The sequence below is a fragment of the Gossypium arboreum genome, chromosome 4 (assembly GCF_025698485.1).
Source record: "Gossypium arboreum isolate Shixiya-1 chromosome 4, ASM2569848v2, whole genome shotgun sequence".
Classification (NCBI taxonomy): domain Eukaryota; kingdom Viridiplantae; phylum Streptophyta; class Magnoliopsida; order Malvales; family Malvaceae; genus Gossypium; species Gossypium arboreum.
This window is the reverse complement of record NC_069073.1, coordinates 119,890,169-119,962,257: the sequence shown is the minus strand read 5'-3', so window position 1 is coordinate 119,962,257 and position 72,089 is coordinate 119,890,169. Positions and strand designations below refer to the sequence as shown.

At 36.0% G+C, this 72,089-nt stretch overlaps 1 protein-coding gene, 1 long non-coding RNA gene and 1 pseudogene across 2 annotated transcripts; all 3 read right to left on the bottom strand.

The window, feature by feature from the left end:
• Nucleotides 1–26,509: 26,509 nt before the first annotated feature.
• LOC108458975 (squalene monooxygenase SE2-like) lies at nt 26,510–39,364 on the bottom strand. The gene is made up of 9 exons (XM_053026819.1): nt 39,284–39,364; nt 33,920–34,036; nt 33,465–33,576; nt 33,203–33,377; nt 28,138–28,306; nt 27,481–27,699; nt 27,120–27,398; nt 26,754–27,032; nt 26,510–26,629 (listed from the first exon to the last, which is right to left on the bottom strand). The coding sequence occupies exons 1-9, from the start codon at nt 39,362–39,364 to the stop codon at nt 26,510–26,512; spliced, it is 1,551 nt and encodes a 516-aa protein (XP_052882779.1).
• A 7,090-nt stretch (nt 39,365–46,454) lies between these two features.
• On the bottom strand, nt 46,455–50,096 carry LOC108459791 (receptor-like protein kinase 7; annotated as a pseudogene).
• An 805-nt stretch (nt 50,097–50,901) lies between these two features.
• On the bottom strand, nt 50,902–51,239 carry LOC128291514 (uncharacterized). The gene is made up of 2 exons (XR_008281338.1): nt 51,113–51,239; nt 50,902–51,042 (listed from the first exon to the last, which is right to left on the bottom strand). It is a non-coding gene; the product is annotated as an uncharacterized LOC128291514 (long non-coding RNA).
• Between the last annotated feature and the right edge of the window lie 20,850 nt (nt 51,240–72,089).

Below are 72,089 nucleotides of genomic sequence, written 5' to 3'. Positions count from 1 at the left end.
AAGATGCCCTTTTCGGGTTTTCATCTTGATTTTTTAGGCATAATATTTCTTCACAATGATCTCGAGTTCACTTGGATTCGGTAACTCTTTCCCATCCATTTCGGTGAGAATCAAAGCTCCACCCGAGAATACCTTCTTTACGACGTATGGTCCTTCCCAATTCGGTGTCCATTTCCTCGCGGTCTCTTTGTATTGGGAGAATATTTCTCAATCTGAGTTCTCCTTCGTGGAATTCTCTTGGCCGTACCTTCTTATCATGAGCCATGATCATTCTCTTCTCGTACATCGCCGTGACAAATTGCCCTTAAACGTTTTTCTTCGATGAGGTTCATTGATCGTATCGAGCTCGAACCCATTCTCGCTTCTTCTAACTTTGATTCCATTAAGACTCTCGGCGAGGATTTCAACCTCAATAGGTAGCACGACTTCCATTCCATAGACCGAGAGAAAGGAGTTGCTCCGTAGATGTTCGCACGGTATGCGATATGCATACAAAGCAAGCGGTAGCTTCTCGTGCCAATCTTTATATGTCTCGACCATTTTCCCAATGATCCTCTTGATATTTTTGTTGGTCGCTTCAATGACCCGTTCATCTTTAGGCGATAGGGCGAGGAGTTATGATGCTTTATTTGGGCGCCGCATACTTCTTTCATCATCTTATTGTTCAGATTCGTGGCGTTATCTGAAATGATTCTTTCAGCAAACCATATCGGCAAATGATTTCCTTTTCAAAAACTTGCAAACTGCAATCCTCGTCACATTGGCAAGCAAGCGGCTTCTATCCATTTTGTAAAGTAATCGATAACCACAAAAATGAATCGATGTCCATTTGATGCTTTTGGAGAAATTGGCCCTATAACATCCATGCCCCACATAGAAAAAGGCCACGGAGAAGTCATGACATGAAGGGGTAAAGGGGCTACATGAATTTTATCGCCGTAGATTTGACATTTGTGGCATTTTCTGGCAAAATTGATGCAGTCACTTTCCATTGTCAGCCAATAATAACCGAGTCTCATGATCTTTCTGGCCATATTGAAACTATTGGCATGCGTTCCGCAAATTCCCTCATGGACCTCTTCAAGTATTTTTCTGGCTTCAACATCATCCACACATCTCAAAAGCGTCTGATCCTTTCCTCTTTTATCTGATATCCCCATCAAGAACAAATCCACCGCCATTCTTCTAATTGTTCTTTTATCGTTCTCATTCGCTTGTTCGAGATACCTTTGATTCTTGATATATTCTAAGATATCATGGAACCAAGGCCGTCTGTCTACTTCTTTCTCAATGTTACAACAAATTAATGCGGGGACCTCGTATATGCTCATTTTGAGGGGCATTATTTACCTTCTACTTGCTTTGAACATTGAAGCCAAAGTGGCTGTGGCATCGGCCATTGGTTCTCTTCTCGTGGGAAGTAATGAAAATTTATTTCTTTGAATTCCTTGATCAATCCACCACTAAATTGCTGTACTTAATCAATTTTGAGTCCCTCACTTCCCACTCTCCACGGATTTGGTAAATCACTAGGGTTGAGTCCCCGTACACCTCCAAGATTTTGATGTTTCGTTTGATAGCTGCACGAAGCCCCATGATCTGAGCCTCATATTCTGCGATATTATTGGTGCGTAAGAAGTTCAGTCTTGCAGTGAACGGATAATGATTCCCGTCTGGTGATACCAGGATTGCGCCAATTCCATGCCCTAAAGCATTTGACGCACCATCAAAGCACATCTTCCATGACTTCTCTTTTGATGACTCGAATTCTATTTCTGTGATGCACATTAAGTCTTCGTCTGGGAAATCGAATCTTAAAGGCTCATATTCTTTTGTCGTTCGAGTTGCTAAGAAGTCAGCTATTACGCTCCCTTTTATCGACTTTTGACTTACATAGGCAATGTCATATTCCGAAAGGAGGATCTGCCATCGTGCCATTCTTCCCGATAGTGCCATGACTCCATCATGTATTTTATTGGGTCCACCTTTGAAATCAACCATGTCGTATGGTACAACATGTATTGTATGAGTCTCCGAGCTACCCAAACCAGAGCGCAACAAAATTTTTCAATGGACGAATACTTTACCTCATATTCAGTGAACTTTTTACTGAGGTAGTAGATCGCCTTTTCCTTCTTTCGACTCGTCGTGTTGCCTCGATCGCAACCCATTGAATTTTCGAACACAGTTAAATACAAAATCAGTGGTCTTCCAGGAGTTGGTGGTACTAGCACTGGAGGACTGGACAAATATCGTTTTATCTTATCAAAGGCCACCTGGCATTCCTCGTTCCATTCTCCCGGGTTATGTTTTCGAAGAAGCCGAAAGATTGGGTCACATTGGTTGGTAAGTTGAGCGATAAATCGGGCGATGTAGTTTAATCTCCCTAAAAATCCTCTAACTTCCTTTTGCGTGCGCGGAGGTGGTAACTCTTGGATGGCTTTTATTTTATCTGGATCAACTTCGATACCTCTTTCACTGACAATGAAGCCTAGCAACTTTCCCGAGGTAGCCCCAAATGTGCATTTGGCTGGATTAAGCTTTAGCTGAAACTTTCTCAGCCTTTCAAACAACTTCTTGAGGTGCACTACATGCTCTTCTTCCCCTGGATTTAGCAATCATGTCGCCGACGAGACCTCTATTTCTTTATGCATCATGTCATGGAATAACGTCACCATAGCCTACGATATGTTGCCCCAAAGATTCTTTAACCCGAATGGCATCACCTTGTAATGAGCGTTCCCACATTGTTATGAAGGTAGTTTTCTCCATATCCTCAAGGGCCATCTTGATCGATTATACCCCGAGAATCCATCCATAAAGAGAACAATGAATGTTTTGTTTGTGTTGTCCACCAACGTGTCAATATGTGGCAAGGAAAATTATCTTTTGGGCTTGCTCGATTGATTCCACGGTTATCCACGCACATTCGTACTTTGCCATCTTTCTTTGGTACCGGGACTATGTTAGCCACCCATTCTGGATATTTGGAGGCTTGTAGGAAGCCAGTATCAAATTGTTTCTTGACTTTCTCTTTTATTTTTAGCGATTTTGGTCTCATCCATCTTAATTTTTCTTGTATGGGCTTGCATTACGGCTTTAATGGGAGCTTATGGACCACTAAATCTTCATCTAGCCTGGCATGTCTGGTATGACCATGCGAAAACATCTTTGTATTCATGAGTAAAGTGATCAAACTATGCAGTACTCTCTGAAATAGAAGTCCCAATCTTCACTTCTTGTTTCCTTTCTTGGTTCAGATTTATTATTTCAGCGGATTCTTGATGAGGCAAAATCTGTTTATCCTCTTTTCTACCATTCTTAGCAAATCGGAGGCGAGATATAGTCTTCAACATTTTCTTGACTTCAATTCTCCTAAACAAACGACCTTCTCAAAATCGATTTCAGGACTTATAACGGGTTTGTTCATCTTGTTGACATCTCGAGCACCTGAAAGTTGAATGAAAAAAAAGAAACTATAGAAGGGCATTCAAGTATTGAAACCAACAAATGAAATGTTATGGCATGGGATGAGGCAAATGTAAAGATTGGCTATGAAATGAGAAAATGATTATGAAATTAGTGATAATGTGAAAGATTATGACGAAATGCATCTTCATTGATATTCATTTGAATGATAAAGAGCGAATCACGGTTTCTTACAAAGAATTCTATTATATCTAAAGACATAACGAGAATGTTAACGTTTGAGCATTACTCGGAAGACTTATAAACTACAAGAAGTTCCTCGGCGGTCAATTGTTCAACTTGAAACCCGGGGGACAAGGCGTATCCTCGAGACACCTTTACTTACACCACCTCTTTGTCAATGACGTTTATCTTGACATTCGAAAACCCCTTTCAATTAACCCCAAGATATGTTTCGTGGATCATCTTGTCCGGTGTACATCATTCCGCAGATGTAAATGTTTTTGACAAAAGAGAGTACTCTATTGGTTCCCCTTCTGGTTCTCGGCCCAAATTTCTTGCAATTCTTCTCTCTTGATCCTTCTTCCACTGTCTTCTTCTTTGACGCATGTCAGGCTGGAACCCCAAACTATATCGGGCCTTGTGGTGCACTGGCTTTAAAGCCCTAACTATTCCTTGCAGATGTCTCCCTAAACCTCTTCTCGCACGAGCTCTCCTTCCTATAGTCAACTTGACACCCATTCTGGTATTTCTCGGCAGTTTGGCATTGGAATTCTGTTTCCCTCGGCGACGAAAGTGGCATTGGCGAATTCAAGGGATCGAAAGGAACATTCCATCGCGTCCTTGCTTACTTCCGGTATGGCGCATCGGCAGAGATAGATGCGACAATATCTTCGCCTCGATTGTGACCAAACGACCATCCATGATAAATTTCACCTTTTGATGGAGGGATGATGGGGCCTGCTCAGCGAATGGATCCAAGGTCTTCCCGAAGGCAATTATAAGAAGGTGTAATGTCCATGACTTGGAACTCGACATCATAAATGTAAGGGCCCACTTCCAAAGGGATTTCGATCTTTCCCATGACTTGGCGCCTCGTCCGTCGAATGCCCTTACCGTGGAATGACGGGGCCTTAAGTAGGACAAATCCATCGGTATTCTAGAAAGCGTGGCCAATGGCATAACATTTAACGACCCATTATCGATGAGTACGTTTGGTATTATGTAGCCCTTGCAATGAGTCGTGATATGCGGTAGCTTTCACCGAGCCTCTACCATTTGGCGGTATCTCATCATCACTAAAAGAGATGAAATTGTTCGCATTCGATTGTTTACCCATCTATCAAGCTTTTCGACGGATATGTTGTTGGCCACATAAGCTTGATTTAACACCTTCAATAAAGCATTCGATGTGGTTACGAATTTAAAGATGAGATAGAACCGAGATTCGTGCTAGTTGCTTGCTCAATTGTTCCACCACACTATACTCATGTGCTTAATAAATTTCAAGAATTCTTGAGCTTCTTCCTCATTCACGTGCTTTTTAGTTTCTTGCGGGTGGAATTTCTTGCTCGACCTCTACTTCGTGCATCATTGCTTTCCCTTTTTGTTTTGAGTCGCTACTTTTCTTTCTGGCTCAACTTCTTTAGAATAGCATCGTCCACTTGAGTAAAATGACCTACCTCCCCAACATCTTGAGTTATGGCTTTGGATTTTTCAACTTAGGTGTAACGATATTAACATCATATCTCCATGGTGCTTGCTTTGTTGTCCTTATACGGGAAGGAGACGGTACTTCAATTACCATCTGTGGTTTCAACGGCTCTCTCATCGCGTCGTAATAAATTATCAGCGGTCGATCAGCACTATAAGGAGGCCTTGATGATTGGCTATCGAGACGATACTTCTCTTTCGTTGGCATCTTCCCTCTTATTAAGGACCTTGATCTCCTTATTATCCATCCGGTCTTGAAGTAACCTTTTAAAGTCCTCACATGACCGAATGTCATGTCCAACAATCCATGAAAATTAAAAACTTTGACCTTCTTCTCCAAAAATTCTATCAGAGGTGATCGAGCAATCCTTTCTTAACCAATACCTCCCAGTTTTACGTAGAGCGTCCTTATTTCAAACACATCTCCGTCCTTCCATTCATCCTCTTTCCCCACTTGTGTTCACATTCCCTTCGATATGGTTAGGGAACGGGTTCCCGTGGCGTTCTCGGCACTATCGAATCGTAGGATACCCGCGTCAATGAGTCCTTGAACTCTTCTTTTGAAAGCAAGGCAGTTCTCGATGAGAGTGCCCCTGGTTTCCTGCGTGATATGCACAACTAGCGTTTGGATCGTACCATTTTGGGTATGGAGGTTTAAGGGGTGCCATGTAATGGGGTGATATTAATTGCTTCTCCAAAAGTTTTGGGTACAATTCCCCATATGATCTGAGAATAGTGGTGAATTCTTTGTCTCTGGGATTGGGCCTTGTTGGTCTTGGTTCATTTCGGGTTGGCTTTGAGTGGGTAGAGTGTTTTGTGGGAATGTGGTGACGGTCTTTGGTTGTTGGTGGCGTATCTGAGGTAGGACGGATGTGGTGCTTGGTAGTAAGGGGTTTGAGGGGATAATAGAAATTTTGGGGTGGATAATTTGAGGTCGGGGTTGGTTAGGATACTGAATTGGGAATGTAACGACTCTCGGTTCCCACCATGTGGGCTTCGGTTCTTTCTTCCTTACGGTTCTTTGCTTTCTTTGAGCCTTGATCCTTCCATTCTACCACTTTTGACGGCATTCTCTATGAGTTCACCGGATATTACGATATCCAAAAATCCTTCATAGCACTTCCCACCACTTGTCATAGAATGGTGCTTTCGAGTATTGATGAAAAGGACCGTTATCTCGGTCTTAGTCGATGGAGGCTCCACTTGGGCGAGATATCTCTCCATCTTTGCGCGTCTTGTCTAAAGGATTCTCTGGTTTCTTCTCCATCATCTGCAAGGTCATACGATGCGGCACCATATCCGATACATGCTTGTCTTGCTCGCAAAATCTTGGCCAAGTCCTTCCAAGATCGAATCTTTTCTCTACTAAGTTGATTGTACCACAAGAGTTGACCTGTTAGACTATCTTGAAAGCAATGTATGAGTAGTTTATCCTCATTCACATAACCATCATTTTTGGAAAAACATGACCAGATCGCCTTTGGACATCTTGTCCCATCATACTTCTCAAAATCAGGCACTTTGAACTTCGGGGGCAAAATCAGATCAGGTACCAAACTGAGTTCTTTGGCACCTAGTGCGGAGAAGACTTCAGTGCCTTCTATCGCTTTGAGTCTTTCCTCTAGACCCCTATATTTTGCGTCATGATTATCCGATTTCAACTTGGCTACCTCTGCTGGGTCATCTAGATCTGGGACTAGTGGATTAGCAGGACTAGCCCTTGGGTTTGACGCGAATATTCCTTGCCCCAAATTAGTGGGTGGAGCAGGTGGCATAGGTCGATGTTCCAATCCAGTGGGTTCCCCTTGAGTATACCCTCTTTGTGTTGTATATGCAAGCGGTGGAGTGAATCCTGGGGGATAGAGTGGATCCTGATCGTGGTGAATTCTTGATCGAGACTCCTCGATATCAGGGCTCCGCATGGGTCCTTTTCCTTTAACTAGAGCTGACATCATCTCCATCATCTTGGCCATTTGATCTCTTTGTTCGAGTGATTCCTCTCGAGATCTCACCATTAGGTCTCTCGTCTCTTGTTGCGATTTGGCCAGTTGCTCTTGCAATTCTCTTTGAGCCTTTTCCATCCTTTCAATTCTCTCATTGAATTGACTTCCATCACTCTAGCTTGTCGGTGCGTTTTATCTTGATGACGTGGTTCCGATCTTGTGGTATTACAACTGCGAATTATATATTTTGTCTTCACGACCGAGTATGGGATATGCAATGTATGGATGAATGCATAAATGAATGCACGAATGTCAAAATGTTAATATGTTAATTATGCAAGGAATGCAAAAATTGGTGTTAATTTCAAGGTAGCCCCATATTTAGGCATTTCATTTATCAACATAGTCTATTACACAAAGTTTCCATTTTCCAACGGTTACACAAATTTCCTAGCCACATTGCCTTGTTTCTTCACTTGCTCTAAAACTCGATATGCTCGATCTTCTACTCGGAGGAATTGGCAACCGAGAGCTTGGCTTCATCGATAATTGAACAACTTGTATAGCCGCTTTGCAATTTCATTGATCAAGAAGTCGAGTTGCATTTCTTTTTCTTCGAGAGTTCCTTCATACCCGTGAATGTCCCTATCGTACTACTCACTCTTTTCTTCTAGAGTCTTCAGGAGGTTATCTAATTGTTGTTGACTAGATTGCAGTATATTTTCTAGATCTCGTGTTTTCCTTTTAATTCTTGATGTTGGATGACTATTCGCCAATTCTGCGATCACTATTTCATACTCGGCGTTTTCCTTCTTAACTCGATCGATCGCTTGCAGCATTTTTCTTCCTCTTTCTTTGCTTTTCCCTTCCAAAACTCCATTCCTTCTTTGATATTGCTAATTTCTTCCTTCCATTCTGCTGTCGACTTGCCCAACCCGCTATTCTTTATAGTGTTTCTTAATTTCTTGTTTTCCAAATGAAGGTCCCTTAAGTCGTTTCTCACAATCTCGGCTTCTCTTTGTACTTTTTCGTTCGGACCTTTCAACTTTGAACTTCAATCTTCGATTGATAGTTTTCTTCTTGAAGGGCACTAAGGTCCCGAGACATCTTGGCCTTTTCTCGTTCAATTCTTGTCTTGCCACTTCTAGCTCGACGACGTTTCCTTGAGAAAGGATTACGGATGGGGTGGTTTGTTGACGAGATTTGTCGACTATTTACCCGTTGCTTCCTCCATACGCGTAATCTTGGGTAAGGGTATCAAGATACAAAGCTAATTCCATGAAATGAATTTCCTTCCAAGACTTTGCAGTATCTCGGACTCTCTTCATATATCCTTCACCCGCGAAAGCGAACTCGAACTGTGCTAATCCTCCAGTTGCGGGGAGGAATTGTCGTGAAGAAAATTGCCTTTGGACCAATAGCGGAGCATATCCAACTCCTCCCCATAACCCAAGTAAAGGTACCCAATCTTGGCTTCCACATTTGTATAGCGAATCGAAGGGCGAATCCGGATGCTCTCCATGTTATATCCTCGGCGCGAAGATTCTGAAAGACTGATACCCAATGTTGCTCGGTGACTTCCTTCGGCCATTCTTTCTTGAGGAAAGCTTCTAGCGGGAAGAATGTTTTAGAAAACATATGGAATGGAGTGCGCTCTACCTTCCGAAGTGACTCAAAATCAAACATTGAGCAATCATGCAGCATCCGATAAATCGTCCTTCCCTTTTCTTCGACAACTACTCGGGGACACGAAGGTTTACGCTAGGATGGTTGGGACGAGGTTGACTCCTTGTTTTAACCTTTCAAGAAATCAACTCATGCCACTTGAGATGTCCGAGAACTTTTGGGAAAATAACCAAACCATAAATGGCCAAAGCGAATAGATTTACCCTTTTCAACATGTCAGGATGGTTCAGAGTCAAATCTCGTAGGGAAGACCATGGAATGCAAATGGTTTCGTTCTTCTTCTTTATCATCTTTCAGCCCATGCATCGGTCATGTCTGTCAGTCTCACTAATTTTTTCTTGAAGGTCATCGGCTTAGGCTCCTTCACATATATTTTGCCGAATTGTACATTGTCGATGCGGAGTAAAGCAGCATACTCTTCTATAGTTGGAGTCATGTCTTCTTGATTGAAGGTGAAACACTGATAAGCTGGGTCCCAGAACCGAACCATGGCTTGAATCAACTGTTCATCTACACGGATGGTGATCGGTGAGCTATATCTCCATACCTCTCGGTGAAAATGTCTCTAATGTACGAATCCCATCGATTCCAAATTTGAACCAAATCTTGAGGTTATTTTGGCGAACATTCACGATTATTTGTTACGGCAAATTGGTAGCACACCTTTCCACAAGACTATCCCCTTGTCCCTCTCGAGTTTTTAGAGACCGGTCCGAACCACGGCATTCTTCTCGATCATTTGTGTAATTGACTCCTCCATCGAAACCCGTTTTTTGGCAACCAACCTTTAATCAACACCTTCCTAATATGATGCCTACGATGCATGATGAAAATAAAAATAAAAACAAACAAACTCGGTTAGTAAACACAACAATTATAATTTGAAAAACAAATTAAACTACCCAATCAATTCTCTTGAAAGGTAAAAGGCATTTTCCCGTGTACTTATTTTGGTGACTATAAGCGAACAGAGGTTCGTCATGGCTCTAATTGGATAGCTCGTATGGTTCATTATATGCGTCTCGGTTCTAGACAATACTTTCGAATTGCTCGTACTATCATCTACTAAGATTAGCACGAAGCCTCGGTCATAACCCATCACAGCTCACGAGTTCAATTCGAGGATTACATTTACTTATGCTTATGCGGAGGGACAAGTTAACTCACGAAAGCATAAGTCATATGTAACCAAAGTATTCACTAGCTTTGTCTTGGAGGGACGAGTTAACTCACGAAGGCATAGCGTTTACTTTCACTTAAGCAGACAGAGCCGGGTAGAGAGCTTTATGTTATGCAAAATACAAGCGCCTGCGGTGTGTGGGAGAAAAACTCATAAACCTTTGTGTTTTACTTAAAGGAACTAAACCAAAACCATAAAAGTTGAAAACTGAAAAACAAACAAATAAGCAAGTTAGAAGAGATACAAATGCAGGGAATTTTGAAAGCGAGATTTTCGGATCACGACCAAATATTTACTTTGAACAAGGAAATTTGAAAATTTTAACAACACATGCTTAACTCGACTCGACTCTCAAAAGCGCGTCCCGATTGGAGTCGCCAATGATCTGACGAAAAAAAAATTTTACGCTTGGTCGCTAATTATGGTGATTTATTAAACATTTGAAAACCAACTTCCGATTTTATTAACAAAGGAGTCGCCATACGATCCTTTTATAGGTGTGATCGGACACCTAATAAAATTATTTTAAAACAAAAAAGAAGGCCAAATTTAGGTCTACGTGAAAGTTCGAGAGAAAAATTGGGGTTGGAGTCGATTCTGTGAGGAAGGTATTAGCACCCTCACGACGCCCAAAATTGGTATCTCATAAACATGTATTGACTTGATTTTCAAAATACGAGTTCAATATAATATTTAATCGTGATCCGATTGAAAAATAGGAATTTTAGTTTTCGATTTTTTTTAGAAAGGGTGTCCTGTTTCACAAGCCGGCAATTTCACCCAACATAGCGATGAAATCGATAGCTTAATATTAAATCGGTACATTGCCTTATTTTTGAAATTAATTAAAACATGAGAAAAATATTCCTAAAGTGAGAAATTAAAATAGATAAAGAACATAAAAAAAAAAATGATATCATTAATGAAAAATATTAACATGGAATACTAGAATATTAAAATAACAATAATAATGATATTTACAAAATAGAAACAAGTCATGTACTAATAATAAAATAGGAAAAATGATATACTTGGTAATAATAATATAAAATAATAATATGTACATAAAAATACATATATATGTATATATATATAATAAAAGTATGTAATAATAATAATATCTACAATAAAAGAAAATATTGGGAACCGTACATAAAAAATATATACATAAAAATTTACAACAATAATATAAAATAATGATATGTGCAAAAAAAATATATATATATATATATATATACATATGTATATAAAATATACACTAATATAATAATAGTTATAATAATACTAGCAATAGTAATAATTTGTAATAATAATATATACACAATATAAATTTAAAATATACATATATATATATATATGTATATAATAGTATTAAGAATATATACATAAGAAATATATAACTAATGGCATATATACATAATATATATATATAATACATATATATATATATATATATATATATATATATATATATTAGAAATGATAAAAATATTAACACACTACATAAGTGAATAAAATATAATAATAATACTAAAATAATTGATTTAAATAGTAAAATAACTAAAAGGATTAAGTTGAGCTAAAAACAAAATATTTGGGGCAAAATTGAAATAAAAATAAAAGGAAAGGACTATATTGAACACACGCTGAAACATCGGGGACCAAAACAGCAAATATTCCTTCCCATAAAATGCAGCACATCATTGTGGACTAAATTGAAAATCGCGACAAATTCGGGCCAAATTAAAAAACAAAAATGACTTAATTGTAAAGTAATAAAAAGCGGAAGGGCTAAAAGCGCAATTTGCCCTTCCTTTAAAAAACACGCGGATCCTAGGCGGGTCGGGTCGGTCGAATCGGTCCAAGTCAAAACGACGTCGTTTTGGGGTTAATGACAACCCCAAAACGACGTCGTTTTGAGGGCTATATAAGGCCAAAATAACCCAAAAAATCATTTGGAGGAGGGAAAGAAAAAAAAAAAAGAGAGAGGAAGAGAGAAGGAGAGAGAAGGAGGGAGGAAATCCGGTCAGGCGGCCGGTCACCGGAGGCTCATGTGCTGGGGCCGCCACTGCATTCTTAGGAAGGTAAAAAAAAATCTTTTTTTTTTTATTTTATTTTATTTATATTTTATGTTTTAATATATATAGGTTAAAAACTTAAAATTGGATTAAAATAAAATATAAAAAAATCACCTTAGATTTTTTGTTTCTTCAATCTCTAATTTGAATTTGTTTGGGTCGTTCTATAGTTTTTTTGGTTTTTTTTTTGCTGGAAATTTTTTTCTGGAAATTTTTTTTGCTGGAATTTTTTGCTGGATTTTTTTTTTGCTTGCCCTCTTTTATCTCTTCCTCCTTTCTTCAGTTAAGGTTTCAACACCCATCATCACCGGCGATTCACCGTGTTAGAACGGAAAGGGAGCTGCTACGGGTAGATCCGTAATACTCTTTTCTTCCTTGATTCTTTTTCGTTTTAAAGTAAGTTAAAGAAAAAAATAAAACAAAGCAAAGATAAATGCGAAAGATTGAGATAACAGAGAAAAATTGAAGTTCACCTTCCGAGCTTTCCTTTTTTTTGTGTTCTTGATACAAACTTTTTATCCCCCTCTTTTTTTTGTTGTTTGGGTGGCTTTATATAGCCTAATTTTTACATACTTTATTATTATTCTCTATTCTTGCTTCATTTTTGCTTGTTTTCGTGGCATGGGCATGGACAATGGGGTGTGTGATGGTCTTGGCGCAGACAAGATGGGAGAGTGGGAGTGGTGCTTGGTGGCGAGACAAAGATGGGAGAGTGGGAATGGTCTTTGTGGCAGAACAGCATGGGAGAGTGGGAAGAGGCAAGTGGGAGTCTAGGGTTTTGGAATTGGGCTTGGATGTTGGGCTAGGTTAATTTTAGGTTTTGGGTTTGAGGATGGGTTAAATGGTTTAATGGGCTGGGTATTTTGTAAGCGGGCCAAAATTGGCCTACAACAACGCCCTCTTTGCTTATTGTCGTGTAACGGAATAGAGCAAAGATACAAAGAAAGGCCAATTTTGCCCGTCTTGCAGAATCTTGACCTCCTCAAGACTCTTCTTGCTCGGGTAGTCTCCTTCTAGTCCATTGCATCCTGTAGCTTTGATTCAATCCACTCGCACCTTCGATATGTGCCTCGTAGCTTTAATCTATTTCAAAGTAACCGAGGATATGAAATTTGTGGCTTCGATCGCTTCACTGCCACTTCAGAAGATAAGATCTACAACTTCAATCTGCTCTTCTATTGCTTCAGTGAAATAAGGTTTGGGTCTTCTCTTGAGGGAGGCCAAATCTGGTGTCTTCCATCAGCTCTAATATTTATTCTTTATTCAGCATGTGATCTTGAGCTCAACTCATTTCTCGCAATAGGAATTGACTCTTTAAAAGCAAACATTAAAAACAGAAATTGAAAATAACTCAACGCACGTGAGCCAAAGCTCAACTCATCTCTCACAACATGAGCTAGTCTTTTGAAACTTAATTTGAAAAAGAGATTTTGAAAATACCTCGACATATGACCTAAGGCTCAACTCATTTCTCGCAATATGAGTTGATTTTTGAAAAACAAAAAGGTACAACTCACCTCTCGCAATATGAGTTGCTTTTGAAAGACAGAATTATCAGCTCAACTCACCTCTCGCAATGTGAGTTGATTTTTGAAAAACAGGAATTGGAAAGTAGAGACTGAAAATACCTCAGCGTGCCCCGAGGCTCAACTCACCTATGAGTTGATTTTTGAAACATAAATGGGCCTGGGTAGTTTGTAAACGGGCCAAAATTGGCCTACAACATTTATTAGTCAATAATAATATTCATTATATCGATTTATTAAGGAAAACCATTGAAGTTGTGATTCATGTTTTATTTATTAATTTTTACTTTCAGATTTGAGTTAAATTGTTAGCACTTTTAAAACTATTTTATTAAATTCAAATTTATTATAATGTCATTTTTTATTATACTAAGTAAGTCTTTTTATTTTAAATCTTAAAATATCACACAAACAAATTTAACAAAAAAGTAAAAAGGTTAACAATTAGACTTGAAATTTGAAAATTGAAAAAGTAAAGAGACTAATTCTTGGTAATAAAAATACAGAACCTAAATTTCAAAATTTTGAAGGGTACAAGGACCTATAGCATATTTTAACACTTTTGCAATGGTAAGGCATATTACATCCTTGAGGGGAAACACTTGTTTGAACTTTTGAGTCAACATTATTAAGAGCGGCAGTCGTGAACTCCAAACATAAATAGTAAAATAAACATGAAAAATACAAAAAAAATAACTTACTAGAAATCTATACATGTTTCAAATTAATTACAAATTTTTTAATTTTCAATTTGGTATAAAGATCACCAAAGTATACTTGCAATTAGGGCTGTAAATGAATCGAGTTTAATCGAACAAACCTCTATTCATGTTTGTTTGTTTATTTTTAAGCTTGTTGGTGTTCAGTTTGTGTTCATTAAGAATTTCAAATTTTTATTCATGTTTGTTTATTTAAAATTATGTGTGTTCATTTTCGTTTGTTTAATGTTCACGGACATGTTCATTTAAATTAATCGAACATGTTGACGAATATAAAATGAATATGTTCACGAACAATGTTAATAAATAATAAACAAACAAACCATAAACGAGTTTTAAGATAATTTTATTAATATACACTAATAGAATTTTTATAAGAAAATTGTGAAAAATAAAATAGAATAAAATAAATAAAAATAAAGAACACATAAATTTTACGTGGAAACCCTTTCGGGAAAAAAACCACGGGCAGAGGAGAAGAAAATTCACTATGTCGAAAAATTTTTTTACTCAAATACAAGAGGAATAGACTATGTCTATTTATAGGCTTGCAAAGCCATATTCTAGTAGGATTGAAACACCTTATCCTAATCAATATAAAATAGATGGAGTTTAATAAGGTTTAAAACCTTATTCTAAAATAAAATAAAAGAAGTCTAGTTCTATATGGATTTTACTTTTATTTTATTTTCCATCGTATTTTATTTAAATAAGAATTTGGGTCATAATTCTAACAATCTCCACCTTGACACAAATTCTCAATGAACAAGTTCTTCATCGCGAACTTTCAATAAACAAGTTCTTCACCTCTTCCAAAAACCCCTTAAGGGTTTAACTTCAACAATGAACACCAACCAAGTCTAAGCAATGTTCAAACTTGGTTATAGGAAGTGACTTAGTCATCATATCTGCAGGATTTTCATGAGTGCTAATTTTGCTCACAACAATATCACCACGAGCAATAATATCACGAACAAAATGATACCGAATATCAATGTGTTTTGTTCTCTCATGAAACATTTGATCTTTTGTAAGAAAGATGACACTCTGTTGTCACAAAATCTTGTCTGATTTGAAGGTCTTCATTGAGTTCACTAAATAGTCCCTTCAACCAAATAGCTTCTTTACAAGCCTCAATAATCGCCATGTACTCGACTTTCGATTGGTAGACAAAGCGATAGTTTGCAAAGTGGCTTTCCAACTAATTGCACAACCTCCGATTGTAAAGACGTAACTCATGAGAGATCTTCTTCTATCAAGGTCTCCAGCAAAATCAGCATCAACATACCCTATAACTCCATCTTTAGTTCTTCCAAACTGTAAGCAAACATTAGTAGTGCCTCGTAAGTATCTTAAAATCCATCGAATCGCTTTCCGGTGTTCTTTACCAGATTCGCCATGTATCGCTAACTGCACCGATCGCATATGATAAATCGGGCGTGAACAAACCATAGCATACATGAGAGATCCTCTCGCACTAGAGTATGGAACATGTGACATGTACTCAATCTCATTATCGATTGAGGAGATAAGGCCGATGAAAGTCTGAAATGGGCTGCTAAAGGAGTACTAACAGCTTAGCACTCTGCATATTGAACACAAAAGAACTTTCTCAATGTACCCCTTCCGACTTAGGTACAATTTACTTGCTTTTCTATCTCGAGAATCTCCATACCAAGTATCTTCTTTGCTGGTCCTAAATCTTTCATCTCAAATTCTTCACTTAGTTGGGCTTTAACCTTTCTTATCTCTCTTTATCTTTTGCTACTATCAACATGTCATCAACATAAAGAAGTAGATACACAAAAGAACCATCACTGCTTTTCTTAAAGTAGACACAACCTGTCAAAACTACTTCTTTTGAAATCATGAGAAGTCATAAAGGAATCAAACCTCTTGTACCACTGTCTTGGTATTGTTTCAAACCGTAAAGGGACTTTTTCAAGCAAACATAGTCCTCTTTTTGAGACTATAAAACCCTCTGGTTGTTGCATGTAAATATCTTCCTTAAGTTCTCCATGCAAAAATGCGGTTTTACATCTAACCGCTCAAGCTCCAAATCATGCATGGCCACAATACCAAGCAAAGCTCGAATCGAACTATGCTTAACAACTGGAGAGAACACATCTGTGAAGTCCACTCACGAATTTGATTGTAACCCTTTGCAACAAGCCTTGCTTTATATCCGGTTCTTCAACTCCTGAGTCCCTTCTTTCTTTTAAACACCCATTTACAACGAATGACTTTTTACCTTTAGGAAGTTTTACAAGATCCCATGTTACGCTTTTTGTGGAGTGATTCCATCTCCTCTTGCATAGCAAACATCCACTTTTACGAGTCTTCACGTTAATCGCCTCGAAATAATTAAATGGCTCTTGATTAGCATCTATATCTTCAGCCACATTTAAAGCATAAGCAACTAGATCAACCTCGGCATACTTCTTTGGAGGTTTAATTTCTCTTCTTGTCCTGCTTTTTGGCGATAGAGTATTGCGGTGAAGAAGCAACTCTATTCTCAATTTTTGTATCTTGGCTTGAGGAGTTGATTACGTATTAACTCGATGCTCCACCGCTTTTGGTTTTCTTTATTGGAAGAGTCTTTAAGAGATAAGTTAGGTAGCATAGCAGTTTCATCAAAAACAACATCTCTGCTAATCACAACTTTTCTATTTTCGGGACACCATAACTTATAGCCTTTTACACCAGACTTTATAACCAAGAAAACGCATTTAATGGATCTCGGTTCCAATTTTCCATTATCAACATGAGCATCGCAGGACACCCAAAAATCTTTAAATCGAAATAATTAGCAGGATTACGAGACCATACCTCTTGTGGAGTCTTTTTCTCAATGGCAACGGATGGAGATCGGTTGATCAAAAAACATGCAGTAGAGGCTGCTTCTGCCCAAAATGACTTCGGTAAGTTGGCATTTGACAACATACATCGAACCTTCTCCATGATCGTTCTGTTCATTCGCTCGCAACGCCGCTTTTCTGTGGAGTATGACGAACTGTCAAGTGTCTCATGATCCCTTCTGACTTGCACAATCTATTAAACTCATCAGAACAGAACTCTAAGCCATTGTCTGTACGGAGGTATTTTATCTGTTTTCCCGTCTGTTTTTCAATCATAATTTTCCAAGACTTAAATGTGGAAAACACATCACTTTTCTGCTTCAGGAAGAACGCCCAAACTTTTCTTGGAAAAATCATCAATAAAGGTTAGCATATAATTAGCTCCACCTTCAAAGGCACTCTGGGCGGCCCCCACAGATCAGAATGGATATACTCCAACGTTTCCTTCGTGTTATGGATTCCTCTAGTGAATCGAACTCTCTTTGCTTCCCAAAAACACAAGGTTCACAGAATTCAGGTTTGCAAATTCCTTGCCCATTAAGAAGTCCTCTTTGCTTAATTACGCCATGCCATTCTCACTCATATGCCCTAGGCGCATATGCCAAAGTTTAGTAATATCATCATCGACAAGGAAGAGGAAGCGGCAATTGCATCACCAAGATAAATAGAACCACAGAAAACATATAACTTGGCAATCTTTCTTTGCCCTTTCATCACAACAAGGGACCCTTTGGAAATCTTTAAAACCCCACTTTCACCGTGTATCATGCCCTTTTGAATCAAGAGTACTCAACGAAATTAAATTTCTTTTCAATTCGGAACATGCCGCACGTCACTAAGTGTTCGACAACTCCATCAAACATCTTAACTTTAATTGTTCCAACACCGCGATTTTACATGAAGCATTATTTCCCATCAAAACAATACCTTGACATCTTGTTTCATAAGTTGTAAACCAATCCCGATTGGGACTCATGTGGAAGGTGTAGCTTTGAATCAAGTATCCACTCGCTTACTTTAGAATCATTGATGAAGCAACTAGAAGTTCACCATCGGCTGTAGTCTTCTACAACATCGCCTTCAAGGAATTTTACGGTTGTTTTCCTTTTGATTCGCATGACCTCCCTTTTAATCTTATTTTGTAGCTTATAGCACTCAGATTTAATGTGCCCTTTCTTCTTGCGAAGTTGCAAGTTTTACCTCTGTTTGAAGATTTCGATCTACCCTTAGATTTACCACGAGGATTCCGTTCTGTGTTCTACCACGATCATCATCAACATTCCGGTCTTGTCTCCCACGAACAATGAGACCCTCTCCACGAGAGTTGGGTTTAACCACAAGATGCTTCATCTTATCATACGAGGTTAAAGAATCATAAACCTCATCAACTGTGAGAGACTCAGCGGCTATATAAAATCGTCTCTAAAGGTTGAATAAGACGGGCAACGAACAAAGTAGAATCAACCCTAGATCTTCCTTATCATCTTGAACCTCCATGGCCTCCAAGTTTGAGAGAATTTCTTTAAACAACATTAAGTGTTCGTGTCTGACGCACCTTCCTCCAAACGATGAGCATAAAGACGCCGCTTCATATGCAACTTGCTTGTTAGAGTTTTCGACATACATATTTGTTCTAGCCTCTTCCATAATGCGTGGCGCTTTTCTCTTTCATCACATCCTGCAAAATTTCGTTGGACAAATGCGGATGTAATTGTGTTAATGCCTTTCGATCCTTACGCTTCTTCTCTTCATCCATTAATGTCGAAGGCATCTTATCTATCCTAGCAGGGCATCCTCTAGATCCATCTGCAAGAAGCGCTTGCATCTTAATTTGCCACAACGCAAATGTGTTGCGATCCAACAAATAAATTTCATACTTCAAAGACGCCATTACCGTGATCGAGATGAATAACCGGAAGCTCGATACCAATTTGTGAAAAATAAAATAGAATAAAATAAATAAAAATAAAGAACACATAAATTTTACGTGAAACCCTTTCGAAAAAAACCACGAGCGGAGGAGAAGAAAATTCACTATGTCGAAAAATTTTTTACTCAAATACAAGAGGAATAGACTATGTCTATTTATAGGCTTGCAAAGCCATATTCTAGTAGGATTGAAACACCTTATCCTAATCAATATAAAATAGATGGAGTTTAATAAGGTTTAAAACCTTATTCTAAAATAAAATAAAAGAAGTCTAGTTCTATATGGATTTTACTTTTATTTTATTTTCCATCGTATTTTATTTAAATAAGAATTTGGGTCACTTAATTCTAACAAAATATCATTAATAATTAAACGAATCATAAATGAATCAATAAACGAGTTTGTTCATGAATATAAACGAACTAAATACATATCTATTTGTATTCGTTCGTTTATTAAACAAACGTAAAAATTTTATTCATACTCAATTATTTAACTTAATAAACCAACTGTTTACGATGTATTAATTTACGCCTACTTGCAATAGTAATAAATTATAACACCATCCACCACCTCACTCCTAATGTGTCATAAATATTTTCTTTATTTCTATAATTACTTTCAGCTATAAGCTCACCGACCAATTAATGAATGTCAGACCATTACAATTAGGTGCAATTAGGTTGCAAGCGTATGCCAGTGATGAGGTTTACGTGGTTAGAATATGCTCCATGTTTTTTTATAAGAAATTTAGTTTCCCCTGTATTTTAAATTTAAAATTTAAGTTTAATTAGAAATATTATTTTTTAAAATTTATTAATGTAACCTTTTGTAATAAAAAATATTTTTATTAATAGTCACGTGACATAAAAAAATTATCTATTTTAATTTAAATCTAAAACTCAATTTGATAAATTCAAATTAAATTCTAATCTAATTAAATTGATCATAAAAAAAATTCAAATAACCCAAAACAATTTAATCTAAACCAAATTTAACTCAGAACTGACAGAAACAATTAAACTTGAAACAACCAAACCCAAAATATAAAAATAAAATCCCAAAAAATTAGACCTGGATGTTAAACGACGCGAACCGGAATCACTTAAATTGAGATGATGAAGCTATGTAGGAAAAAGAAAAAAAAAAAAAACCTTTCCAAGAGAATAGCCAAGAGCAGCACCGGTAACACCAGCACCGACTATGATAATATCCGTAGTGCCAACATCCTCACTATTCCCATTTTTGTTTACACAGTTTCCCTTTGGAAACACCATTGAAGCTGCTCTTTCCATCTTGTTGAGTCCCCTAAATCTTACTACAGAAATGTAGTACAATAAAACAAGCCCCAAAATAAAGTTAGAACCCCTGCAACTCCAATATATACTGCTTAGCTATGAATGGAAGCTAAATGATTCTCCATTTATACAACTTAGTTCAATAGTGGTGTTTAATTGGAGTGCAAATAAGTTGATAAGACTATAGTCTCTTCAAGCAACTTTAACAGATATTGAAATGAGTATCACTATTAATTAGATCCCATCATCAATTTATAATAATCAATTTATGTATTAAATGCTACCTCTAATATGACGTTGTACATACTTGAAATACATTAATCAAAATTTTAGCATGTATGCATTTATTGGATGAATAGTCTAGATTTGATGTATTAAAAAAATATAATCATCCTAAATTTTGATGACACTGCTTAATTTTTTATCACAATAGTTATAAGATGCCTATGTAATAGGTACAAACATATGACCCATGCCAAATTCAGGTTATCCATTATGTAAATAGAACTTGATCGATATAATATTTATACGTTGTAGATTCAATTAGAACGTTTTGAAATTTAGGAACTAATTTATAATTTGAGTTATAATGTGAGAATTTTCTGGTGAAATTAACCCTATTAATTATTATTTTAAAACATAATTTATATTAAAATTTGGAATTTTTAAAACATGCATGGTTATTATTATTTTTAAAGAAAAATAGACGATGTTGTCTTATTAGAAACAATGTTATAATATTAAATAATTTATATTAAGCTTATTTATCACATATTCAAAATATTTAAAAATACATCGATTGAGTTTTAGCTCGATTAATATGGATATTGTTGTTAATGCTGGAGAAAGTGAGTTCGAGTGTGCTAAATCGTATTATCTTCCTATTTATGAGTTGGAGAGGGACTATGGATAGTTCTAGATTTTGTCAAAAAGAGCAGTTATAATCAGAACCTATAATGAGAATAATATTTTTAAACTTTTCCTAACAAAAAAAAGGGTGGTAATTGGATTATTTAGTGGTCTGGATCTAATAGTTTCTCTTTTTCTTTTTTCAATTCAAGAAAAAAGATAATTTCATTGTAAAGCCATATGCATTGCACAAAAAATGCCTATATGATTGTTTAATTCTATTTTTTTCTTATTATTCGTTAGCTATTTTTAGCTATTCTTCTTGCCTCATTATGTGAGTTAGAAGAACCTTTTATTATGTTATGTCATCATGGTAATAATTCACCAACCTGCTGGTTCTTTTTATAAGGCACAAACAGGAGAATTTATCCTGGAAGTGGAAGAACTATTGAAATTTCACGAAAATCTCACAAAGGTTTATGTACAAAGAACGGGCAAGCACCTATGGGTTCAAAAAATATACAATACAATTCACTTATTTAACATTTTAAACGTGATACAAAGATTACCAAATCAAGTTAAAAATACTAACTCGCTTATTTAACATTTTAAACACAATACATGAAAATAACACAGATTTGAACATTGATATAGAATTGTTCATGTGAAAAAATAAATAGAATAAAATAAATAAAAATAAAGAACACATAAATTTTACGTGGAAACCCTTTCGGGAAAAAAACCACGGGCAGAGGAGAAGAAAATTCACTATGTCGAAAAATTTTTACTCAAATACAAGAGGAATAGACTATGTCTATTTATAGGCTTGCAAAGCCATATTCTAGTAGGATTGAAACACCTTATCCTAATCAATATAAAATAGATGGAGTTTAATAAGGTTTAAAAACCTTATTCTAAAATAAAATAAAAGAAGTCTAGTTCTATATGGATTTTACTTTTATTTTATTTTCCATCGTATTTTATTTAAATAAAATTTGGGTCACTTAATTCTAACAATCTCCACCTTGACACAAATTCTCAATGAACAAGTTCTTCATCGCGAACTTTCAATAAACAAGTTCTTCACCTCTTCCAAAAAACCCCTTAAGGGTTTAACTTCAACAATGAACACCAACCAAGTCTAAGCAATGCTCAAACTTGGTTATAGGAAGTGACTTAGTCATCATATCTGCAGGATTTTCATGAGTGCTAATTTTGCTCACAACAATATCACCACGAGCAATAATATCACGAACAAAATGATACCGAATATCAATGTGTTTTGTTCTCTCATGAAACATTTGATCTTTTGTAAGAAAGATGGCACTGATCGTCACAAAATCTTGTCTGATTTGAAGGTCTTCATTGAGTTCACTAAATAGTCCCTTCAACCAAATAGCTTCTTTACAAGCCTCAAGAATCGCCATGTACTCGGCTTGAGTGGTAGACAAAGCGATCGTAGTTTGCAAAGTGGCTTTCCAACTAATTGCACAACCTCCGATTGTAAAGACGTAACTCGTGAGAGATCTTCTTCTATCAAGGTCTCCAGCAAAATCAGCATCAACATACCCTATAACTCCATCTTTAGTTCTTCCAAACGTAAGCAAACATTAGTAGTGCCTCGTAAGTATCTTAAAATCCATCGAAGCGCTTTCCGGTGTTCTTTACCAGATTCGCCATGTATCGCTAACTATGACCGACCGCATATGATAAATCGGGCGTGAACAAACCATAGCATACATGAGAGATCCTCTTGCACTAGAGTATGGAACATGTGACATGTACTCAATCTCATTATCGATTGAGGAGATAAGGCCGATGAAAGTCCGAAATGGTCGCTAAAGGAGTACTAACAGGCTTAGCACTCTGCATATTGAACACAAAGAACTTTCTCAATGTACCCCTTCCGACTTAGGTACAATTTACTTGCTTTTCTATCTCGAGAATCTCCATACCAAGTATCTTCTTTGCTGGTCCTAAATCTTTCATCTCAAATTCTTCACTTAGTTGGGCTTTAACCTTTCTTATCTCTCTTTTATCTTTTCTTTGCTATCAACATGTCATCAACATAAAGAAGTAGATACACAAAAGAACCATCAACTTTTTCTTAAAGTAGACACAATTGTCAAAACTACTTCTTTTGAAATCATGAGAAGTCATAAAGGAATCAAACCTCTTGTACCACTTTGTCTTGGTGATTGTTTCAAACCGTAAAGGGACTTTTTCAGCAAGCAAACATAGTCCTCTTTTATGAGACTATAAAACCCTCTGGTTGTTGCATGTAAATATCTTCCTCAAGTTCTCCATGCAAAATGCGCTTTTACATCTAACCGCTCAAGCTCCAAATCATGCATGGCAACAATACCAAGCAAAGCTCAATCGAACTATGCTTAACAACCGGAGAGAACACATCTGTGAAGTCCACTCGAATTTGATCAGTAACCCTTTGCAACAAGCCTTGCTTTATATCCGGGTTCTTCAACTCCAGAGTCCCTTCTTTCTTTTTAAACACCCATTTATAACGAATGACCTTTTTACCTTTAGGAAGTTTTACAAGATCCCATGTTCATTTTTTGTGGAGTGATTCCATCTCCTCTTGCATAGCAAACATCCACTTTTCTCGAGTCTTCACACTAATCGCCACGTAATAATTAAATGGCTCTTGATTCGCATCTATATCTTCACCACATTTAAAGCATAAGCAACTAGATCAACCTCGGCATACTTCTTTGGAGGTTTAATTTCTCTTCTTGTCCTGTTTTTGGCGATAGAGTATTGCGGTGAAGAAGCAACTCTATTCTCAATTTTGTACCGGCTTGAGGAGTTGATTCGTATTAACGATGCTCCACCGCTTTTGGTTTTCTTTATTGGAAGAGTCTTTAAGAGATAAGTTAGGTAGCATAGCAGTTTCATCAAAAACAACATCTCGCTAATCACAACTTTTCTATTTTCAGACACCATAACTTATAGCCTTTTACACCACTTTATAACCAAGAAAACGCATTTAATGGATCTCGGTTCCAATTTTCCATTATCAACATGAGCATACGCAGGACACCCAAAAATCTTTAAATCGTAATAATTAGCGGGATTACGGACCATACCTCTTGTGGAGTCTTTTTCTCAATGGCAACGGATGGAGATCGGTTGATCAAAAACATGCGAGAGAGGTCGCTCGCCCAAAATGACTTGATAAGTTGGCATTTGACAACATACATCGAACCTTCTCCATGATCGTTCATTCATTCGCTCGCAACGCCATTTTGTCATGGAGTATGACGAATCGTCAAGTGTCTCATGATCCCTTCGACTTGCACAATCTATTAAACTCATCGAATGTAACTCTAAGCCATTGTGCATGCGGAGGTATTTTATCTGCTTTTCCGTCTGCTTTTCAATCATAATTTTCAAGACTTAAATGTGGAAAACACATCGCTTTTACGCTTGGAAGAACGCCCAAACTTTTCGGAAAATCATCAATAAAGGTTAGCATATAATTAGCTCCACCTCTCGAAGGCACTCGGGCGGCCCCACGATCGTAATGGATATACTCCAACGTTTCCTTCGTGTTATGGATTCCTCTAGTGAATCGAACTCTCTTTGCTTCCCAAAACACAGGTTTCACAGAAATTCGGTTTGCAAATTCCTTGCCCATTAAGAAGTCCTCTTTGCTTAATTACGCCATGCCATTCTCACTCATATGCCCTAGGCGATATGCCAAAGTTTAGTAATATCATCATCGACAAGGAAGAGGAAGCGACAATTGCATCACCATTAACATGAGAACCTCATAAAACATATAACTTGGCAATCTTTCTTTGCCCTTTCATCACAACAAGGACCCTTTGAAATCTTTAAAACCCCACTTTCACCGTGTATCTGCATCTTTTGAATCAAGAGTACTCAACGAAATTAAATTTCTTTTCAATTACGGACCATGCCGCACGTCACTAAGTGTTCGACAACTCCATCAAACATCTTAACTTTAATTGTTCCAACACCGCGATTTTACATGAAGCATTATTTCCCATCAAAACAACACCTTCAGACATCTTGTTTCATAAGTTGTAAACCAATCCCGATTGGGACTCATGTGGAAGGTGCGACTGAATCAAGTATCCACTCTCGCCACTTTAGAATCATTGATGAAGCAACTAGAAGTTCACCATCGCCGTAGTCTTCTACAACATCGCCTTCACCGAATTTTCCGGTCATTTTCCCTTTGATTCGCAGCCTCCCTTTTAATCTTATTTTGTAGCTTATAGCACTCAGATTAATGTGCCCTTTCTTCTTGCGAAGTTGCAAGTTTTACCTCTGCTTGAAGATTTCGATCTACCCTTAGATTTACCACGAGGATTCCGCTCTGTGTTCTACCACGATCATCATCAACATTCCTGGTCTTGTCTCCCACGAACAATGAGACCCTCTCCCGAGAGTTGGGTTTAACCACAAGATGCTTCATCTTATCATACGAGGTTAAAGAATCATAAACCTCATCAACTGTGAGAGACTCGCGGCTATATAAAATCGTGTCTCTAAAGGTTGAATAAGACGGGCAACGAACAAAGTAGAATCAACCCTAGGTCTTCCTTATCATCTTGAACCTCCATGGCCTCCAAGTTTGAGAGAATTTCTTTAAACACCGTAAGTGTTCGTGTCTGACGCACCTTCCTCCAAACGATGAGCATAAAGACGCCGCTTCATATGCAACTTGCTTGTTAGAGTTTTCGACATACATATTTGTTCTAGCCTCTTCCATAATGCAATGGCGGTTTTCTCTTTCATCACATCCTGCAAAATTTCGTTGGACAAATGCGATGTAATTGTGTTAATGCCTTTCGATCCTTACGCTTCTTCTCTTCATCTGTTAATGTCGAAGGCATCTTATCTATCCCTAGCGGGCATCCTCTAGATCCATCTCGCAAGAACTGCTTGCATCTTAATTTGCCACAACGCAAATCTGGTGTTGCGATCCAACAATAAATTTCATACTTCAAAGACGCCATTACCGTGATCGAGATGAATAACCCTAAGCTCGATACCAATTTGTGAAAAATAAATAGAATAAAATAAATAAAAATAAAGAACACATAAATTTTACGTGAAACCCTTTCGGAAAAAACCACTGGCAGAGGAGAAGAAAATAAAACCTTATTCTAAAATAAAATAAAAGAAGTCTAGTTCTATATGGATTTTACTTTTATTTTATTTTCCATCGTATTTTATTTAAATAAGAATTTGGGTCACTTAATTCTAACAGTTCACAAATTTTTTTTGCTAATAATCCATAAGCTTTCTTTTTAGACTCTTAAGTCCTTATTTCTAGGGAGAGTTCTATAATATGCTGGTACAGTTAGAGGGAAAAACATTTGTCTAACTCCTTCAAAGTGTATAATGGGGAAAATAATATTTGATGAAACCTGAAAAACAATAAAGAAAAAGAAAATACGTCATAATTATTCATATATCAAATATATTATTATTATATATTTATACTGAACCTGTATTCGTGTTATATAAGAAATGTTTAGTAGAGATACTGACCCAAAAGAGTTTAGCCCCATTCCATAAGCGTGTGGGAGAAGGAAACGGAAGTAACAATCGTCCAACACCATATATTGCCAAGGCAAATAAATGAAATGCTAAGCTTAATGGACGAGGGCATAAACCAGAGATCATAGCTGATAGTCCACTTGAAAATACACCTCCAAGTCTCAAATATCCAATGCATGCATGTTGTATATCTTCAATTGTAGGATCAGAAGAGGAACTGAAAACCTTATGTAGGACACTGGCTAGTATATTTATTGTAGATGACATTGGCTGCATGTAATTAAAGTGTAAAATAATATCATTTTCTTCATTGTCATTCACTTTTCAAAATGTATATAAAACATGAAATTGTAATACCTTCCTAAGAGTATAAAAAGATTGGAGATATTTGCAAACAACGGATGCATCGGATAGATCATGCAGAGGTCTTAGAAGATCCCTTAGTAAAACAACATCAGATAGTGCAACAGTCATTTCCCCACCGGTTATGGCGTGTCGCATATTTAATGAATCTCCGATGAGAAGGGCACCGGGAGTCCGGTGTGGAGCATCAGCCATGATTCTGTTCGGCATTATTTTTATGTTATCTTTTTTCTCTATTGCAGATATAAAGGAGTCGTATGTTTCAGGAAATACCTAAAATGTATGAATCATATTGTTAGTATGCAAAATCAATCAAATTACACTAATGAATAGAATAAAAGAAAAATCCAAGTACATTGAGAGCAACCAAAGTTTTCAAGTAATGGGACATTTCACCGTTGGAAAGAGAGGGTAGATTTTGACTAGGAACATCCACCATGCAACGAATTTCAGTGCTACTAATGGGATAAAATACGATAGGTGAAGGATCTGCTAATATGATTGCTCCATAATTTTGATCCGAAAGTTTACAGTTCGTCAAGATAAAACCAACAAAATAAGAGGGGACATCAACCTACAGAAATAATCAAGACCTTTATGTATATTTTCTCAAAAAAATTTAATAGGTCTAATTATTGGCTTTAATCAATCTTCTATGCGATCTTTAACTTAACATAATTTCATCTCTTTATAATATTATTAGTAGGTTCAAATTAATAATATTACTAATATTATTGATGTGACTACGTGAAAATTCTTTCAAAATCAGCTTTGAGGATTTGGTTGACATATAAATTTATTATTAGCTTGACATGGTTGATTGTCTGATCGAAAAATAATAAAAATAAATTTTAAGTCATCACTTTAATGTTGCCAATTTGGACCTAAAAATAAAATTATAAAATAGAAAAATCAAATTATAGGAAAATAACTAAATATATTACATCTGAAATTTCAGTGACTAAAACCAAAATTAACCCAATTTAACAAGATTTCTTAAGCATTTTTTCACCTTTGGATTGCAAAGAGAGCGTCTCAAATTTGAAAAACAGCCATCGCAAACAACGGTGAGAGAAGCGTAAGCTGTCAGTATTTGACCACTCTTATCTTTGTAGTGAACTCCTTTGATAGTCCCATTTTCTTCAAGCAAAGATGTTACTGTCCCTTGTTCTAAACTTACACTACATTATCATATATCACCATAACATGAATGTTAGAATTAAGTGACCCAAATTCTTATTTAAATAAAATACGATGGAAAATAAAATAAAAGTAAAATCCATATAGAACTAGACTTCTTTTATTTTATTTTAGAATAAGGTTTTAAACCTTATTAAACTCCATCTATTTTATATTGATTAGGATAAGGTGTTTCAATCCTACTAGAATATGGCTTTGCAAGCCTATAAATAGACATAGTCTATTCCTCTTGTATTTGAGTAAAAATTTTTCGACATAGTGAATTTTCTTCTCCTCTCTCGTGGTTTTTTTCCAAAGGGTTTCACGTAAAATTTATGTGTTCTTTATTTTTATTTATTTTATTTTATTTTATTTTTCACAAATTGGTATCGAGCTTCCGGTTATTCATCTCGATCACGGTAATGGCGTCTTTGAAGTATGAAATTCATTGTTGGATCGCAACACCGATTTGCGTTGTGGCAAATTAAGATGCAAGCGCTTCTTGCACAAATGGATCTAGAGGATGCCCTGCTAGGATAGATAAGATGCCTTCGACATTAATGATGAAGAGAAGAAGCGTAAGGATCGAAAGGCATTAACACAATTACATCTACATTTGTCCAACGAAATTTTGCAGGATGTGATGAAAGAGAAAACCGCCACGCATTATGGAAGAGGCTAGAACAAATATGTATGTCGAAAACTCTAACAAGCAAGTTGCATATGAAGCGGCGTCTTTATGCTCATCGCTTGGAGGAAGGTGCGTCAGTACACCTAACACTTAATGTTGTTTAAAGAAATTCTCTCAAACTTGGAGGCCATGGAGGTTCAAGATGATAAGGAAGATCTAGGGTTGATTCTACTTTGTTCGTTGCCCGTCCTTATTCAACCTTTAGAGACACGATTTTATATAGCCATGAGTCTCTCACAGTTGATGAGGTTTATGATTCTTTAACCTCGTATGATAAGATGAAGCATCTTGTGGTTAAACCCAACTCTCGGGAGAGGGTCTCATTGTTCGTGGGAGACAAGACCGGAATGTTGATGATAATCGTGGTAGAACACAGAACGGAATCCTCGTGGTAAATCTAAGGGTAGATCGAAATCTTCAAACAGAGGTAAAACTTGCAACTTCGCAAGAAGAAAGGGCATATTAAACTGAAAAGCTATAAGCTACAAAATAAGATTAAAAGGAGGTCATGAATCAAAAGGAAAACAACCGAAAATTCCGGTGAAGTCGATGTTGTAGAAGACTACAGCGATGGTGAACTTCTAGTTGCTTCATCAATGATTCTAAAGTAAGCGAGGAGTGGATACTTGATTCAGTTGCACCTTCCACATGAGTCCCAATCGGGATTGGTTTACAACTTATGAAACAATGATTCAAGGTGTTGTTTTGATGGGAAATAATGCTTCATGTAAAATCGCAGTGTTGGAACAATTAAAGTTAAGATGTTTGATGGAGTTGTCGAACACTTAGTGACGTGCGGCATGTTCCGAATTGAAAAGAAATTTAATTTCGTTGAGTACTCTTGATTCAAAAGGGCAGATACACACAAATGAAAGTGGGGTTTTAAAGATTTCAAAGGGTCCTTGTTGTGATGAAAGGGCAAAGAAAGATTGCCAAGTTATATGTTTTATGTGGTTCTATCATTCTCGGTGATGCAATTGCCGCTTCCTCTTCCTTGTCGATGATGATATTACTAAACTTTGGCATATCGCCTAGGGCATATGAGTGAGAATGGCATGGCGTAATTAAGCAAAAGAGGACTTCTTAATGGGCAAGGAATTTGCAAACCGAATTTCGTGAGCACCGTGTTTTGGGAAGCAAAGAGAGTTCGATTCACTAGAGGAATCCATAACATGAAGGAAACGTTGAGTATATCCATTCGATCCGTGGGGGCCGTCCAGAGTGCCTTCGAGAGGTGGAGCTAATTATATGCTAACCTTTATTGATGATTTTTCCGAAAAGTTTGGGCGTTCTTCCGAAGCGTAAAAGCGATGTGTTTTCCACATTTAAGTCTTGGAAAATTATGATTGAAAAATGACGGAAAATGATAAAATACCTCCGCATGCACAATGGCTTAGAGTTCTGCTCGATGAGTTTAATAGATTGTGCAAGTCGGGGATCATGAGACACTTGACGATTCGTCATACTCCACAAAAAAACGGCGTTGCGAACGAATGAACGAACGATCATAGAGAAGGTTCGATGTATGTTGTCAAATGCCAACTTACGAAGTCATTTTGGGCGTAAGACCTTTCATCGCATGTTTTTGATCAACCGATCTCCATCCGTTGCCATTGAGAAAAAGACTCCACAAGAGGTATGGTCCGTAATCCCGCTAATTATTCGATTTAAAGATTTTTGGGTGTCTGCGTATGCTCATGTTGATAATGGAAAATTGGAACCGAGATCCATTAAATGCGTTTTCTTGGTTATAAAGTCGGTGTAAAAGGCTATAAGTTATGGTGTCCTGAAAATAGAAAAGTTATGATTAGCGAGATGTTGTTTTTGATGAAACCGCTATGCTACCTAACTTATCTCTTAAAGACTCTTCCAATAAAGAAAACCAAAAGCGTGGAGCATCGATTAATACGTAATCAACTCCTCAAGCCAATACAAAATTGAGAATAGAGTTGCTTCTTCACCGCAATACTCTATCGCCAAAAACAGACAAGAAGAGAAATTAAACCTCCAAAGAAGTATGCCGAGGTTGATCTAGTTGCTTATGCTTTAAATGTGGTGAAGATATAGATGCTAATCAAGAGCCATTTAATTATTCGAGGCGATTAGTGTGAAGACTCGTAAAAGTGGATGTTTGCTATGCAAGAGGAGATGGAATCACTCCACAAAAACAGAACATGGGATCTTGTAAAACTTCCTAAAGGTAAAAAGGTCATTCGTTGTAAATGGGTGTTTAAAAATAAAGAAGGGACTCCGGGAGTTGAAGAACCCAGATATAAAGCAAGGCTTGTTGCAAAGGGTTACATCAAATTCGAGAGTGGACTTCACGATGTGTTCTCTCCAGTTGTTAAGCATAGTTCAATTCGAGCTTTGCTTGGTATTGTTGCCATGCATGATTTGGAGCTTGAGCGAGTTAGATGTAAAACCGCATTTTGCATGGAGAACTTGAGGAAGATATTTACATGCAACAACCGGAGGGTTTTATAGTCTCGTAAAAAGAGGACTATGTTTGCTTGTTTGAAAAAGTCCCTTTACGGTTTGAAACAGTCACCAAGACAAGAGTACAAGAGGTTTGATTCCTTTATGACTTCTCATGATTTCAAAAGAAGTAGTTTTGACAGTTGTGTCTACTTTAAGAAAAATAGTGATGGTTCTTTTGTGTATCTACTTCTTTATGTTGATGACATGTTGATAGCGACAAAAGATAAAAGAGAGATAAGAAAGGTTAAAGCCCAACTAAGTGAAGAATTTGAGATGAAAGATTTAGGACCAAAGAAAGAAGATACTTGGTATGGAGATTCTCGAGAGATAGAAAAGCAAGTAAATTGTACCTAAGTCGGAAGGGTACATTGAGAAAGTTCTTTGCGTGTTCAATATGCAGAGTGCTAAGCTCATTAGTACTCCTTTACCAAATTTCATTTCGGACTTTCATCGGCCTTATCTCCTCAATCGATAATGAGATTGAGTACATGTCACATGTTCCATACTCTAGTGCAAGAGGATCTCTCATGTATGCTATGGTTTGTTCACGCCCGATTTATCATATGCGGTCGGTCAGCTTAGCGATACATGGCGAATCCTCGTAAAGAACACCGAAAGCGCTTCAAAGGATTTTAAGATACTTACGAGGCACTACTAATGTTTGCTTACGCTTGGAAGAACTAAAGATGGAGTTATAGGGTATGTTGATGCTGATTTTGCTGGAGACCTTGATAGAAGAAGATCTCTCACGAGTTACGCCTTTACAATCGGAGGTTGTGCAATTAGTTGGAAAGCCACTTTGCAAACTACGATCGCTTTGTCTACCAATCAAGTCGAGTACATGGCGATTATGAGGCTTGTAAAGAAGCTATTTGGTTGAAGGGACTATTTAGTGAACTCAATGAAGACCTTCAAATCAGACAAGATTTTGTGACAATCAGTGCCATCTTTCTTACAAAAGATCAAATGTTTCATGAGAGAACAAAACACATTGATATTCGGTATCATTTTGTTCGTGATATTATTGCTCGTGGTGATATTGTTGTGAGCAAAATTAGCACTCATGAAAATCCTGCAGATATGATGACTAAGTCACTTCCTATAACCAAGTTTGAGCATTGCTTAGACTTGGTTGGTGTTCATTGTTGAAGTTAAACCCTTAAGGGGTTTTTGGAAGAGGTGAAGAACTTGTTTATTGAAAGTTCGCGATGAAGAACTTGTTCATTGAGAATTTGTGTCAAGGTGGAGATTGTTAGAATTAAGTGACCCAAATTCTTATTTAAATAAAATACGATGGAAAATAAAATAAAAGTAAAATCCATATAGAACTAGACTTCTTTTATTTTATTTTAGAATAAGGTTTTAAACCTATTAAACTCCATCTATTTTATATTGATTAGGATAAGGTGTTTCAATCCTACTAGAATATGGCTTTGCAAGCCTATAAATAGACATAGTCTATTCCTCTTGTATTTGAGTAAAAATTTTTCGACATAGTGAATTTTCTTCTCCTCTGCCCGTGGTTTTTTTCCCGAAAGGGTTTCCACGTAAAATTTATGTGTTCTTTATTTTTATTTATTTTATTCTATTTTATTTTTCACAATGAATTTGGGGCTTGTTAAGAAGAAATGGATCGAAAGAATTACCTAGTCATTTAATCTATTAAAATTAATGTTTCGATATTATATATTGAAATTGAAGAAAAATTGAGATGAAAGAGATAAAGTACTTGTGAAGAGATTCAGCTTTCTTCCGCAACCTTCGAACGAATCGATCATTATGAAAGTTTTTTCCTACAACATGGGATTGAAATTTTTCCAGAGGATAAGATATGGGGGCATTCTTTCCATCTTTGTATAGAATATAACCTTGATTTCGTTGAGCATCAATCTCATCTACACAATCTACAATGGTAATATCCAATTTAGAAAATAACTATATAAATAGCATCATAACATCATATCGCATTTGTTGTTTAAGTTGTTTGTTACCCTCAAGCCCTAGCTCAATTAACTTGAGGTAGCCCCCTGGCATTAGACTTTCACCAGCGATTCTATCAAGTGGATTTAAGTCCCTCTCAATTACACGCACCTGACGTCCATCCTATAACATGCAAACAGAGAAGAATGGTCAAGAGTGGATTTATTAATTCTGACCTGAATTTGAGATCATTGATCTTAATCCAAAACTGACACGAAACCCAAAACCAATCGTGAAACTAGATTGCCCCCAAAAAGTTGGTGTTGCAATGATAAATTTTCATTTTGGCTCAAACATTTTTAATGTACTTTATTTGATTAAAATGACTTGGATCGGATCTTTATTTGATTAAAATTTAAAATGACTTAAAAATTTTAAAACCCGAGTTAATATGAACTGATGCAATTTAAAATCAAAGTATATATATATATATATATATATATATATATATATATATATATAGGACCTTTCCAAGAGAATAGGCAAGAGCAGCACCGGCCACACCAGCGCCGACTATGATAATATCCGTAGTCCTAACATCCTCACCGCTTCCATTCTTGTTTATACGGTTTTCCTTGGGAAACTATTGGAACCCACCATTGTTTGAAAAGTCAAATGGGGTGGGCACCGAAAGTAGAAAGTAATATTGGTTGGCAAGTTGGGTTAAAAGTTGGCATGGGATAATTGCAATTTTGGTCCCTAATTGTATAGGGACATTGCAAGTTGATCCTTGAACCTCAACTATAAATAGGCCTAACCATTTCTTACTTTCTTCATCCCATAATTGCCATTCTCTACTTAAGGCATTATTCTCTCTTTCTATTTGTAAATTTCACTTGTAATTTTTGGAGTGAAATATATTTGGTAGTGCCCGAGGACGTAGGCAAAATTTGCTGAACCTCGTTAAAATTCTGGTGTTCTTTATTATTTGTTTTGCATATTTTGTGAATGTGATTGTAGTGATTTATTGTACTATTAAATTACGATAGAGGGATATTCTGGCTAGGAAAGACTTGGTATTTAAGTGATCTTCGTGATCTACCTCTCTTTCCGGAATTGAACTTGGTGTGATTTTTCAGTACAATAATTTTACTCTTTCACACGCTTCCGCGCAACAATTGGTACCAGAGCTAGATTCGTACTTGGGGAATACGACCGTTTATAGTACTATTTACGTATATAGCACTATTCACGTATACAGTACTATTTACGTATACGACACTATTTACTGAATCTGATCTTGCTCACGTGTACATGAGTTGAGATTGAGGAGAAAAATGGCGGCAAGATCGCCATCGACAAGGACTCACTCGTGACAAATGCAAAATTTGAAGTAAAGAAATTTGACGGTACCAATAATTTTGGTATGTGGCAATGTGAGATCCTAGATGTCTTATGTCGCAAGAGCTAGATATAGCCCTTGAAGAAAAACCCGACAAGATGGATGACAAGGAGGGCCAAGATTAATAGACAGTGTGTGGTACAATCCGCCTATGTTTGGCCAAAGAGCGTAAGTACTCTGTCATGAGGGAGACATCGTGAAGAAGTTATGGGATACACTTGGAAGAAAAGTTTCTAACGAAAAGTCTTGAAAATAGGCTTTATATGAAAAAAAACTTTATCGATTCACGATGCACCGGTATGTCGATGAATGACCATGTGAACTCATTCAATAAAATTTTAGCAGACTTGCTAAATTTGGATGAGAAATTTGAAGATGAAGACAAGGCATTATTGTTGTTGAATTCCTTCCGATGAATATGATCATCTTACCACCACATTGCTTCATGGGAAGGACACGATCACATTTGATGCGATCAGAGTCGTTGTATAGATCTGAGACTCGAAAGAAAGATAAAAGAGATCACAGAGATACAACCGCGAAGTCTTAACAATGAGAGGTCGCTCACACAAAGACAAATCTGGTAGAAGGAAAGTCCAAAGGAGACCCGCCAAAGATGAATGTGCCTTTTGCCGTGAAAAAGGGCATTGAAAAAAGAATTGTCCTAAGCTACAAAAGGGCAAGGCTATTTCTAATGCATGTGTAGCGGAGCATGATGAGGAGTCGACTTTAGCTTGGTTGGCATGGCAATGGCATGTCAAGCGGATGAGTGGATTTTGGATTCAGGGATGTACTTACCATATGTGTCCTAATAAGGACTGGTTTTCTAGTCTTAAAGAGCTAGAAGGTGGAATTGTTCTTATGGGCAATGATAGTGCTTGTAAGAAAATGGGAGTGGTAGTCCAATTGAAGAATCACGACGGCTCAATCCAAGTCTTGACAGATGTTCGCTGCACCTAGCCCTGAAGAAAAATCTCATCTCATTAGGGGCCCTAGAATCTAAAGGGCTCACAATCACTTTGAGAAATGGATTACTAAAAGTAGTAGTGGGCAATTGACGGTGATGAAAGGTACAAGAAGAAATAACTTGTACTTTTAAATGGAAGTACGATTATTGGATCAACATCAACAATTTCTACAAAAGATGTAGATTCAGAGGCTACCGATTATGGCATATGCGATTGGGACATCTTTGGTGAAAAAGCTTTGCGACATTGGCGAAGCAAGGCTTGTTGAAAGGTGCAAATTCTTGCAAAATGGAATTACGTGAACATTGTGTTCGGGCAAGCGTAAGAGGGTAAAATTTGGTCCAACAATTCACAATACGAAAGGAATTCGGACTACGTTCACGGTGATGTGTGGGGACCTACCAAAGTAGCTTCTTTGGGAGGTATGCACTATTTTGTTACTTTTGTTGATGATTATTCAAGAAAAGTATGGGTGTATCTAATGAAAAGAAAAGTGAAGTTTTGGATGCATTTCGAAATGGAAGAAGATGGTGGAGACTCGGGTGGTCGAAAGGTCAAACGACTTCGATCGGATAATGGTACCGAGTACAAAACGATCCATTTCTACAAGTATGCCAAGATGAGGGCATTGTGTGACACTTCACTGTTCGGGATACACCACGCCAGAATGGGGTGGCAGAACGCATGAATCGAACTATACCGGAGAAAGTTCGATGTATGTTGTCCAATCTTTGGATTGGACAAAGAATTTTAATTGAGGCGATTACATATGCGTGCCATCTAATTAACCGCTTGCCATCAATTTGCAATAAATGGAAAAACTCCTATGGAGATGTGGATAGTAAATCACTCTCGATTATGATTCTTTACATGTATTTAGTTCCACCGCATATTATCATGTAAAGAATCTAAGTTAGACCCAAGAGCAAAGAAAGCATTATTCTTGGGTATAACTGATGGAGTAAAAGGATACCGTCTCTGGTGTCCTAATACAAGGAAAATTGTTTTCAGTAGAGATGTGACTTTTGATGAATCAACCATGTTGAAGTACAAGGATTCACAAAAGGATGACAAAACTAGTAGTACTTTGCAGCAGGTGGAGCTTGAAAAGGTTAACGATGATCCAGCTAATATTGGAGGGACAAATGATGAAGAGGTTCCTACCCAAGAACCTCTACAGCAACAAGATTCAATTGCATATAGAAGGCCAAGAAGAGAGATTCGTAAGCCTGCTCGCTTTGATGATATAGTGGCCTATGCACTTCCAATTGCAGATGATGATGTTCCTTCTACTTACACAGAAGTAGTAAGTAACCCTGATGGTGTAAAGTGGAAGCAAGCAATGAATGAAGAAATGCAGTCTCTTCATAAAAATAAGACCTGAGAGTTGGTGACACTACCCAAGGGAAAGAAGGCAATTGGATGCAAATGGGTATATGCAAAGAAGGAAGAATTTCCTGATAAAAATGAAATTCGATACAAGGCTAGATTGGTAGCAAAGGGTTACGCTCAGAAAGAAGGAATAGATTACAATGAAGTGTTTTCTCCAGTTGTGAAGCATTCGTCTATTCAGATTTTGCTAGCCTTGGTTGCGCAATATGATCTTGAACTAGTACAGCTTGATGTGAAGACCGCGTTTTTACACGGTGATTTGGAAGAGGAAATTTATATGACTCAGCCAGATGGATTCAAGGTTGCTGGAAAAGAAAATTGGGTTTGCAACCGACAAAGTCGCTTTATGGATTGAAGCAATCTCCGAGGCAATGGTACAAGCGATTTGATCGAGTTCATGAAAGGGCAAAGGTACACAAGAAGTAAATTTGATCATTGCGTGTATTTTCGAAGCTACAAGAAGAAACTTTCATATACTTGCTCTTATATGTTGATGATATGCTAATAGCATCTAAGAGCAAAGTTGAGATTGAAAGATTGAAGACTCAACTCAATCTCGAGTTTGAGATGAAAGATCTAGGAGAAGCTAAAAGATTCTCGGCATGGAAATATGGAGAGATAGAGCTCATAATAGAGTTAGCTTGTCTCGAAGCGATTTGAAAAAGGTACTACAGTTTTTGGCATGAACGAAGCGGACAAAACCTGTAAGTACCCGTTGGCTTCTCATTTCAAGCTTTCGCACAACTATCTCCTTCGACGAATACGGAACGAGAATACATGTTGTAAGTTCCGTATTCTAATGCATGGGTAGCTTGATGTATGCAATGGTGTGTACAAGACCCGACATTTCACGAGCGAGTTAGTATAGTGAGCGGTATATGCATAATCACGAAAAGGACATTGGCAAGTCGTGAAATGGATTCTACGGTATATTCGAAGACCGTGGATGTTGGATTACTTGTTCAAGCGTGATAATACACTTGGTAAAGGTGTTATTGGGTACGTTGATTACGACTATGCGGTGATTTGGACAAGCGAAGATCAACCACGGTTATGTGTTTACACTTGCTGGAGGACCAATAAGTTGGAAGTCTACACTACGCCTACGTTGCATTGTCAACCACAGAAGCCGAGTACATGGTTGTAACAGAGGCTATAAACGAGGCTATTTGGTTACAAGGTATGGCTAAAACCTTGGGGTTGGTTCAGGAGCATATTAACGTGTATTGTGATAGTCAAACTGCTATTCATTTAGCAAAGAATCAAGTCTATCATGCACGTACAAAACATATCGACGTACGATTCCATTTTGTGCGGGAAATTATTGAAGAGGGGAAAATTTGTCTTCAGAAGATCAAGACTGCAGATAATCCCGCAGATATGATGACCAAGGTGGTAACAGCAACCAAGTTCGAACATTGTTTGAACTTGATTAATATCCCGCAAGTTTAACAGTTGAAGAAGGCACTATCAAGTATTGTTGTCAAAAGCGAGAAGAATTGTGTGAAGATAAGATTATCCTAATCAAATCTTCAAGGTGGAGATTATTGGAACCCACCATTGTTTGAAAAGTCAAATGGGGTGGGCACCGAAAGTAGAAAGTAATATTGGTTGGCAAGTTGGGTTAAAAGTTGGCATGGGATAATTGCAATTTTGGTCCCTAATTGTATAGGGACATTGCAAGTTGATCCTTGAACCTCAACTATAAATAGGCCTAACCATTTCTTACTTTCTTCATCCCATAATTGCCATTCTCTACTTAAGGCATTATTCTCTCTCTATTTGTAAATTTCACTTGTAATTTTTGGAGTGAAATATATTTGGTAGTGCCCGAGGACGTAGGCAAAATTTCTTGAACCTCGTTAAAATTCGTGTTATTTATTATTTGTTTTGCATATTTTGTGAATGTGATTGTAGTGATTTATTGTGCTATTAAATTACGATAGAGGGATATTCTGGCTAGGAAAGACTTGGTATTTAAGTGATCTTCGTGATCTACCTCTCTTTCCTGGGAATTGAACTTGGTGTGATTTTTCAGTACAATAATTTTACTCTTTCACACGCTTCCGCGCAACAGAAACTCCATCGAAGCTCTTCTTTTAAGCTTGCCTAGTCCCCGAAATCTCACTAAAGAATTGTAGTACAAGAAAACAAACCCCAAAAGAGAGGCTATAACAACTGCAACTCCAACTGTATACTGCTCAACCATTGATTTAGGAACCATGTATGGAATGAATAATCAAGACGAACAGCATTTATAGAAGAAAGGCGAGCGGTGAATGATGAGTGAAGCTATTGTTTATGTACTTGACGTCTTTAATTCCGTAAAGTTTGATGTAAAGAAGCAATAATTTATAATTTTGTCCCACGTGTCTACGTTAGTTGCCATTGAAATTGAATGACAAATGGCTTATCACTTTGGATCATGCCAATTGCATCACATGTACAGTCGAGGCTTCTACCTTTTTTTTATCGAAAATGATTAATTGAAGTCGTACTCAAATGGATTTCTTTTCATCAATTTAATAGTTTTCTAAGATATAAAATGGTAAATGCAATGTAACGTCATGGATGTTTAAAGCAATTGGATTAAATTAAATTTGTATTTATTAGCTGATTAAGTTTTAGCTTGATTGGTATTGGTATTAGTATTGTTTCCAGGGAGGAAATGGGTTCCAGTGCGCTGAAGCACATCATCTTTCTATTTAAGGGTTGAGGAGGGGCTATGCCTAGTTTTAGACATTATATTAAAAAGAGCAAATTATTCATGTAATACGTACAAAATTATTTAAAATTTGATTTACGTGTTTCAATTATGTTTTATGAAAAATTCAAACTAGAAATAATTATAATTATTAGATAAGAAGTTTTATATAAACAATTGAAAAAGACAAATTATACCTCAAAAGAAAGGCAATTTCCTTTGGTACATATCTCGAAAGAAAGCAACAAACATTGAACGTAAATATACGTAGAAACTAAGGTCAGCAATATGAAATGTTTGTGAGGGTAGCAACACAAGAAAATTTGGGCACTTTGGCTTAGCCAACTGTTGGAGCTTCCAATGTATTTAAATGTTTTCTCTTAGTATGTTTATCCATCTGGAGCTAGGATCCCTGCAAAAATGCATCAATAGACAGCTGGTTGAATTTCAGTGAGATTTGTGTAATATTAAGCGGCTGACTGTGCAACTTAGTGATGCCTAGAAGACTTTAGTATATCGGTGCTTCCAAACAATCCAGATGGTCACAAAAGTACCATAACTACATTAGGACGTTTGAGGTTTCGAGGTAAGAGGGAATCTGGTTCCCATCATTTAATTGACTTTACGCTGAACTCGACGTCTATAAGAGTTTGAGGTTAGTGTAAAACTCGTTGATGGGAATCCTAAAAGAAAATTTTCAAACTTTCACATTTGGGGATATGTTGTGTAAGATTATGTCGTGATAGCATTGATACTTCATCAACACAAAACTATCTTAGCTATGATTAGTATTTTGAAAATTGGATAGACTAAACTATATGTGTACCATATGTTCTACGTCGGCACATTTTACAAAATTTATGAGAAGAGAAAGGGTTGTATAAAACTATAATTTCATGTTATCCCTTTATAGGAGCATGACAAATCAAAATTTTCTTCCTGATTTTTTACTTTTTCCTCCTAAACAAATTTAAATCCAACTAAAAATGCTAAAATTATGAGGAAAAATTTGATTTGTCATGCTCCTATTAAAAATGAATCATAATTTCATACAAATCTCTTCTTTTATGAGAATTGTTAGAATTAAGTGACCCAAATTCTTATTTAAATAAAATACGATGGAAAATAAAATAAAAGTAAAATCCATATAGAACTAGACTTCTTTTATTTTATTTTAGAATAAGGTTTTAAACCTTATTAAACTCCATCTATTTTATATTGATTAGGATAAGGTGTTTCAATCCTACTAGAATATGGCTTTGCAAGCCTATAAATAGACATAGTCTATTCCTCTTGTATTTGAGTAAAAATTTTTCGACATAGTGAATTTTCTTCTCCTCTCTGCGGTGGTTTTTTTTTCCGAAAGGGTTTCCACGTAAAATTTATGTGTTCTTTATTTTATTTATTTTATTCTATTTTATTTTTCACAAATTGGTATCTCGAGCTTAGGGTTATTCATCTCGATCACGGTAATGGCGTCTTTGAAGTATGAAATTCATTGTTGGATCGCAACACCGATTTGCGTTGTGGCAAATTAAGATGCAAGCGCTTCTTGCACGATGGATCTAGAGGATGCCCTGCTAGGATAGATAAGATGCCTTCGACATTAACAGATGAAGAGAAGAAGCGTAAGGATCGAAAGGCATTAACACAATTACATCTCGCATTTGTCCAACGAAATTTTGCGGGATGTGATGAAAGAGAAAACTGCCACGCATTATGGAAGAGGCTAGAACAAATATGTATGTCGAAAACTCTAACAAGCAAGTTGCATATGAAGCGGCGTCTTTATGCTCATCGTTTGGAGGAAGGTGCGTCAGACACGAACACTTAACAGTGTTTAAAGAAATTCTCTCAAACTTGGAGGCCATGGAGGTTCAAGATGATAAGGAAGATCTAGGGTTGATTCTACTTTGTTCGTTGCCCCGTCTTATTCAACCTTTAGAGACACGATTTTATATAGCATGAGTCTCTCACGGTTGATGAGGTTTATGATTCTTTAACCTCGTATGATAAGATGAAGCATCTTGTGGTTAAAACCAACTCTCGGGAGAGGTCTCATTGTTCGTGGGAGACAAGACCGAATGTTGATGATGATCGTGGTAGAACACGAGAACGGAATCCTCGTGGTAAATCTAAGGGTAGATCGAAATCTTCAAACAGAGGTAAAACTTGCAACTTCTGCAAGAAGAAAGGGCACATTAAATCTGAGTGCTATAAGCTATAAAATAAGATTAAAAGGGAGGCTGCGAATCAAAAGGGAAAACAATCAGAAAATTCCGATGAAGCTGATGTTGTAGAAGACTACAGCGATGGTGAACTTCTAGTTGCTTCATCAATGATTCTAAAGTAAGCGAGGAGTGGATACTTGATTCAGTCGCACCTTCCACATGAGTCCCAATCGGGATTGGTTTACAACTTATGAAACAGTATCTGAAGGTGTTGTTTTGATGGGAAATAATGCTTCATGTAAAATCGCAGGTGTTGGAACAATTAAAGTTAAGATGTTTGATGGAGTTGTCAGAACACTTAGTGACGTGCGGCATGTTCCGAATTGAAAAGAAATTTAATTTCGTTGAGTACTCTTGATTCAAAAGGGCAGATACACAACTGAAAGTGGGTTTTAAAGATTTCAAAGGGTCCTTGTTGTGATGAAAGGGCAAAGAATGATTGCCAAGTTATATGTTTCTGAGGTTCTCATCATTCTCGGTGATGCAATTGCCGCTTCCTCTTCCTTGTCGATGATGATATTACTAAACTTTGGCATATGCGCCTAGGGCATATGAGTGAGAATGGCATGGCGTAATTAAGCAAAGAGGACTTCTTAATGGGCAAGGAATTTGCAAACCGAATTTCGTGAGCACTGTGTTTTGGGAAGCAAAGAGAGTTCGATTCACTAGAGGAATCCATAACACGAAGGAAACGTTGGAGTATATCCATTCGATCCGTGGGGCCGTCCAGAGTGCCTTCGAGAGGTGGAGCTAATTATATGCTAACCTTTATTGATGATTTTTCCGAAAAGTTTGGGCGTTCTTCCCAAGCGTAAAAGCGATGTGTTTTCCACATTTAAGTCTTGGAAAATTATGATTGAAAAATGACAGGAAAACAGATAAAATACCTCCGCATGCATAATGGCTTAGAGTTCTGCTCGATGAGTTTAATAGATTGTGCAAGTCGAAGGATCATGAGACACTTGACGATTCGTCATACTCCACAAAAAGCGGCGTTGCGAACGAATGAACAGAACGATCATGGAGAAGGTTCGATGTATGTTGTCAAATGCCAACTTACCAAGTCATTTTGGGCGATGACCTCATCTTGCATGTTTTTGATCAACCGATCTCCATCCGTTGCCATTGAGAAAAGACTCCACAAGAGGTATGGTCCGTAATCCCGCTAATTATTCGATTTAAAGATTTTTGGGTGTCTGCGTATGCTCATGTTGATAATGGAAAATTGGAACCGAGATCCATTAAATGCGTTTTCTTGGTTATAAAGTGGTGTAAAAGGCTATAAGTTATGGTGTCCGAAAATAGAAAAGTTGTGATTAGCAGAGATGTTGTTTTGATGAAACTGCTATGCTACCTAACTTATCTCTTAAAGACTCTTCCAATAAAGAAAACCAAAAGCGGTGGAGCATCGATTAATCTGTAATCAACTCCTCAAGCCAAGACAAAAATTGAGAATAGAGTTGCTTCTTCACCGCAATACTCTATCGCCAAAAACAGGACAAGAAGAGAAATTAAACCTCCAAAGAAGTATGCCGAGGTTGATCTAGTTGCTTATGCTTTAAATGTGGCTGAAGATATAGATGCGAATCAAGAGCCATTTAATTATTCTCGAGGCGATTAGTGTGAAGACTCGTAAAAGTGGATGTTTGCTATGCAAGAGGAGATGGAATCACTCCACAAAAACAGAACATGGGATCTTGTAAAACTTCCTAAAGGTAAAAAGGTCATTCGTTGTAAATGGGTGTTTAAAAAGAAAGAAGGACTCAGGAGTTGAAGAACCCAGATATAAAGTAAGGCTTGTTGCAAAGGGTTACAATCAAATTCGAGTGGACTTCACGATGTGTTCTCTCCGGTTGTTAAGCATAGTTCGATTCGAGCTTTGCTTGGTATTGTGGCCATGCATGATTTGGAGCTTGAGCAGTTAGATGTAAAACGCATTTTTGCATGGAGAACTTGAGGAAGATATTTACATGCAACAACGAGAGGGTTTTATAGTCTCGAAAAAGAGGACTATGTTTGCTTGCTGAAAAAGTCCCTTTACGGTTTGAAACAATCACCAAGACAAGGGTACAAGAGGTTTGATTCCTTTATGACTTCTCATGATTTCAAAAGAAGTAGTTTTGACAGTTGTGTCTATTTTAAGAAAAAGTTGATGGTTCTTTTGTGTATCTACTTCTTTATGTTGATGACATGTTGATAGCGACAAAAGATAAAAGAGAGATAAGAAAGGTTAAAGCCCAACTAAGTGAAGAATTTGAGATGAAAGATTTAGGACCAGCAAAGAAGATACTTGGTATGGAGATTCTCGAGATAGAAAAGCAAGTAAATTGTACCTAAGTCGGAAGGGTACATTGAGAAAGTTCTTTGCGAGTTCAATATGCAGAGTGCTAAGCTCGTTAGTACTCCTTTACCAAATTTCCATTTCGGACTTTCATCGGCCTTATCTCCTCAATCGATAATGAGATTGAGTACATGTCACATGTTCCATACTCTAGTGCAAGAGGATCTCTCATGTATGCTATGGTTTGTTCACGCCCGATTTATCATATGCGATCGGTCAGCTTAGCGGATACATGGCGAATCTCGGTAAAGAACACCGGAAAGCGATTCAATGGATTTTAAGATACTTACGAGGCACTACTAATGTTTGCTTACGCTTGGAAGAACTAAAGATGGAGTTATAGGGTATGTTGATGCTGATTTTGCTTGGAGACCTTGATAGAAGAAGATCTCTCACGAGTTACGTCTTTACAATCGGAGGTTGTGCAATTAGTTGGAAAGCCACTTTGCAAACTACGATCGCTTTGTCTACCAATCGAAGCTGAGTACATGGCGATTCTTGAGGCTTGTAAAGAAGCTATTTGGTTGAAGGACTATTTAGTGAACTCAATGAAGACCTTCAAATCAGCAAGATTTTTGTGACAATCAGTGCCATCTTTCTTACAAAAGATCAAATGTTTCATGAGAGAACAAAACACATTGATATTCGGTATCATTTTGTTCGTGATATTATTGCTCGTGGTGATATTGTTGTGAGCAAAATTAGCACTCATGAAAATCCTGCAGATATGATGACTAAGTCACTTCCTATAACCAAGTTTGAGCATTGCTTAGACTTGGTTGGTGTTCATTGTTGAAGTTAAACCCTTAAGGGGTTTTTGGAAGAGGTGAAGAACTTGTTTATTGAAAGTTCGCGATGAAGAACTTGTTCATTGAGAATTTGTGTCAAGGTGGAGATTGTTAGAATTAAGTGACCCAAATTCTTATTTAAATAAAATACGATGGAAAATAAAATAAAAGTAAAATCCATATAGAACTAGACTTCTTTTATTTTATTTTAGAATAAGGTTTTAAACCTTATTAAACTCCATCTATTTTATATTGATTAGGATAAGGTGTTTCAATCCTACTAGAATATGGCTTTGCAAGCCTATAAATAGACATAGTCTATTCCTCTTGTATTTGAGTAAAAAAATTTTTCGACATAGTGAATTTTCTTCTCCTCTGCCCGTGGTTTTTTTTCCCGAAAGGGTTTCCACGTAAAATTTATGTGTTCTTTATTTTTATTTATTTTATTCTATTTTATTTTTCACAAGAATGTTTGCAAATTAAGAATTACAACGATAAGTTATAAACATGGGTACGTAATGATATTTAAAAAAAAATTCAAATTTGTTTATAATGGTTGATTCAATTGTTTTATGCAGGGCATAGCTAGGAGGCTTCCCGGCTCTCTTAAAATGAAAAAAATTTTATTTAGGCCCTTAAAATTTTTAAAATTTTAAATTAGTAAAGGTAAAATTGCACTTTGGCCCCCAAAAATGATAAAAATTTGATTTAATTATTTAAAATTATAAAGATATAAGCTATTAAAATAGTGAAATTGCATTTTACTATCATAAAAATTACAATTTAATTTTGTCTCTAGTTTTATGTCATTATTGTAAAATTTTAGTTTATATTTATGAACTGAAATAAGTTTAAAATCAAGTGGTTTAATTTAAATTTATTCTCCTCTATCTATTACAAAATTAAAAAGATATTAATAAAAGCTTTATAGCCTTCGTCATTATCGGTTATGTAACAATAGAAAAAAGATTAAGGAGGAAAAATCAATTTATCGTGGTATTTTTATTCATGAAGAAATTATTTATATTTGATGAAAAAGATATTAAAATTGTTAATTATGCAATATTAGGTTTATCTGCATGATCTTTAGTTTAATTTATTAAGATTATGTGAATATATGAATTATCAGAAATCTTGAGAAAAATTAAGCATTTTGGAATCTTGGATTATTGTATGTTCCTTGTTAGTATTTGTTCATCCTCATCCTCTGTTTTCTTCCAGCAAACATACTAAAATTATACATAACATGCAACCAATCTCAATTTCAACTTACACCATTGGAAATCTTTTTTTCAATCTTTTATGGGGAGTTTTGAATTCCTCTGTACAAAGAAACCCTTCAACAAAACTGACTTTTTGATACAATAAACTTTTGATCTGACCATAGCATAACCTTTTCAATGAACAATAATATCAGTGAGTTTACTAGGATCAGCCTCTTCAAGCATTTGAACTACCATTCTCATGCTCGGTCTGAGAACCGGAATCTTCGCCGTGCAATGGACCGCAATGCGTAACACCTTGACGACGTCTTCCTTCAATGCATCAGTCATGTTCATGTCCACCACCTCATCCAAAATTTCATTGTTCTCAAGTTTATTATAGATCCAGTGTACTATGTCCTTGTTCTCTCCGAATTCGGGCTCTAATGGCCTTTTTCTGGTGACCAATTCCATCAATACGACCCCAAAGCTGTAAACATCGCACTTCTCGTTTATATTGCACGTGTATGCATACTCTGCAACCAAAACATAAATGGTAGTGAAATTTGTGCATTGTAATGAGTCCGACATAAACAAATAAAGAAAGAACATACCAGGAGCAATGTATCCATGAGTTCCAGCTATAAAATGAGTCCAATCCCCTCCACTACCATTTTGTACAATCTTTGCAAGTCCAAAATCGGCAATCCTCGGTTTCCAATCTTCATCTAACAAAATATTGCTTGACTTCACGTCACGGTGTATAACGGGTCTGTCACATCCATGGTGCAAATACTTTAAGCCTCTAGCAGCCCCTAATGCAATGGCATATCTCAGTTCCCAACTCATATCAATCTTTCGACATGAGTGTAGCTTGTCCCACAAGCTTCCATTCGGTAAGTACTCGTAAACCAGAAGACTGCAATCCTCACTTGTGATACTACAGAAAAGCTTCACCACATTCACATGCCTGATGGCACTCAAAGCGGTCACCTCAGCATCATATTCTTGTGATCGGAATTTGCTTTTTGTTATCATAGTAGCACTGCTCCGGTAGCTTTTACCGTTGCTAGAATCTGAGGTCCAAATGTGCTTAACAGCTAGTTTTTTACCGCCATTCAATTCGACCTTATAGACATTTCCGGATCCACCTTTACCTATCAAATTCTCTGATTTGATGCCGTTGGTGATATCCTTTTCAGTGAAACTTAGCATGTGAAATGATTTCATTTCCATGAACCCTGCTTCAATGGATGATTAAGATTAGTCTTCCTTACCTTGACAAACATGTAACATCCTATTGATAAAACCAGCACTAGTATTCCGGCTATGAAACATGATAAAAACGTTCGAAGATGACTCGATGTACCAGAATCTGATGAACATGGCTGAAAGTCCTTGAGATTTGAGCTGCATAGGCCTAGATTCCCCTCAAAGCCATCTTTAAAAACCTCAACTGATAAAGATTTGGGTATTGGACCGACCAACTGGTTATCGGACAAGTCTAACAGACTTAATCTCAAAGACGATAAAGAAGTCGGGATTTCACCAGAGAGTGTGTTTTTGGATAAATTCAATGAGTTCAGGCTCTGTAAAGATCCAACGCTATCAGGGATTTCCCCATAAAGTGAGTTACCAGCAAGGTTTACATCATTCAAAGAAACACATGAGCCTAATGAGTCCGGTATCGTACCCGAAAACATGTTACCATCTAAATAAAGGCTGCCTAAGCTTTTCAATTCTCCGATGGTTCCCGGAATTTGTCCAGAAAACTTATTCGAACTAACATTAATAGAGACTAATGAAGAAGCTTTAGAGATTGAAGCAGGCAATTCACCCGAAAATTGATTATTTGACAGCAATAGTTGTGCAAGTGACTTAGCATTACCAATATCCCCTGTCACAGGACCTTCAAATTGATTCATGGCAAGATCAATTAAGGCAAGATTTGGCAAGCTCCAAATACCAGCAGGGACAATACCAGATAAAAAATTGTTATTTACTCGAAATCGAGCCAAGGACTTACAGTTTGCATAACTGTTAGGGATAGTGCCAGTTAAGTTATTCTGCAGCAGAAGAAGTTTAACCATTTTGCCATTTTTGCACATATCTGGTGGTATAGGACCCGTCAAGAAATTCTCCGAGACATCTATGAAAATGAAATCCGACCACGACCCGATTTTGGGGGGAATTCGACCACTAAGGTTGTTCCTATAAATTGATAACTCTACAAGGTACTTGAACTCACCAAACTCCTCAGGTATCTCACCTGAAAAATGATTTTCAAAGAGCTGCAAAGAAGCAAGGTTGTTCAAGGACCGCAGCTCCGATAATTTGCCTCGAAGCATATTCATCGACGCATCAAAGTTCACTAGACTCGTGAGATTACCGAATCCAACAGGCAAGTTTCCTGACAATGAGTTGTTGTAAAGCTGAAGTTGCCAAAGTTTGTCAAGTTGGATAATCCCTGCAGGGATCGGACCGGACAATGTATTATCAGCGAGTTCGAGATTTTGTAGCCGAGTAAGGTTCTGAATTCCTTCTGGAATCTGTCCAGTGAGACTACAATTTGTGAGATACAACCAATACAATTTCTCAAGGTATGGGACTACCTGTGGAAATGGACTTGAAGCAAATGGGTTATCACCAAGGCTTAAGAATGTCAATTCCTTGAGATTTTCCAGTGATTTCCATGGAAAATGGCCTGAAAATCCACTACTGTTCAAACTCAAGAACTTCAATTCATTTAAAGGAGATAAATCAGGGACTTGTCCAGAAAATGAATTCAACCCCAAATCCAGGTACTGCAACCCTGTACAGTTCTTCATGTCTTCATCAGTTACCTTACCATACAATAAATTATCCCCAAAATCAATCTTCACCAATGATTTTAGCTCACAAATGGACCCAAATGGAAGATAACCAACCAATTGTTGATGGGGAAGATTGATTTCCTTTACGAATCCATTCGAATTACAAACAACTCCATTGAAATTACATGCAGATCTTCCTTGTATCCATGAACTGAAAACATCAGTATTTGATTTTTTTAGAGCAGACTTCAACTTTAACAATATCTGCAACTTATCGGACTCGGCACAGGACATTACGATGATTGAAACAAAAACAAGAAACATGGGAAGAAGCCATTGTTGGATAGACATGGTAGCAAATGAAGGCTAATTGAGCCTGCAGGTGGAGAAAACTGGGTTAATCTAAGGAAGTAAAGATAATATCATAAAAATCACTATATTTCTTTGTCTGCAGTATTTACAGTCAATGAAGATTAAAAGGGTCAGCAAATACAGTTGCTATAACTGGCGAATCAAAAGACTATAATTATCAGCTTAAGGCTTAAATTCAGTGGGAATGTGATGTCATGTATGGAAATGGGTAAGACATGAAGTGTAGGAAACTGGAAAAACAATGGCCGCCACGTTTGACTGGGGTCTGCACTATGCACGGCCGCCATGTCGAAGAAAGTCGGTGGAAAAACGAACATATTTCCACCCTGCCATTAAAATTTTCTCCATGCATCAGTTCCTTAATGGTTCACTGGTCTATATCAGCTGTCACCGACTCGAAATGCGACAAATGTTCCAAACGTTGAAACAATTAATAATCTAACCATGGAAAAATAAAAGTATGTAAGGCAAGAACATCCTACGTGTGGTCTTGATCACTTGTCAAGTTGTAACTTGACTGATATAAACTTTTTACTTAAAAGCTTAATTACAAAAATAATATTTTATTTACAATAATTTACATAAAGTTCATCACAAAAAACAACTGCTCTCAATTTCGTCCATAAAACAATAAACAAGCCCTCTTAAATAGACATAAATTTTCTTGTTAAAAATACAATTAATGTGAAACTTTATCTCCTCAAAATTATTTTCGATTAGATCTTCAATATGGAATAAAGTAGTAGAGATCTTATTGAAGTAGTCTTCCACTAAAAATCTTTAAAATGTGCTTTTAAAAAGTTAAAATAAAAAAATTTATCTCAACCAAATATGTTAAGTTACATAGTCCTTTATATGCAAACTAAGTTTCAATTGACGTTGCATCTAGATAGCGTAACTGGCACCAACAATCATCGTTTATGATAGTTTTTATCGAAGACATTTACAAATTTCGAAGAAGGAAAATATGGTTTTCAACACAACATTCCCTGTTAAACCAATCCAAACAGCTATGAATAGTAACTATGAAATCAATCATGGTATTACCCAGTGAGGAATTCACTATGAACTCATGATAAAAGTTATGATTTAAGCTAAATCCATCTTAAATTATCGCAGCCTCACTCTTGTTCATGTACACTAAACTCTCTCATCAAATAAGCTTTTCTTGTAGAAAGCATAAAAACAAACTGATAGGACCAGGGATTTTTAGTTAACAAGCCTATTATCCGAATCCAAGGAAAGACATGCGAAATGATATAAATGATATCGAGTACTAACTTTATCTCATTAAATTATTGCCATCCAATTAAAAGACATATAATAGAAATTATATATAAAGTTCCTAACGGGGAAATTTGTCACGCTAGAAATACAAAAGCTGAACGTAGTTTCTTCACGGGTTCCTTCACTGTCATGCAGAATTCTATATCCATCTGAAAAAAAAAGTAAATTAATGACTTCCCATTGAAGGGCTTTTTGCAGTGAATACTGAAATCAAAGTACCTGAGCAACAATGGTGATATGAAGAGCACAATTCCCAAATGTCATTACAATGTTGTTAATGACTGTTAGGTGAAATTTGTTGAAAAGTGGGCAACCATACTACTGTGATGATTTTGTTGAAGAGCTTGCAACTTGTATGCATGTTGCAGCTTATATGTTTGCTGCAATAGCAAGTTCGTTGTTTAGTTACATTGTAATTATGTTTGGTTGAAAATGAATAAGCTTGATGTGTTAAGGAAGCTTATTTATAAAAGACCTAAATGAAAAAATTTCCATTTTAAGGGGGGTCGAGGCCCTTGCCAACCCCTTGGCTATGATGCATTAGATATATGTATAAGAGAAAAAAAATTCACCAAAAACCAATATTGCATCAATAAATGGGAATTAATCTATCCTTTTTTAAAAATGAAAATAAAAATTAATTTTTAATTAGTATCGATAATGTTGTCAGGGCAAGAGAAAGTGTGTTTGAGTACTGAAGCACATCATCCCTTTTAAAAATTAATACTAAAAAAATGAAAGTAAAAATAGCATTACCATTATAAATTTAAAAATATAATATTTACGAGTGTTAAAATATACTATTATAAATTTAAAATGTTTTCATCCCTATGTCTCGTTGATGATAGGGAAGTGTTTTGAAATATAAATACATCGAGAAGGCAAGTAACAATTGACGATGTATGTAAAATTGTAGATTTTTGTATTTTATACTTTATTTTTAATTTTATATAATCTTTTTTATAATTTTTTAATTTTACATTATATTTTTGAATATTTTGTAGTAATATATATTTTAAATTTTCTATATTTTTATTATTGTTTGCACGTGTTAATATTTTTATAATATTGTTAATTTTTTCATATTTTTATTTTTTATAACTTATATAAATTTTTATTTTATTATTTTAATAAAATTGATAATTTATATATTTTTGTTATTTATAATATATTTTATATTTTATATTTTTTCTTTTATATTTTCAATTTAAATATTTTCTATTTTTATGATTTTCTATTTTTATTATATTCTATATTTTTATGATTTTAATTTTAAAAATACAATTTTTCATCACATTACATAATCTTGACGTGCACGTGGCTTAAAACGCCTAAAAAATGGTTGTTATTACTCCTGTAATAGTCAAAGGGCTTAATTGATTGGAATTTTAACATTGAAGGTTGAATTTAATGCAAAAAAGTATAGGGGCTTAATTGATGTTTTTGAAAAGCATAGGGCTTAATTTGTCAATATTTTTATTTAAAAAGTGATTGGACTCTTTTGAAAGGTTAATAGTTAAATTAGATTAAAATAATAATAAAAACTAAATTGACAAAAGATAAACATTGAGGACTAAATTTATCATATGCCAATTTCTTAAAATAAAAATATAAAAACTAAGTTTCAAATCTACAAAAAAAAAATATAGGGACTTAACACAAATTTAAACCAATAATTTACACAAAGATATGTACTAAAATGAAATATCAGACTACTGGTGGAGGAGGACGATCTTGGGGAAGGTGACGTGCGTTAAAGAACGAATTTGTCGGCTTCTATTTCCTTCCTACCGTATTGTCGGTCCCCATTTCCGTCACCGTCAAGCGATCTTAAACCGGAGACTTTTTTGTGTCAGGCTGATATGATTAACACTGGGGTTACTACTACTATTAATAAATTTATGTTTAGTCACTTAATTTTAGAAAATTTTAAAATAATCACTAAATTGTATAAACTTTTCATTTAAGTCTCTTAATTATTCAAAAGTTTTGAAGTCACTATATTATTAAGTTTTTCTTTAAGTCATGCTAGCGAGTTTTAGGGTATGATTCGATGATCTATACGGTGGATCATCACCCATCAATAAGTATAATAACATACTTTAGATCGAAGTCGATCTAACAGTCAATTATTTAGATTTTAGTTCATAGATTCGTGATGCTCAAAGTTATTTCATAAAAAGAAAACTAAGCTATAGAGGAGGATGGGAAAGAAAATTTTTTATTGGTACAAGCGGTACAAATAGAAAAGGCCATACAATAATAATTTTAGCAGTCTAGCGACTTAAATGAATTTTTGAATAGCTCAATGACCATTTTAAAATTTTTTAAAATTAAATGAATAAAACATAAATTTATTAATAATTTAATAACATTAAGTATAATTTATTCAAAATAAATTCAAATTAATACATTACATATTTTCAATTACTTTCTGAATGAAATGACATTTCTTTTCATAATTAAATTTGAATAAGAAATGCATTAATATTATATCCTCTTCCTTAGTCAATATATATTGGTACAATTCATAATCATAAAAATTCTGACGCAAAATTGAATGGAGGAATTCGTATTTTGTAAGGTTCAATAGAACCATTGATTGATAAGTTGCTTCCTCCTGCATTCATGTCAGGTCCTTCTCTTTTCGTTTTTGACCATTCATTTAGTCGTTTTAATGCATTATTGCCCGATCACACATATAATATCATAAAATTTAAGGGAACAACTTTGAAAAAAAACACTTCTAAACACCGCCACAAGCTGTCTTACGATCAATGCTAGTTGTTTCAAGCATGGGTGAAGAACAAAGAACAAAGAATAAAGAATGTTGACCGGTTTTACTTCTGAAAGATTTTATTCAAAGAGTTAATTCATGATGTTCACAAAATTAATTAAAAATTCGAAAAAAGTGTATTTATCAATTAATAGCATAATAATAGTGAGCAAATAAAAGTAATAGTAATTATCGTCTTTCTATTATTTAATCAAAAAATTAGACTGGTTAGTTAAAATTAAAATTAATTAAATTAATTAACCAAAGAACATGACAAACAATAAATCAGGAAAATAAACGATTAACAACCAAGAAGCGAGGCAATACCCATGAAAGAATCCACCTAAACTTCATTTGTCATTATCAATCTAAATTGCACAATTTCTTGACTTAGTATCTTGATCCGTAAAAATCCCTAAATTATGTTGATATCTCTCTTCAAGACTAAGAGCAATTGACTCTAGGTTGATTAATTGAAATTTCTTTCTAATTAAAACCCCTATTATCGCATTAACTCGATCTATAGATTCCCCTGTTAGATTTGACTCTAATCTGATAGATTTATTTCATCCTATTTCTGGGATTATATGCAACTCCACTCAATTACGTTAGATCTACTCTTAAACAAAGTCTATTCCCTCTCTAATTTAAGCACATCAAACATGGATTAATAGTCTAGAAATATTAAACCAAGAATTAAGCACGCATAATTGAGAACAAGATTCAAGTATTTATTACGTAAAAATAGAATTCAAATAACAGAATCCATCTTATGGTTCATCTCCCTAGGTATTTAGAAAATTAGTTCATAATAGCAAATAAAAATATCCCAAAGGTAATATAACCGCAAGAAACAAAAAAAAATCATAATAAACTTCAAAGAAATCAAAAGGAGATCTTCAATCTTGATGGAAATCTGCTTCAAAGTCGGCTTCAGTGGTATTTTTCGAGTTGCTTTCTTGAGTATTCTCTTACGGCTCCCTCATATATTCTTATTTTTGTCATATATAGGTCTTAAAATGCCCGAAAAGCCTAAAAGCGCGCTTTCACGCAAGTTTGGAGTGCGATTCGCATTTTCCACACGATCTGGTGCATGGTCGTGTGGCAACCTGTGTGTCTCATATGGTTGTGTGTCCTGCCCGTGTGGAATGACCCAGCAGCCTATGTGGCTCCTGAAACTTGCTTTGATTTCCCGATTTTCTCTCCTTTTGCTCCCAAATACTTTCCTAAGTATAGAAACATGAATTTAAAGAATTAGAAGCATAAAATTCACCATTTTAAATCGAATAATTATAAAAAAAAATGCATTAAGAATGAGGCTAAAACATGTTATTTTTGGCATTTATCAATCCACTATCTTAACACCTCGTACAAGTTATTACAAGCACTAACACTCATCATATTAGTAACCTCTTTTTTGCAGTTAAAATCTAGATCACTCTCTTCTAAATTTCCCCTGAAAACTTAGGATAAAAACTGAGTGGCTCACTTAATTACTTACAAAATGCAATTTACAAAACAAATTCTAAATAACAAAATAAGTTCTAAAATTATCCACACCAATTTACATACACAAGCCTTTCAATATATAAGAGTTTAAAGCTTTTTAAGATAAAGATCAAGTACAATCAATGTTCTCACCAAATTAAATAGCAAGATAATAAAAAAGGATAATATCTTTAATATGACCATAATCAGTCTTCAAGTCCTTGGAGTATGTTACCATGTTACCTGATCTAATTCAATCACCTCAAACTAGGGAAGTCAATTTGCTTGATCTAATCCAAACCAAGCTTCTAGATATGTTCCTATAATAGGTTTGAATATTGTAGAATGGCATGCATTCATCCATAATGTCATTAAATATAAAAATTGTCAATTCTATATATGGTACATTATGATGCTGAGTAGTGCCAAAGCCAATGGGCACTACTTGTAGCATTGCTTTAAGCACTCTTCAAAGCTGCCTCAACAGAATCTTTTCATACGAAGTATTGGCAAGGTATCTTTTATGTTTGTTTTAAGGTTTATGAAGATTAATCTTTTTGACGTTCGCAATTTTCGCTCCTACAATATCGTATCCAGAGTTTGAATGGGTTTTCCAATCCAATCAAATTCAATCCTTAAGATGTATTTCTTCAAATGGATTGATCTTCATAAATGCACTGGAAAACTTCCATAATTTCAGCATCAATCATACCCCAAAGATCTTGTTTCAAAAATTGACAACTTTAAACACAAGTAAGCTATCTGTCGTTGTGATGACCGTAGTGGCCACTTTCATCGGCACGTAGACAACCACTTTAAAAACTTGCCTCAATATCTAATTATGTTTTAAAATTTAAAAAATAATACAATATATTAATTACATGAAATAACTATAAATTATTCAATTAACTAAAAAATAAACCTATAAAGTAAAAAAAGCTTAACCATCCCATGCTTTTTATTTTAAAACTTGAAACCCGTATTTTTTAAAATTAATTTTAAGTTACATATTTAAAATAATATTTTTTTACAACTCATATCATACTAATAGAAGTAATTCACTGCCACACATATTACTAACAAATAATTTTTATGATCCAATCCTATAACATGCATAAAGAATGAACACCCTTAACTAATGAACCAGCATTGGGTTTAATGCGTATTGTCCAATGACAATAGACTCTTATGTCTTCCCATCCTCCTTATAGATTCTTTACCCTTTTTTTTGTAATTAATAGATGTAATGGGCCAAATTTGCCCGGGGTCCAACAACTAAAAATTAATACAAAACTAAACAAAAATAAAGCCCAATAAATTAAGTCCAAGTCAAAGTCCATTACAACCCAAAACTAATTGGCCCAATATGGCCCAAAACAAAGTAAACCCTAGCCTAAAAATACAAGGCCCAAATGGCCCAAAAACTAAAACAATTTCAGCCAACCTAGGGAACCCTAGCCCTAGGTGCGCCGCAACTTCCAGCCTCTAGTGCCACGTCACCGCCATACTCCCTATACCACCACTGCTAGCCTCCACGCCATCTGGCCTCCGTACCTGCACAGACACGGGACAAGGGCAAAGAAACAGCAACACAAAAGAACAAAAACGAAAAGTACAATGGTTGTATTTGCTTCGACTATAAAAGCCATGTAATAATCTATGTGTTCTTTTACAACAACAAAAAAGGCATACTACTTAACTCGCAAATATCAATCAAAAATGACTAGGTATTCTCATTTTTTAGCCTATTTATTTTCAAATATTGTGTATATAGAAAGATAAAAAACCGCAATCTTTTACCTTTTTTTCGATGCTCGGAGAAGAGGAAACCGAAAGTTTTCCTCGATTTCTTTAAAATTTTGTGAGGCTCTTGAGTGTCTTAGTCTCGGATTTGGGACGGGATAGCGAGGCATTTGAAATGGCCCTTTTTTGGTATTCTCCGACCACCTGTGATGGCGGTGCCTTTGCTGGCGATCGAAAGCCACCACGGTGGCCCAAATGGCCGGAGTTCGCATGAGCTAGAGAAAAATCGGTCTTCTTCCCCCTTTTTTTAGAAACAATGAAAACAAATGAATTTTTCAAAAAAAAATGTTTTATAGGCCTTGTAATGACGTCATTTAGGGCTAACTTCAATAGCCCTAAAACGGCACAGATATAGCCCTCAACCCGCGTTCGACCCAACCCAAAAGGGGATCCACGTGTTTTTACTCTGATAGGTTATTTGCGGATCCAATCCCTTCGCTTTCATGGCATTTTGCAATTCGGTCCTGTTCCCTTTTTCTTTTCTTTTATTTTGGCCCTGTAATTTTTGGTACTATTCAATTTCGGTCCATATTGAAGTTATGCGTTTTGGGGGACGGGGATATTTCCCAATTTGGTCCCCCATCTCATTCGCGTATCACAGTTTGGGCCCAATATTTTTATTCATTTCGTTTTGTTCCTTTTAATTCTGTTTTGATTTCAATTCAATCCTGGCTTAATTGATTTCATTATTTGTGTATTTTTATTTATCTGTTTCCTTTTAAAGACTAAAACTTAAATAATATTTATATGTAATATCTATCTATCTATCTATTTACTCATTATTTGTTTTCATGTTTAGACTCTATTTATTTATTATTTTATAATTCCTTACTTTAAAAACATTTAATATTATTTATGTCATGTATCTACCTATTTATTTCATTTATTTATTATCCCTTATTTTTGAATATTACGAGTTAATCTATTCCCTTTTATTATGCATTTCATATTTCCTTTTACTTACTCTTATTATTGTTATTATCTATCGTTATTGTTATCATTTCATACATCGTTGATTGTTAATATTGATATTAAGCCACATGATTATTGCAATTGTATCTTATGAATCGTTGTTAGTATACTCATATTGTCACCATATTCGATAGGATATTTCATTCATATATCATTTTAATATTTTATCAATTTTCACCCTAAAATTCATAAAAAATATTCTCTAATAAAGGTAATATTCGTGTTTGGAAATTGAAAGATCGTGCCCTAACGTACTAGGTTTCAATTTCTCGTTTGATCTAAATGACCGAATAACCTTTTAAAATTAAAACACATGAGTTTTAAAATCAAAGGATAAGCTTATTCTCGAGGGTTTAAAATGTTATGTCCTAACGCACTAGATGTGACATTTTATTACTTGAGATAGGAAGATCTTTATCATCCGCTTTGATTTATTCAAGCAAATTTTTCGTAAAAAAAATCATTAATAAAAAGAAGGATCGTATTTTTAAATTCTTTACGGATTTTCAACTTTCAACATTAAGACATTAACTAATCAATTAGGTACCAATTTTGGGCATTACGAGGGTGTTAATCCTTCCTCGTGTGTAAACGACTCCCGAACCCGTTTTTTCAAATTTTGTAGACCAAAATTGTTGTTTTAGTAAAACAAAATATTTTATTAAAAAAATTAAATTACGAGGTGATCCGATCACACCTAAACAAAAAAGATCTGGCGACTCCCATTTTCATTTTCTTTAATTAAAAGACGACCCTTTTTCAAAAAAATGGTTTCGATAATAGAACATGAATAATGATAATGAATCGTAGAGAAAGAGAGAAAAGTACACACAAAATTTTATGTGAAAACCCTTTTGGGAAAAAACTATTGGTAGAGGAGAAGAAAATTTATTATGTCAAATTCAGATTATAGGTTTAAAAACCTTATTCTAATTAAAGTCAAATAAAAGTAATGTAGTAAGATTAAAACATCTTATTCTAATCAACATCAAATAGAGGAAGTAAACTTCTATATGGATTTTACTTGTGCAGCCTGTACCGTATCGCCACCCTTGGTTGCGACCCTAGTCCAGTAGTTTACTTGTGTTCTATTTTAACAGAAATTTGGGTCACATAACTTCTAACAGTAGACATCTCCAGGATTGAATGCTTAACATGTGTTCATAATCGGGTTATGTTTTATGTATATTTGATATATGAATAGTGTAAAATTTCATGAACAGTCAGTGAATAAATGATAACATGTTATCATAAATGAAGGTAAATAAATTTTTTTAATTTTTAAATAATATGTCATCATTTTCTTTCAATGTTTTTGTAATTAATACTTGGGTTTTGTGTGCATAGAGAAGAGAAGTTCTGAAAGAATGAGGGAAAATGTGGAACATAATAGTGAGATTTGGAACAAAACACAACCACTAATATTTGATATAACTTCTTCATTATGGGGTACATAATGTCAAAATTGAATTTGACAAATAAGTAAACATGTAAAGCTTCTTTCTTTTTCTTTTTTTTTTTTTCATTTTCAATGAAAATGAGAGGTTATCAATAAAGCATATGTATCAAGAAAAATAAAAGATTTGGAAAATTAAAATAAAAACGTAGCCTGATGTCGGCAAAATCAAGAATTATTTTAACCATTGTTCAAAAAATATATATTTCTAACCAAAATTTAAAAATTCCATGGAAACAAAATGATTAAGATTGAGACGTTTGTCAAATCTCCATCATATACAATAATGTTTTAAAAGAAAAATAAGATAATAAATTAATAGTTAAAATATTGAATTTTATGAAAATTTATACAAAATATAAAATGAATCGAGGCATTACAATATGTTAGAGTTTATTTGACTCGAATCTCGTTATTTACTAAAAAATAAATCTTGTGACAAAATAAGGAGAAATGTGGGGGGCGAGAGGCCATATAAAACTATACTTTTACTATTTGACTTTGATTAGAATAAGGTTTTCAACCCTTAAATAGATGTAGTCGAAACTCCTCTTGTATCATTCAGTTTTCAACATTAGTGAATTTTCTCCTCTTCTACTCGTAGTTTTTTTGAAAAAGTTTTTCACGTAAAATTTATGTGTTCTTAATTTTCTTTTTTATTATTTTGTGGTCATTCTACTGCTATTATCATCTTTTATTATAATACGATACATAATATAAAAAATAATTTGTGAATAATATCAAACAAAAATAATATGAATGCAACATGAATATATGAGTGATGAACATTTCAGTATTGATATAAAATGAATTATTAATGTGTAAAATTTATATAAATTTACTTTAAAATAACTTATATAAATTTATAATACCCTCAACAAAAAAAATCACGAATATGAACACATCATTAATAATTCATTTTATATTCCGAGAGTACTATAAGATTCCATAATAACAATCTCATATTTGAGAGTAATGTAAGATTCCAAAATAATCTCAATACCATATCTTTACATTCTTGATAGTGTCAAAATTTCGAAAAAACAAAAAGTAATCTCAACACTATATCTTCTTTACATAACCTTAAAGTTTGGGTGGAAAGTTTAATTTAAGATTATTTACCATTCTTTTTGTTTGTAATTGTAGTTCATTTAGCCCTTTAAATGAGAGAAAATATGTCTAATTTAAAACCAAAAAAGAAATCTCTCTTTTAGAATTATCCATAATCTTTCCTCAACTCTTAAATAGAAAGACAAAAACTCCTTAGTACGCTTGAACCCGCGTTCTATTTCCTTACAACAATGTAGATACTAAATAAGAATAATTATAATACATATACTTTTTAATATACTTAGTTTTATGTTGAATTAATAATATACTTATTATAATTGCTTTAATTTCATGTGTACAATTTCAGAAAATATAAATAATGCATACAATGATATATATTATGAAATAATAATAATAATGCAAAGAACGCAAGAATAATAGATGAGAATAAGGGGGATTTGCAATGGATTTCTCTTCTTTTTCATCATCATTACAAGTAGTATACTATATATATAGGGAGATTAGACTTCTCATTTTTTTTAATACATAAATAGAAAATGGGTTACAAGGAGATGAAAGGTGCAAGGTTGAACATCCACTTAATAGTATTCATAACACTCCCCCTTGAATGTTCATCGTATAAAGGATATGCCTCATTAAAAATCTTACTAGGAAAAACCTAGTGAAAGAAAAAAGGAGTACATAATCTTTTGATACATAGTATATCACAACAACAAAAAAATTGTAGTGCGAATTTACTCTCTATCATGTAAGCATCACTTAAGATCTTTGAGACAACGCAATCTAATGTTGAAAATTAACTTCTCAAATGTAGCAATAGGGAGCATCTTAGTGAAAAGATCTGTCAAATTCTCACTTGAATGAATTTGTTGAACATTTATATCTCCATTCTTTTATAGATCATGAGTGAAGAAAAATTTTGGTGATATATGTTTTGTTCTATCACCCTTAATATATCCTTCCTTAAGTTGTAAAATGCAAGTTGAATTATTTCACATAAGACTATTTGAGCTTCTTTTTCCAATGTATTTCATTTCAAATTCTTTCTTTAAACACTCCATTGTCACTAAAATCTTTTTAGGAGTCCCAAGGATATTTAAATCATCAACATACGCAGCAATTATAACAAATCATTATCCAAATCTCTTTATCAAAATGCATGGGGAAATGGGAATCATTCTTATAGCCTTCCCTCAATAAGTGCTCACTAAGACGATTATACCACATGCATTCAAATTGTTTCAATCCATAACGGGATATGTTTAATTTGATTGAGTAATGTTCTCAAGAACATGAATTAGATGCTTCTGGCAATTTAAAACCTTCTAGGAGTTTCACGTAAATGTTATTATCAAGTGGGTCATACAAATAGGTTGTAACTACATCCATTAGGCGTAAATCAAGCCCTTCTCTTATTGCCAGACTAATCAAGAACCTAAAAGTAGTTGCATCCACCACAAGAGAGTATGTCTTATCATCATCAATACTAGGTCTTTGTGAAAATCCTTGTGCAACCAAAAACACTTTATATCTCACAATTTTTCCATTTTCATTTCTCTTTCTCACAAAAACTCATTTAAATCCCACAAGTTTTACACATTCAGGTGTAAAAACTATACGTCCAAATTATATCTCTCTTCGTAAGAGATTTTAATTCTGTCTCAATTGCTTCTTTCCATTTTGGCCAATCATCTATTTGTCTACATTATTCAATTGACATTGGTTAATGATTCACATTGACATTCAAAATATTTAGCGCTACATTGCTTACAAATATGGCATCGACGTCGTTTTTATTTTGGTTCCACTTAATTTTAGGCATGACATAATTTGTTGAGATCTCTTCATTATCAGATACCTGAGATTTTTATTGAACTCCAGTCATGTCTAAAATCTCTTTTGGAGATCCTTTTAAAGATATTGTTTCCTCAATTTGGCTATCATCTGTTTTTGCTCATTTTCTTTTTCCAGGATTCTTATCATATGCCACGCTGCAAACATGGTGTTTTAGACTCACTAGTAACTAAAGTTTGTCCTTCATGGACATCAATTTTGATTGGAGCATTTACAACTGGTATATGTGATTTTGTCACTCTTTTAAGATCAGTAAATGCGTCTAACAATTAATTTGCTAAATTTTGTAAATGAGTTATCCTATGAACCTTCAATTCACATTGTTGCGTACGAGGATCAAGATGAGATAATGATAATTCATTCCAATCTATTTATTTTTCCAATTTTTATTTTCTCCCCCTGATAAACACATTAATTTACATAATTCATGTGTCTAAATTGGTTTATTTCTGAATTAATCCCTGCTTAATTGGTGTTTTTATGATTTAATCTTGTCAGGGATGCAATTGGTCAAAGACGAGCAAAAAAAGGGGCCAAATTGAAGGATAAATCATTGAGTTGGGGCCAAATCATAAAGATGGGAAGGCCAAGGACTTAACATCATAATTTGACTTTGTAAATAGCTAAAAATAGAAGATATTATTTTGTTTTGTTTTATTATTATTATTTTATTTTATTAGGATTAAGCTATTTTTAGTAAACCCTATCTATATAAATAGGGGCTTTTAGTTCTTAGAAAAGTCATCTCTTGTCTTTGTATTCCTACTTCTATTTGGAATAGAAATACTCTCCTTTTCCCTTTTCAAATTGAAGTTTAGCATTCTGTCAATTTTCATTTGGTTTTGTTTCTTTTCCCAAATTGGTTCAATTGCTATCCAAGTCCCCTTTCCTTTCCAAAATTTCATCATCCTTCACACAAAGTCAAAACACAATCCATAACCTTCAAGCATGATTAAATTCATGCCACACTAAACCCCTTTCAGCTTTAAGCCGGTGTTAACCCCGTCAAAAAACCGTGAGTTTCGAACCTGAGCTGTTTAACTCCCAACTTTCGATATTTATTATTTCTCTGGATTAAGAGTATGACTTCGTCAACTCACAAAGTCAAGTCAATACTAAGTCAAAAAAGACGTCGTTTGAGTTAGTGTAGCTAGACGTACAGTTGGAATTCCGAAAGGATCGATTGTCTAATTGGTCTTCCGTGAACACATTGGCATGCCAAGTGGGGATTGCTGTTTGGTTCCGCTAAGGGAAGTAGTAACCGAATTTAAATGTCCCAACGTTTGAGGGCATTGGTTCGAGCTAGGCTCTTCTAAAACGCAAAGCTGCAGGAGTTCTAAATCACGAACATTTCGTAGGTTGTTTGATCGGTAAGGGTTAGTTATAGGACGTTCCATAACTAATTTACACAAGGAAGAGTTGGTGTCCGAGACGTCCTTGGTAGCTATAACTAGCTTATCGGAAAAGAAGAGTTCACCTAATTTCGAAGATCGGGTCAAAGACGGGAAAACCCGTGCTTAAGGCTGAGCTAAGTTTAATTGATTTTTCTTCATATTACTTCATTGTTTTTCTTATTTCATCTTTTACTTTTTACATTTTTTTTTTGTGTTTATTTCAGGTTTCATATTTTATTCCCCTAAATATCGCGGGCACGACAACCGCCTGCATAAATCCGTCGAAAGATAAGCAATTTTCAAGAAACCCATCTCGTGGGATCGACCCTACTCCCTATACTGCTTTAATTTGCAAATTAGGTGTAGGTTTATATTGGTGGAATCAACAGCCATCAGTTTTGGCGCCGTTACCGGGGACTGGCAATACTTACAATTGTTTAAATCGTCTTCATGACCAGGTCTTCATCAGGAGATCTCGAATACGACCCAGAGATCGAGAAATCGGCGTAAGCACGATGAAAAGGGACAGAAGCTCTTAAACGTGCAAGTAAAGCAAGAGTTGAGCTAGGACAAGGGATCCTAGAATCCGACGTTGAAAAGTTGAGCTAAGTAATTCTTATAGAGGCAATTCGACGTGGGAAACGAGTCGAAGAGGTTGAACCTGAGACTGAACCACTCTTTGAAACAAAAGGAAACCTCGGTGAATCAGAAAGGATGGCAAACCGAACCATTCGTCAACTAGCCGCTGCTCCCAACGAGCAAACACCGTTATGCATCCAACCGGAGGAACCTCTTTCGAATTGAAGCCAGGCTTGATTCACCTTTTGCCCACTTTTCGAGGCTTGAAGAACGAAAATTTGCACACTCACTTGAGAGAATTCCACATGGTCTGCTCAAGCATAAAACCCCAGGGAGTACCCGAAGATGAAATCAATCTTCGGGCCTTTCCTTTTTCTTTAGTTGATACAGCAAAAGAATGGTTATTTTACTTACCCCCTGGTTCTATAACAACGTGGGATGACTTATCTTGTGTATTTCTTGATAGATTCTTCCCAGCGTCATGAGTAGCTGAGCTTAGGAGGGACATAGTGGGAATTCGCCAAATGGAAAGCGAATCGCTCTACGACTATTGGGAGCGGTACAAAAAACTGTGTGCAAGTTGTTCTCAACATGGGTTGACCGAACAATCACTTCTTCAATATTTCTACGAGGGTTTGCTCCCCATGGAAATGAAGATGATTGACGCTGCTAGTGGTGGGACGCTTGTTAATATGACCCCTCAAAGGGCAAGAGAACTAATATCCACTATGGCGGCAAATTCTCAATAGTATCGACTGAATTCGGAACCGACAAGACGGGTTAATGGGGTAAATGTTTCATCTTTAGAAGATAAATTGGATAAGCTTACGAATGTTGTTCAATCTTTGCATACAGAAAAGAAGAGTCTGACCCAACTATGTGGAATTTGTACTACGTCTGAACACCCGACAGATTTATGCCCAATCCTTAACGACAATTCAACGGTACATGTTGATGTTGTCGGAGGTTTTCTGGGACCTCTGCAAAGACGCTATGATCCTTTCTCCAACACCTACAATCCCAGGTGGAAGGATCATCCTAACCTGAATTACGGAGCTAATCCCCGATACAATCCATCATACCAACCGAGACCTCTACAACAACCACAACAACAACACAAGCCGAGCACATCTCTAGAAGTTGTTGTGAAAAGACTTGCCGCCGATGTTGCAAAATATCAACAAAAGACAGACGCATCAATACAAGAGTTAACTAATCAAGTTAGTAAACTCTCGATGGCAGTTAATCGCTTGGAGTCTCAAGGTAGATTACCTTCCCAGACAGAGCCGAACCCCTGGCAGAATGCCAGTGCAATAACTCTTCGTAGCGGAAAGGTTCTGGAAACAGTTCCATCCAAAAGTCATGGGTAAGATAAGGAACGAGAAAAGCAGATCTCTGATCCAACAGCCAGGCCAAAATCAGAAATTTAGAGACCAATTTTGATGCCACCTCTTTTTCTAGGGAGGCTTGCAAGGGATAAGAAAGAGAAGGAGGAAAAAGAAATCCTCGAGACATTCAAGACTGTGGAGGTAAATATTCCTTTACTCGACGCTATCAAACAAATCCCTCGTTATGCAAAATTCCTCAAGGAGTTGTGTACTAGCAAGAGGAGGTTAATAGGTAACGAAAGAGTGAATGTAGGAGAAAATGTCTTCGCAGTACTGCAAAAGAAAGTTCCGCCCAAATACAAGGACCAATGTATGTTTTCTATTTCCTGTGAGATAGGTAATGGAGGCATTAAGAAAGCCATGTATGATTTAGGGGCTTCCATTAATGTTATGCCTTATTCTATTTATAAGCTGATTAACGCGGGTCCTTTAAAAGAGACAGGAGTAATAATCCAGTTGGCGGACAGGTCAGTCGTCTATCCCGAAGGGCTGCTTGAAGACATCCTTGTTAAAGTTAACGAATTAGTTTTCCCTGCAGATTTCTACATTATTAATATGGAAGATGATAATTCAACTAATTCGTCTGACATTTTGCTTGGAAGGCCGTTTCTAAGTACCGCAAGCGCAAAAATAGATGTTCGAAGTAGGACACTGACTATGGAGTTTGATGGCGAAATCGTGAAATTCAATGTCTACGAGGCCATGGGTCATCGTAGCTCACTATTAAATATTTCTAGCATTGATATTTTAGATTGTTTAACTCAATCTTATTCTAAATATCATGACTTTGATGAGTTGGAAACTGTCCTTTACAGAAACATTGATATGGAAGTTGTACATCACTTCGAGGAATTCGCAGTCATTGAAGATCCGTTGCAAGAGATTGTCAATCACTTGGAAACGCAACCTTCTTGACAAACCGAGGTAACCAATTTGAACTATTACCTTTCCAAACTAAAATGTTACCCTCGGTTTTGCAGCCACCGACCTTGGAGCTTAAAGCATTACCGGACCACCTTAAGTACGTCTTTTTGGGAGAGAAAGAAACCTTACTGGTAATAGTGTCAAACAAATTAACCAAAGACGAGGAGGAAAGTCTAGTTCGAGTTCTGAGAGATTACAAGAAAGCTATTTGTTGGACGATAGCCGACATAAAAGGGCTAAGTCCATCCACTTGTATGCACAAAATTTCTATGGAAGTCAACACGAAATGAAAGAGGGATGCTCAAAGGCACCTCAATCCACCCATGATGGAGGTAATAAAGAAGGAGGTCCAGAAACTGTTAGATTCTGGAATGATATACCCGATTTCTGACAGTGATTGGGTTAGTCCGATTCATGTCGTGCCCAAGAAAACTGGCGTGACAGTGGTGAAAAACCAGTTAGGTGAGCTGGTCCCTACACGAGTCCAAAATGGATGGAGGGTTTGCATCGATTACATAAAGTTGAATGCAGCTACCTGAAAAGACCATTTTCTACTCCCCTTCATCGATCAAATGCTCGAGCGATTAGCCGGTAAGTCCCATTATTGTTGTCTCGATGGGTACTCAGGATTTTTCCAGATTCTAGTGGCTCCGGACGATCAAGACAAAATGACTTTCACGTGTCCCTTCGGAACATTTGAGTATAGACGGATGCCGTTTGGACTCTTCAATGCTACGGCCACCTTCCAAAGATGCATGGTGAGCATATTCTCTGATTACGTCGAGAAAATCATCGAAGTCTTTATGGATGACTTCACGGTATATGGTAACTCTTTTAACGAATGTCTCAATAATCTTGTAAAGATATTACAAAGATGCCTAGAATTTAATCTTGTTTTGAATTATGAGAAATACCATTTCATGGTTGACAAAGGATTAATTTTGGGTCATATAGTTTCCTCGAAAGGAATCGAGGTCGATAAGGCAAAAACGGATATTATTAACTCGTTACATTACCCCTCATCAGTGAGGGAAGTTCGTTCGTTTCTTGGCCATGCAGGATTCTACAGATGATTCATGAAAGATTTCTTGAAAATCGCGCGACCACTTTGTAGTCTGTTACAAAAGGATAAAGAATTTGAATTTGACCAGACTTGTAAAGATGCGTTCGATGTGCTGAAGCAGAAATTGGTCTCCGCTCCTATAATGCAGCCACCAGATTGGAACTTCCCGTTCGAAATCATGTGTGATGCGAGTGACCAAAGTGTGAAAGCTGTTATTGGCCAAAGAATAAGGAAAGAGCCTTATGTTATCTACTATGCTTCGAAGACTTTGGATGCTACCCAAAGCAATTACACAATGACTGAGAAAGAATTATTAGCTGTTGTGTTTGCTTTAGATAAATTTAGATCTTACCTATTAGGAACTAAGGTAATTATCTTTTCTGATTACGCTGCTTTGAAATATTTAATAGGTAAGAAGGAGGCAAAACCCCAACTGATTAGGTGGATTCTACTCCTACAAGAGCTCGATTTTGAAATTCGGTATAAAAAGGGATGCAAAAACCTAATAGCTGACCATCTGAGTCGATTACTGATTCCAGTAGATGACACACCATTGAAGGATAACTTTCCAGATAAAAACCTATTTTCAGCAAATGCAGTGCATCCTTGGTATGCGGACATAGTAAATTACCTCGTCACAGGTATTATTCCTTCAGATTTGCCAAGGTCTAAAAAAGATAAGATAAGAAAGGATGCACGATATTACATTTGGAATGATCCTTGCCTTTGGAAGCATTGGTCGGATCAGGTAATACGATGTTGTGTAGCAGAAACAGAGGCACAATCTATCTTAACTTTTTGTCATTCTTATGCATATGGAGGGCACTTTGGACCTAAACGCACCGTACACAAAATTCTCGAATGTGGATTATTTTGGCCAAACATATTTCGTGATGCCTTTTATTTCTGCAAAACTTGTGAAAAATGCCAAAGAGTTGGCAACCTTAGTCGTCGAAATGAGATTCCTCTTACTCCTATTCATATTTGTGAAATTTTTTATGTGTGGGGCATCGACTTTATGGGTCCTTTCGTTTCTTTTTTCGGTAATTTTTATATACTCTTAGCTGTTGATTATCTCTCTAAGTGGATAAAGGCAAAGGCCACTCGCAATGATAATGCTAAGACTGTAATTGACTTTCTTAAAGGTTCTATTTTTTCCAGGTATGACACTCCACGAGCATTAATTAGTGACAGAGGAACTCATTTTTGCAATAAGCTCCTAAGTACACTTATGGAGAAATATGGAGTGACTCAACGAATTGCCATCGCTTACCATCCACAAACAAACGGGCAAACCGAAGTGTCAAATCGAAAGATCAAGTCTATTTTGGAAAAGACAGTTAAACCTAACAGGAAGGATTGGAGTTTGAGACTGAATGACGCACTTTGGGCTTATAGGATAGCTTACAAGGGACTAATAAGCATGTCACCTTACCGACTCGTTTTTGGTAAACCGTGCCATCTTCCGGTCGAGTTAGAACACAAGGCTTTTTAGGCAGTTAAGCAGTGTAATATAAAAATGGAGTTTGCGGGAAAATCTCAGAAATGAGACATCCAGGAACTCGAGGAAATCAGAAACGATACATATAAAAATGCTCGAGTTTATAAAGAAAAAACCGAAGGCATTTCATGACAAGTACATCACTAGGAAGCAGTTCTCAATAGGACAAAAAGTGCTCCTATACGACTCCACCTTAAAAATCTTCGCTGGTAAGCTTCGATCCAAATGGATAGGACCATTTATTATTACTAATTTATTTGCAAATGGTGCAGTGGAAATTCAAAGTGAAGAGACACGAAAGCGCTTTAAAGTGAATGGTCAACGACTAAAACCATTTTTCGAGAATTTTCAAACACACACAGTTGAGGAAATTGTTCTCGATGATCCCAAAGTTTGAATAACAGGTCGTCAAGCTAATGACGTTAAACAAAAGCGGTTTTTTGGAAGGCAACCCAAATTTATTTTTATTTATTTTATTTTTAGTTTAAGTAAATTAGGATGTAAATAAATAAATTAATTCTTATTTAACTTAGTCAATTTGATGTTTTCAGGAACACTATAGGAGTCATTAATTTTCAAAAAGACGAGTAATGAAGGTGGCGTGAGCACGACTTGATAATGTGGTGACAATAAAATCCTCCTCATAAAACCCATTTACCCACTAACCTATTTTACAGAAAACCCCAAATCCAATAAATACCCAACACACCATTTACCCACATTCTAAAATACCCAAAACCCAAAAACCAAATTAACCACCAAAGCCCAAAACCAACACCCACCCATAAAATTCCTAACCAACCCAATTAACTTACCATACCCAATACCCACCACCCAATCCACTTATCCAACACCTAATCTAATTCACCCATACCCAAATACCAACCCAACTACATAATACCCAAAACAAACCCAAGTGAGCAAAAAGAAATAGGCCAAACGGCCTAGATGACCCAAAGAAAGAAAAAAAAGGAAAATAAAAAAAAAGAGAAAAAGAAAATTAAAACACCCAAAAAAAACAAAATCCCTAATTTCCCAAATTCTTCTTATTTTCTTCATCTTTACTGAAACAAAACCCTAACCCAACACCAAGCCACGCCGTCCCCATCGCCGACTGTTGCTGCCCTTTCATCACCGCCTCAGCACCTCGCCATTCTACCTCACGCCGACGAACCTAAAACCAACCCCCTCCATTTTTCTTTTCTTTTTCCTTTTTCCCTCCTCCTTTCCTTCAACCCCCAACCACCTAACCACCGTCGAACGGAGCAATACCACCTACCATCGTCACTGTTCAGAGCCACCACTACCATGCGCCGCTGCTCCTTTTCCCCTAACCCCTATTTTTCCTTCATTTTCTTCTCCTTTAGACCAAACAAAACTGACACCCCCACCATTACCATTCAAAAATCGGCCAAAAATTACACCAAAATGCTGTTGCCTCTGCCGTATGCGCCATCGTCGCTGTCGTCACCGCTGTACGCCACCGCTGCTCGTCTCTGCCGAGACCATCTGAAACATCTATTTTTGGAGCTACAATCGGGACCATGGTCTGAACTCGAAACCAAGCGACAGACAATATCCCGGTTTCACTCAATCGAAATCGGCACCGATTCACCGCTCCTCTTATTGTCAATGTCGACGATAATGAACCTCCTCCACCGCCTCCTAGACGAACAGCGCCACCAACGAGAGCACGACGCCAACAACGTTCGACTCCGGTCGAACCAGAGCATTCGGACAGCAGGCCCGATAGTCCCGAGAGGTCGACACTTAACCCTCCATTTAATCTACCTTTACTGACATATCATGCAGGTAACTTGAACGAGGTTCAGATATCTCGCAACCACGTCGAGGCTCATTCGACCTCAAATGCGCGTGTCAGTCAACACCAAACACGATCGTCCACCACTCGAATTCGTCGACAACAGACACGTGGACCAACGACACCGCCGGACAGCAATACTGATGTTGCTGAAACTTCAAGTCCACCCCCTCACCCGACGCATATGTGCGACCAGCACAAAATAGCCAACGTAATAGACGAAGTCGTTCCAACACCGTTCCCATCGAAGGATGATTGCGAGGATTTTTAGATTTTGCGACCCCACAGCATCGCACACGATACGATAACATTCAACAACGCACACTCCCGGTCTGTAAGCAAATCGATTTCACCACTCTTAATATGCTAAATATTCATGATACTGTGACTACTTATTTTGATGCTATTGGTTGGAGCTCTTTTACAAACATTTCTTGTGATGCATATTATGAGCTGATATATGAGTTTTACACCACATTTAGCTTCAATGTTAGTGCATTACAGACTTTTGAAACACAAGGCATTGTTTGTTTTCGTCTGCTTGGAAAAGACTTTCAAATGTCGATATCTGATTTTAATATTGCCATGGGTTTCGTTGACCTTGACAATATTCAATCCGACTCCTATCATACTACTTTGTTAGACATTCCGAGTGACTTTAATGCTCAAGATGCCTACCGTGTGTTAACCAATTCTAATCAACTTTATAATCCGAAAACCACAAAAGACTTATTGGTAAATGAACCTGCCTTAAGATATATTCACCGATTTTTGGCATTTAGTTTTTCGGGACGAAACTATTCATCCGCTGTTTTAACGAGAACTGAATTATTTTTCTTGTGGTATATGCATTCCGGTTATAAAGTTAATTTAGGATATTGGTTTGCAAAAAAAATTCATGTTGTTTTGCGTTGTAATCGTCCTCTAATACTTGGGTCATATATCACGAACTTAACCTCTACACTTTTTTCTGAAATTGATTTCTCGTCCTTGACATGTGCATATCATATGGACAGCCTAGATAAATATTGTTTGGATTCTATGGGTTTGTTTGCAGGCACCCCTACTGCGTGTTATTTTGTTCCTCCAGGTACACGGATTGCTC

Bases quoted from the DNA above. Each gene is read 5' to 3' on its own strand.
- LOC108458975 (XM_053026819.1), bottom strand. From the start codon at position 39,364: ATGGTTGAGCAGTATACAGTTGGAGTTGCAGTTGTTATAGCCTCTCTT. The intron at 33,577-33,919 runs GTCCTATATATA...TGCATGTTATAG, and splicing joins TTGCCTATTCTCTTGGAAAG to GATGGACGTCAGGTGCGTGT. The intron at 27,033-27,119 runs GTATTACAATTT...AATTACATGCAG, and splicing joins CTTTTTATACTCTTAGGAAG to CCAATGTCATCTACAATAAA.